The sequence below is a fragment of the Eulemur rufifrons genome, chromosome 3 (assembly GCF_041146395.1).
Source record: "Eulemur rufifrons isolate Redbay chromosome 3, OSU_ERuf_1, whole genome shotgun sequence".
Taxonomy (NCBI): Eukaryota; Metazoa; Chordata; class Mammalia; order Primates; family Lemuridae; genus Eulemur; species Eulemur rufifrons.
This window is the reverse complement of record NC_090985.1, coordinates 38,305,822-38,377,910: the sequence shown is the minus strand read 5'-3', so window position 1 is coordinate 38,377,910 and position 72,089 is coordinate 38,305,822. Positions and strand designations below refer to the sequence as shown.

The 72,089-nt window shown below is 43.1% G+C and overlaps 1 protein-coding gene across 3 annotated transcripts; it reads right to left on the bottom strand.

Moving 5' to 3' along the window:
• Window positions 1–40,928: 40,928 nt before the first annotated feature.
• LRATD2 (LRAT domain containing 2) lies at window positions 40,929–46,750 on the bottom strand. Of its 3 annotated transcripts, XR_011233151.1 has the most exons (3): window positions 46,329–46,750; window positions 44,550–45,790; window positions 40,929–42,001 (listed from the first exon to the last, which is right to left on the bottom strand). XR_011233151.1 is itself a non-coding variant. In XM_069465402.1 (2 exons), the coding sequence occupies exon 2, from the start codon at window positions 45,692–45,694 to the stop codon at window positions 44,762–44,764; it is 933 nt and encodes a 310-aa protein (XP_069321503.1). In that variant the 5' UTR covers window positions 45,695–45,790; window positions 46,315–46,696; the 3' UTR covers window positions 41,066–44,761. The 3 variants fall into 3 exon arrangements, 2 of the variants coding, with proteins under 2 accessions (XP_069321503.1, XP_069321504.1); XM_069465402.1 differs by having other exon boundaries at window positions 41,066–45,790; window positions 46,315–46,696; XM_069465403.1 differs by having other exon boundaries at window positions 41,066–45,790; window positions 46,329–46,696.
• Between the last annotated feature and the right edge of the window lie 25,339 nt (window positions 46,751–72,089).

The window sequence follows — 72,089 nt, the reverse complement described above, 5'->3', positions numbered from 1 at the left end:
ATGATCTGTTGTTAAAGGAGAAGAAAGCCATTAATCTCCCAACTCAGGGAGCAATTTTATATTTTGAATAAAAACAAAATAAACAGCATTAAGGAGGGAAATAAATCAGATATGCAGTAATTAGTTTGGAAGAGCCAGATTTCCTGCCTGACACTCTCTTTGGAACTTCTACCTCATCCGTCAAAGCAAAAGTGTATCAGATGACACAGAGATCTTCCGTTCCCTCTTCCGACAAAATGAGTCAGTTGATCTGAATAGTAATTTGACAGGGCCCAAAAGGGAGAGCATGAGTGATAGGATTATAATAAAGGCGGGAGAGGATGCTTAATGAAGTTTGGTGAAGCTCCGGCTCTTGCACACTGCCCCTCCTGGCCCTTGTGTAATTCCTTATTCATGAAATTGTTCCTTTTCTCCCTCTGAAATTTTAGATGGCTCAGAATTAAAAAAAAAAAAAAAACCTAAAAGGGACCTTAGTTATATTCTAACCCAGCACCCTTATTTTACAGATTTAGAAAGCTCGGCGCAGAGACAGTACTTGACTTGCTTAAGTTTGCACAACACAATCAGCTGAAGCTCCAGGACCAGAGTCCTGGCTGCCCAGCCCTTTGCTTAAAAGCTCAATAAAGGCAAAAGCAAAGACAACTGTGTAGTGGTTCCTTCCGGAAGGCGAGCTTGGCCTTTCCATGGTGCTTTCTAGGCAGGAGGCCCCTTTCTGCTCAGCCATGGAGGAGGGCTGGTCTCCTCTTTTTGGTCTTCACTGTCTATATTCTTCTTCAGGCATTTTCCCTCCAGTCAGGCACCCTCCATCTCCAGACTCCTCTATCACTCATTTGCACCTTCTCCTGAATTCTAATTATTATGTTTTTCTCTCCCCAGTATTTTGGCATGTCCTGCTAGAAGAATTTTTTCAGGAACAGTTTGGGAACTGAGGCATTTGAGGAATGGGCATAATAAGTCTTTCCAGATATATTTATGGCTCCTTGGGAAGCTCCCTTCACTATTGTGAATGGAGGTCTGTAAGTCACCTGTTTCATCATCTACCATCCCAGCTATCCCGTTTGGGTCTACACATCCAAAGCTTAATAACCCTCTCAGTGGAAAGAACAGACAGACGTAGAAAGATTAAGGATGCTCGTCAACCCATTGGTTTCTAATAGCAATATAGTCATTCAAAAGCTGACTATAACTTAAATGCTCACCAATAATGAATAGTTAAATAAATAATGATTCACTCAAACAATAAAAATCTACATATCTATTAAAATAATATAGAGAAGAATATATATTAATATAGAAAAATGGGGCACACTATTAACATGGAGAATATGAAGATGTTATCAAATAGCACTTATTATTTGATTCTACTTGTTAACAAAATAATAAAATAACAACAGGTCTTTACTGAAAAAAGTATGGAATGATATTCCAACATTTGTGATACATATATATGACTTCTGTATTGCATTTTATAATGTAACACATGTATTCTTTTTATAAGAAAAACAATACAATGTTGTTATTGTTATTTTTAACCTAAAGTAAAAGTATCCAAGCAGTCACTATGCATAATTAGAAAAACGATGTCAGAAATTATGCCCTGAATGTTCTCTGTGAATATGTAAATATCAGGGAGGAAGATGAGATGCCTAGGTGGGCCCAAACTTGCTTCAACCATTCTACTTTCTTTATTGTGCCTATTGGCTTTGTTTGTTTTCATTTTTGAGCTTTCCTTTGAACAAACGTTTCTAAGGGCAGATATATGTGTGTTTTTGTTCTGATTTCTTTTATAGTGATTGGAATAGGTCCTTATCTGTAAATATTCTCTTGTTATGGACAAAAGTAGGAATGTAAACAACTATGGAGAGCCTTTGATGTAGAGATGTTGCCCTAGGACTGTTTACAAATGCTGTCCTGTTCCTTGGTCAGCACAGCTCTGAGAAGCGGGTGTGACTTCTGCTCATTTTAAAGCCCAGGAGTAGAGGCTGGCAAAGATCACGACCTGCCCCAGCTCACGCGGGCAGGCGATGGGGGGCTGAGGGCACTGAGAACGGGTGCTGTCGTCTCTCCAGTCCAGCACACTCAGGCTGCCAGTTTGGCTGGGGTTCTGGGTCAGATTCATATACTGAAGCCTTAAACCACTCCCACCCAGTGTCTCAGAATGTAAATTTATTTGGAGAAAGGGTTTTTACAGAGGTGATCAAGTAAAAACGAGGTTGATGGGCAGGCCCTAATCTAATCTAACTGATGTCCTTCTAAGAAGAGGAAATTTGAACGCAGACACATCCAGAGAGAAGACAACAGGAAGACAGAGAGAAGGGACCACTGTTACAAGCCCGGGAAAGAGGCCTGGGGCAGATTCCTCTTTCTGTTGACTAAAGAAAAGATAATCAAGCTTTTAAAGAAGTAAAGTTATTTTTATCCAGAAGTCTTACTGAGGACCATAGACAAGGCCTATAGCTGGGAGCTGTCCTTAGAGAGGTTCTACGGACTTCGTTGGGACGGGGTGTCAGCCCACTGCTATGTGCAGGCGCTGAAGGTTCAGCATGTGCAAAGTCACATCAGACTTGCTCAGAAGTTACATTAAAGCAGAATCCCATGACAGTTTGTGTGCAAGAGTATGCCTGGTTATAGATTTCAGAGGCATAATCACTAACCCCATCAGACGTTATCTTATATGTAGGAAAAGACAAGGACTAGGGTTATTTATCTTTTAAGGAGAATAGTGACTCAGGCAAGAGATGTGGGGGCCATGTGTTCTATCCTAGTTTTTCTTCAAAGCATTTTTCCGGAGAGCTGCATGTGGTCAGAGTCAAGGACTTTGTGGGATTATAATGGCCGGCAGGAACGAGCCGTCGTGGATCCTCACTCTGTCTCCCGCCGGACAGCCTTCAGAAGGAACCAACGCTGCAGACATCTTGATTTCAGACCTCCAGCTTCCAGAACTGTGAGAAAATAAATTTCTGTTGTTAGAGCCGCTCAGGTTATAGTACTTAGTTATGGTAGCCCTAGCAAACCATAAACATATGAAATGTCAGATTTGATGAAAGAAAGGGTGCCCTTACGGACACAAAAATTTGGTGGTCCACTATGCGGAAGCAGAAGGCCGTGAGGAGTGTAATTGAGGGCAAGGAAGAAACGCCTAGTAGGTCTGAGGCCCCAGGAAGCCCTGCTGCCCTCTGCCCACGTTGCCCAGGCCAGCCCTGCTACTAGGAAGAAACCTACAGGGGCAAATTATTCAGTGTCATACATATCGAGGCCAGAAATGCATTATTTAATTTTTTGCAGCAGATGTACCTTTTTAATTCTGTTTTGTTTTGGGTTAAAATTACAATATTAAATTTTAATATTCAAACATTAGTATGAGTTTGCATTTCTTGACTGTCCACCCACCTCTTTCCTCCAACATATGTAGAATGGCAACAGGGCAGGCGTGGGAAGAGGACAGGGCGGTGGCTGCCAGTCCTGCCTTGGTATCTGAAAGGCCCTGTGACCTTGACCACATCACTCCACTCCTCTGGAACTGGGTTCCCTCCTCTATCAGATGATGGAGATAATCAGGGTGTTCTGAAGTCTCCTCCGGCTCAAAGTTTTCTCACACCTGGGTATCTCTGGAGGCTGGAAGGAGCCAAGCAGAGACGAACCCCAGATGGCTGAGCAGAATTGATCTATACCTGTATCTGTGCCATCATCAGAGCTGGGAGGGATCTTGGGGAGCCACGAAAGTGAGCATCTCCAAGTGTTGAACGGTGTGTGGCCTTGACAAGGTCCCTCCAGATTTTGAGGGACCCAAGCAAAGAAAAATTCATAGTGCCTGCTCTTTATTCACTCTTGTAAATGGTAAAATATAAAAAATTGCATGCACACTAAAAATAAAAGATTTTCTGACTGCAAAATCCTGGATTTATTTACCTCTCTCTCTCTCTCTCACACACACACACACAAACACACACATACACACATATGTGCCTCAGTTTACCTGGTGTCCCAAGCAGATTTTTAGTTTTTCTTTGACATAATGAAGACTTAAAAAGCAGGTGCTTCAGGACTCCTTCCCTTTCTCCACTCTGAGGGCTGCCTGTCAATTTCCACGATTGGTGAGAATACAAGTTGGATGCACTTTATGTAGCACTTGGGTCTTCTCTGCAGCCCGCCAGGTTGAGAGTCTCTCTGCTGTACCTGAAATCCTCACTCTCATCTACCCAAGAGTTCTTTGCCAGGACTTGAAATGAAATTAGGTGGAGTCGATTTACTCTCTCCTGGCTCTCTTCTTGATCAGCACTGCAGTGCTGAAATACTGTAAAATATTAGAAGTTCTTTGAAGAATCAGGTAATGCCAGAAGAGGATTGTGGCTTTTCTAATACTAAGGTGTCAGCAAGCCTGCATTGCTTCTGGAGGTTCTAGGGGAGAATCTGTTTTCTTGTCTTTTCTGGCTTTTATAGCTTGCCCACATTCCTTGGCATGTGGCCCCCTCCTCCATCTTCACAGCCAATAGCATTGGACCTAAGTCCTTCTCATGCCGCCCTCTCTATGGGTCTCCTTCTCTGCTTCTTTTTGTTCCCTTTAAAGACTTTTGTGATTACATTGGGTCCACCTGGATAACCCAGGATCATCTCCCTGTTTTAAGGCCAGCTGACTAGTAATGATATTTTTATTTGCAATTTTAATTCTCTTCTGCCATGTAACATAACATATTCACAGGTTCAGGGGATCAGGATGTGGACACTTTGGGGAGATATTATTCCGTCTACTATAACTGTGGAATTAATTTTTAGTGGCAGAGAATAATAATTATATTGTGATTATTATTTTTTAAAATCATTCTCTTTCAGAGATACATACTGCATAATTTACATATGAAAGGATATGACGTCTGAAATTCCCTTCAAAATATTACAGGGATGGAAACAAGGTGGGGACAAAGATGAAACAAAATTGTTCATGAGCTGATAACTTCTGAAGCTCTGTGTTTGGTATGTAGTGGTTCACTATGCTATTCTGCCCACTGTTGAATGCATTTAAAATTTTGCATGATAAAAAATAATAACAACTGAAAAGAAAGAGATCAAGCTAAAATAATCTCGAGTATATTTAAGCAATTCCATGTGCCAGGCACTGTGCTGAGTGTCTCATATACATCATCTCATTTGATTCTCATGACAGCCCTTGGAGGAAAACATGAATAGTCCAAGTCCATTCACAAGTAAGAAACCTGCTGCTCTGATGGGATACACGACTTTCCCAAATATACCAAGAACAGATGCTGCATTCAGGTTTCCTTTGATTGCAAAGCCTGCATCCTTAGTCACTATTTCGAGTTAAGTCAACAAGTATGGATTCACTGCCTATATAAAGCCCTGGTCAGGTGGCAATATTTAGAAGTTGTGATTGTTGCTCTCGAGGAGATCAAGGCCTATAAAATGTGTGTTCAGTTGCAATTCTGGTCCTGGATCAACCACTTAGCCATGAGGAGAGGCACATTATTGCCACTCTCTAGCCTTCAGGCCCTGATCTATGGGACAAGATCATAGAATCCATTCTACAAATCATCATGGACAGCAAGGAAGATCAAATAAAGTCATTTAAGTAAAAGCCACTATGAATAGTAAAGGGCTGAATAGACAAAAAGGACAAAATGCAACAATAATGATGATGATATTGTGGTTAAAGATACAAAGCTTTTCACCTACACAGAAAGATTTTTCGTGTAATTATGCCCAGTTTTCCTAAGCCCCATGGTTTGATCTTCATGAAATCTCCTCAACAAAATCACGTATAGTCAGGCCGACCCTAGGAACACCCAGGACAGCGACATTGCGGAGTGATCATGGAGAAGCCTGATCATCACATTGAAGTCTCCTCCCTCTCAGGGACTGTGCTTAGCACATAGGAGAGCCATGTGTCGCGAACAGGAATTATTTTTAATGTGGTAACTGTGAAATCGTGACATGATATATTAATAAGGAGGCAAGAACAGATGGTGTTAGATGCATGTTAACCTTCAACTTGGTGTCCCTCATGATCTTGTCCCACTTCCAGTTTCATGTCCTACCACACTCATACCCCATGCATATACTCTTCACTCTGGCCTGACCCAAAATGCAGTTCCTGGGACTGCAGGCCATCTCACTAGCACCTTACTCAAATTCTCATACAAGAACACCCTTCCTCTGCCCCTTGCCTGGTTCTTACTTGTTCTTCAAAATTAAAGTCAGGTCCCTCTTAGGAAGACTTCCCTGATTGAGATTCAAGTCGAATTAGATATTCCTCCTTTGGAAAATCCTATAACTTCCAAACTGTGTTTTGGTTGACTGTTTCAGCACTATGCCAAGAGCTATTGAGGGCAGCATTCGACTTTCATTGCTCTATCTCTAGTGCCTACAGAAGGGGAGAGCACATAACAGGTGTTCTGTGATTATCTATTGAATGAAAGAATGGTGTGTCACAGACAATAAATATTATTTAACTTCTGCTTTTAAGGTGGTGGTTCTTTGTTTTTGAAGTTTTCTTTGCTGAGCACTGCCTTGGTTGTGAGTGTGCAAACACGGAACAGCCTCCTGAGTTCTACGTATCTCCAGGTACAGATGAGGAAGCTGCAATCACCAGGGCCATGTAGTTGAGTTGGTAAGTGGTGGAAAAAGGAATAAGAACCCAAACTGCTAAGAGCGTCAATAGCAATAATACAAGATAACATTTATTTAGCACTTCCCATTTACCAACCAGAATACTAAGAATTTTACCTGCATTATTGATCTTCAATCTCCAAGACATAATTGAATAGTATTCTCATTTTGCAGATGGGGAAACTGAAATAAAAAATGCATAATTCATCCAGGTTTTCTTAGCTGTTATGCAGTAGGGATAGTATTTGCACTGTGAGTCTATAGGAATATCCTCCTCTCCCCACTGTCCTGCCCCAGTCCATCTCTACCAGTTACACCCCATTGCTTCCTGACAACACATTTGCCATACACAAACGCCCAGAGGAGAGAATATATTTTGGAGTCTTTATGTCTCAGAAGATTGCTTTAAAGTCCCTTTCATCTGGGTGATCAACTATCCTGGTTTAGCTGAACTATCCCAGTTTTAGCTCTTAAAGTCTCTCATCCTGTGAAACTCGTCAGCTCTGGGCAAACAAGGACTGTTGGTCATCCTGTTTCTAACCCTGAAATCTGTTAGTTTATAAACCTTATGCAAAACCCTCTGTTGTATCCTGGAAAGAGAAGGATCAATTATGCACATCCTCAGAATGTCACCTCTCCTCTCAATTAGTCAGACCTAAGTCACCACACTGTTTTCTCTTTTGAACCCACCTCCTGTAGCTGGCTAAGAAATGTGCAAAATTCAACACCGTTGGCAGAAATGAGGATCTATAATACACTCAATGGGTTGTGCGGTTTTATTGTCTGTGAAGGCTTTAACGGGGGGACATTCTTCATTTTTAGTAAGTCATCTAAGCAGTGCATTTGAGACTAGGCTATATTAGAAATTAGCAAGTCCCTCTCTGGCCTGTGCTGTTTCCAACCCAGAAGAACTGAGAGAAGCTGAGATAAAAGGCACCTGGGGGAGCTGGGACAGCTTTTTCAAGGGCTGCACATCTTTGAACTCTCTTTGGAGTATAACCCTAGATTGTTGACTCAAATGTGGCATAGAAGTAAGTGAGTTTTAGAGATGTCATAGTCTGAAATGAGAGCATATTAGCAGGGCATCCACAGAGGAAAAGTTTGCCTGGATGGAATCTAAAATTTGAGCAAAAGTTAGTCATTACCAATTGCCTCACTTTCCTGTGATTTCATTTTTGGGTTTTGTTTCTTTAGCTTGCCACCCATAATAAAGTATGTCATTCCTCCTGTCTTAATCAACTATAACAAAATACCGTACATAGGTATGCTGGGTGGCTTAAACAACACACATTTTTTCTTACAGTTCTGGATACTGGAATGTCCAAGATCAAGGTGCCAGTTGATTCAGTCCCTAGTGAGGGCTCCCCTGCTGGCTTGCAGATGGTCACCCTCTCACTGTATCCTCACACGATGGAGAGAGAGTGAGTTCAGGTATCTCTTCTTCTTCTTATAAGGACAGTAATCCCATCCTAGGGGCCCTACCCACATGACTCATCTAAACCTAATCACCTCCCAAAGGCCCCACCTCCAAATACCATCACATTGGGGTTAGGAATTCAACATAGGAATGGAGAGGGGGGAGGGTGGTACAAATATTCAGTCATGATTCCCTGTGGCAGGAGCTTCAGTGCTTTCCTTGCCTCAGTCAGGAGTGAGCCCCCACTGGCAGACTTGCCCTAGACTCTGTGATGGATGGTGTTTTAACTCAAGGGGGAAAAATAGTTTTATTTTAATAAACTTTATATTTTTGAATAATTTTAAATTAACAATTATAAAGACAATATATAGAGCACCCATATGCTCCTCATCAAATATCCCCTATCATTAATACCTTACATTGCCATGGTACATTTGTCAAGGCTAAGAAACCAACATGAGTAAAATATTTTTAACTGAACTCTAGATTTTCCTTGGATTTTTTTCAGGTTTTCCACTAATGCCCTTTTTCTGTCCCAAGAGCCAGTCCAGGCTACTACATTGTATCTAGTTGTTACATCACTTTAGTCTCCTCTGGTCTGTGACAGCATTTCAGTTTTTAATTGTTTCTGATGAACTTCACAGTTTTGAAGAGTATGCGTTAGGTATTTGATAGAATGCCCCTCAATTTGGGTTTGTCTGATGAAAGACATAGATTTACTGAACAATTCATCAGCCTAGATTTGGATTCTACTCTGACCAAGTGTCCCAAAACATAAATAGGGTCCTGCCTCATTTCTGTGAAGAAGCATCTACTTTATTTATATGCAGAATTTTCATAATCGGGAATTATCCCTCTGTCCTTGGTCCCTCCAGTACTGAAAGACTTCTGGCCCAGAGGATAGAGTGTAGGCATTAGAGCCACAAAAATATGGGCTCAAATCTTGACTTCATATATATTAATACTAATTTTGATCTGGAGCAAATCACCTAACTTCTATGAGCCTCAGTTTTTTCTTTAAAAAGAGAGAGAATAAAATGTTGAGTTCATGGTACTGCTGTGCAGATTAAGTGAGCTGTGTATGTAGCACTTAGGATATTTTGCAGCACATGTGGGAGTTTAATGAATATCAATTTCCTTTCCCTACATTTTTTTTTTAGTTACCCTAGATTCTCCCTTTGAATATTATTTGTTGCCATTTGTTCATAACAAGAATATATGAAAAGCACATACTGGCATTGCTACCCAGCTCACAGTCCCCCAGTAGCCTCGTCTATGTGATTTGTTCCTTTCTTATAATCACAAACGCTGTCTTCCTGGTTATAGAAGAAACATGTGACTTAATGGGCCAATAACAGGGTCCCCTTTGGGGGGACTATATGCATTTGTTCAAGCCCAGTCAATCAGAATCCTTTCCTGGGATTTTTTTCCCACTGGAGCTGACAAAAGAAAGTTTTCTTTCTGCTCTGCTCATGCAGTTACTAGGATGAGCTGCTTGCAGCAGTGCCTCATTCCATGGGGAGACTGCCAGCCTGAGGGCAGGAAACCAGCATGCCTGAGGCAGGAGAGCTGGGAGTTGAAGACAATATCCAGTGGAATTCTGGTACTTGGGTCCAGCAGTCCCTGGGGTCAGTCCACTTCTGGCCCTTCCACAGATTGGTGACTTGAGCAAACCAATTAGTCTTTTTCCTTAAGTTAATTTGGGTCATGTTTTTATAAAATGCAATCAAAAGGGTCTCCGTAGATTGCCTTTCTGGATCTTGCTGCCTGCTGCCACCTGTTCTAGGTGCCTTGCTCCACCACCTGTTATCTTTTCCTCCCTTCTCCTGTGGTGTGGTTGGCACCAAAGGAACAACTCTTTTTGGCCCTTTTCCCAACAGTGGCTCTAAAGTTACATGTGTAAATTACTGTGACAGAGGCTATTAAAGGAGTAAGAATCAAATGCTCTAGGAGTTATTCTATGATAAAATGCTGAAAAGAAATGAACCCATGCATAATATCACATAGTTGTGCAGGACACAGATTCTGTATTCCATCAGATCTGGATCCACATCCTGCCTCTGATGCCCATGAGTTGTATGACTTCAGCACCTACTGCTCTGAACTTCAGTGTTCTCATTTGATAAATAAGCATGAGAATACCTTTTTCATAGAGTTCCTGTGTGGATGCAACAAGATAACATATGTTTGATGCCAAGCATAGGCCCTGTTACTTTGTTGACGCTTAACTTCATAATACCAGTTATTAATAATGATGATTAAAATTTTCATAAGACACCTGAACCCATCAATCAATCTTAGCCTCACGACAGGTAGGATAGTCAGATTTTATGTGCATCCTGATGTGCTTTAGTGTGAAACACAGAGCACCACTCATGAAGTTCTCTTGCCACAAAATCAAATAAGCAAACAAACAAAATGGGAATCTGAATCAAATCCAGCTTCAAGAACTCACCTTAGGAAATACAACATGTGATAGAGAAACAAGTTAAATGAAATCACAAGGAAACAAAGGGACACATCCAGAATGTGAGGCATACTAATGGACAAATGACTTGATTTCTACAATGAATCAGTGGCAGAGGGAAAAGGAAAGAGGGAAACGGGGAGAGAAAGAAGTGGGAGAGAGGGTGAGAAGGAGGGAGAGAGGAAGAATGAATTGTGGCTATCCTACTATCCCACCATATGATGCTCAAATGAGGGGTACTTGAAGGAGCATTGGATTCAGAGCCAGATGATCTGGGCTCATATCCTGCTTCAGCTGCTGTCACTACACAAATAAACTTGAAGGACTCAACAGGGGATGATAATTAGAGTTGGTGCGAGGTTTAAATGAGAGAACGCATACAAAAATATATATATATGTATATATAAAATTTGTATGCATTGTCTCATTTAAATACCTAGGCAGGGAGTTACTGCAATGAACATCACTTTGCTAATACTGTCCTCATGTGTTTCAAGCTTATCTGTAGCCTATCCCTCTCCATCCGTTAATTCACTCAGTCAATGAAATTTTACTGAATGTCCGTGTGCTCAGAATGGAAGCATTTATAAAGACAGTAAGAAAAAGTCCCTGCCTGAGAGTGGTCACAATGCAAGTGTCACAGCCACATAATGAAATAAGGGCAGAGGCATCAAAATGTAGCACAGGGTTGGGGCAGGCAGGCACACCTTGAAAGCCCAGCTCTGCCATTACTAGCTGAGTGGGTCAAGTCCACTTCCTACGCTTCATTCTCTTGCTCTCTGTCCTGGGAAACTGACCTGTAGGGACAATTTCACAATCCGGTGCTATTCCCTGTAGCTTCCTAATGCTTCCCACACCTTTCTAAACAATCCTTTATCAAATTGCATCCATTTTCACTGGCACCTGAGCATCTGGATCAGACTGAACTGGGCAGAGGGAGAAGCTTTAAATTGGATGCAAGATTAAATTATGATGTATATTGAACTAGAACTTTAACATTTGAAAGTGACCAGGAAGCTGTAAAGTCTCCCCAGCCTGCCATCAGGATAGGGGAAGGCAAATGCAACCAAGGACGTGTGAAGGCAGTAGGGAGAAAAGGAAAGCTAGTTCCTGATGGTATCAGCCAGGTGCAACCCATTTGCAACAAATTTACTTTGCAGAATATTTGTGAAGAATAACTGAAATAGCATAAAGTAGTGCCTAGCTTAGTACATTTTAGATTAGTAATATGTCATCATCATCATCATCATCATCATTATCATCATCATCATCAAGGGTTTCACTCTATGTTGCACATGCAATTTAACAACACATGGAGTAGTCACATTCTGACAGGGTCCGTGTAGAAGAGTGGTTGCCCCCAGTGGGGTTCAAGGCCAGGAAGCTGTTTTCAGGGGACCTCAGGCCCCAGAGTGGTCGGAAGGCTAAGAGCAAAATACGAAAGGTCCACAGAGTCATTCACAATAATCATGGAACCAAAGTCTGGTCCAAACCCACACAGCTGATTTGTCCCTGGCATATCAGTGCCACACAATATTCTTCAAACTCTTAAAGCAGCCTGGAAAATATTTTGACTCTGGCTTCCAAACCCACATTCAACATGTCCCGCTTACCTGTTAGTTTCCCCTTCCTGAATCTACCCTGTGATTTCGGTCACAGTTGCCCTTTCAAATCAGATTCTTTCCACTGAGAGAAAAATTCCCCAGTTTCTATGTGCTTTCAGGCTTCATTTTTTCTTTAGTGGTTTTCGCTAACTCTATCACTTAACTACTATACCTCTGAAAGGTAGGTCGGGTGAGTAAAATTCACCCGAATTGAACAGATGGGCAAACACAGGCTGGGGCATTAAGGGACTTGCCAAAATTAATATGTAGGACACTCAGGTAGAACCTTGCTAATGCACGGTTCTTTAAGATGACTCACCCTCCTGTTTTACACACTGTGGATGAACACTTGTGGGTTTACTTGTGAGCATACATTTGTGGGAGGACATGGAAGCCATCAAACTGTTTGTGTGGTCAACATTTCTCTTCTTAGTTGTGTCAGTGTTAGGGGAGGCATGGTGACAGAGGGGTGTGTTCCTCTTTAACCACTCTACGGCTGGTATAACAGAGACTGCACAGATGTAGGAAGCAAACCAGTATCTGAGCTTCGGCCATAATCTTGTCACTGTGCCACCCCTTCTCTGAATGAAGTTCTTTCATTGGATTCTGGGTAAGGAGTGAGAATAACAAAAGCCAAGAAGAAAAGGAAGCTTTTAAATTGTCCCTTTGATTTTTGTTTAAAATACACTGTGTATAGTTTACAGAATATTTCAATGAAACCTCCTAGTTAGTGGTTCTTAACATTTTGGGGGGCATGTACAACTATAAGAACCTGCTGAAAGGCTTGAAAAAATTTCCCAGAGAAAGAAGCCCATAGACTTAGATGGAAATTGTATATAAATCTCAGAAGGTTCGTGAACATTACCCATAGAATTTTCCAGAGATAGTGAACTCCAGGCTAAGAGTCCTGTCCCCAGAGCACTGACACCCACTGCATATCAGTGAGGATCAGAGGATCAATGAATCCAACGTTATTCCTCTTTTAAGGGGTGCAGGAGGAAAGGGAGTGAGATCACTTGGGTGAATGTGTTTTTGAAAGGTGCTGTATGTAAAATTCCCCACAGAGTACTCCCATTTTCTTGCAGCATAAAGCAACGTTTACTAATGCTGAGCATTTCAGGTAGGTTTGATTTAATCCCATCTTAGACTCATGGTTGTGATTCACATTAATAAGGACCATCATAATACACATGGATCAAGTATCTTTTGTCACCTGACATGTTTTATATAAACCTTTTTTTAAATGTGTAGCCAGCTCCTTAAAGGAAAGCTGCTGTATGCCTTCTGTTCCGTGGCCCCTCATTCCGGCATCCTCCCTCCCCCTCCCCCATCCAGGCTGCACAGGAGGGGAATAGGCACATCGGGAGCACAGGACACCCAGGGTAAGGAGAGCCCCTGCCTGCAGCCTCCTGGTCAAACCACAGGTGGGTGTCAGGTAGGGAGCTAGAGACACCCGGACGGGGGAAATCAGGCCATCGTTCTTTCTGTTAAATGCCATCTTAAGTGATCTATATATTACTAACTATATAAATTTAGGGAAATGAGTGGTAGGAGGTAGAGAGACGAGAGTGAAGTTATGAGCCCGTAATGGCAAGAAGAATGAAAACAAATAAGATTCTAACTTTTACAGACCGAGAAAAGTTGACTGGCAAAAGGAAAAAAAAAAAAAATAAAGAAATAAAGAAGAAAAAAAATCACAAGTAACCTAGAATTGAACGATTTTAGCATGCACCTCCTGGATGGCCCAGCAAAGCCCTACAGTGAGAGCTTTCACCTCAGAGCGAACATGGTGGGGTAGCTTTTAAACTTTCCGTTATAACAGTTATAAGGAGGGGAGAGGGAGCCTGCCCTGTGGTGTTGATTTAATAACAGAGGTCACCTTGCTACCTGAAGAGATTTCTCATCAAGCCTTTTCTCAGGTGGGAACCCTAAGACCAGTATGTTGCTTAGAAGGACCTGTCTGGAAATAAACTCATTCAAATAATGGAGACAGAAAAAAAAAAAATAGGACTTCTCAAAGGAAGTTACTCCTTTATTATCATGATCATGGTTATCACATCGACATGGTTATCCTGCTAGATACAAAAGTCAGTTCACAGAGTGTGTGTGTATTTGTGGGTGTGAGTGTTAATTCCCAACAACCCTGCAAACACACCAATTTTTATCTTTTTACCCCCATTTCATATATGAGGAGACCAAGGCTCGGAAAGACTACATGACTTCCCCAAAGACTCACTCAATAAGCAACAGAACCTGAATTATGTTTCTGATGTTACTGGATCCCCAACCCCTTCATGGTTCTATTATTTACTCTATTTCCAACTCATGCATGTAACAGATACACATGGGCCCCAACTTACAATGGTTCCACTCACGATTTTTCAACTTACGATGAGTTCGTGGGGTTGTAACTCCACCGTAAGTCGAGGGGCATCTGTATAATGCTGATAGTGGCTGCTACGTGCCAGGCACCACACTAGGTGGTAGGGACACCAAAGTAAGAGGACACCGCTTTCAGGAAGCCCACAGTCTTGTAAAACATAGCACCTTCCCTGCATGACATAAACCTATTTTTGGTCATCAAAACTCTGGTTTCTCATGGTGAAGAATGTGTGTTAAGGAAGACTCATTGTTCTCTATTTTTTTATGAGAAACCAATGGGGAAATGTCTAGAAATTTGTTTTAAACACTGAAGTGCTATACAAATACTAGCTGCTTTAGTTGGACTAAAGCAATGTCGCCCTTATCCTTCACTTATGTCTTCAGGAGCTGTCCCAACCTGGGCTTATAATCTTCACGTCCCTTTTCCCCCTGGGTTGACCTCCAGGCTCCAGGTGATATGTCTGCACCTGGTCTCTGTGTTCTTTTCTACCAGGTCACTAGTCATGGTAACTATTCCCTACCTCTGTCTGTCCACCTCGTCGCCTGTTCACCTGCCACCATTCCAAGTCCTAGCTTGGCCTGTCTGGTCCTGCCTGTTAGTGCCTGTGTCCAATTTCTTAACTCTGTGACCAGTGACTCAGTGCACATAGGAGGAGAAAGAAAGGTAAGGAACAGGATAGAAAGGATACTAAGAGCACAGAAGAGGAGTCTGGCTGTGGGGACTACCAGAGGAGGAGGGAGAATAGATTTGAAGCATATAGTGGTTATGACCAAGGATTTTGGAGTCTTACAAACCACTCAATCCCAGTCTCACGACTTTCTAGCTTTGGGACTTTGAGCAAATAATTAATGCTGCTCTGTCTTGCTTTTGGAGAGAGGAATAATAGAAACCCCTTACAGAGTGATTCAAAGTAATGACTGAATTATCAGAGCAAAATAATAATCATGATACAGTATTTTGACATTTAATTCAAGTCTTTGGATAGTCATATGATTATCTAATGAGATATGGTCACCATCACCTTAGTATCAGATGTGTCCAGTTCCTCAGGCCATATCCACTCTCTACCTTTCCCCTCTGTGCCCTGGGAGGCCAACCTGTTTGCATACATCAATGGACTCCTTGCTAATAATATTTGGCTTTGGCCACTTATAAATACCAGCAGAAGAGAGAGGGAAGGAGGAGAAAGAGGTGGGCATTTATAATCAGACTCATACCTGGAGCAGGCCACCTCCCTCCTCCTGAGTCCCAAAGGGTCAGGCAGCTTCTCTGCACAGCCCTCTCTGTCTCTGGGTTCCACACACCACTCTGTCCCTGTTTCCCTCTGATATGGTGGCAATAAAGGAAACGTGTTCTTTCCAGCCCAGGTACTACTTTTTCCCTTGGGTTTCCTTACACCCTGCTCACCACACGGCAGTCTCGATTGAACTGTCCTTGAAGGATACAAATCTGAAGATGGTGTCTCCTCCCAGGACCCTGAGTAACACCACCTCCATCATTCAGCCTTAGATGCGGCTTCCCCTGAGAGAGGGCCAGAGGCCAATTCTGAAATGCTTTGTCTTCTGGCTCGAGTCTCTGTTGGTAGAATGATCGGGAATAAAGTTCTAGTTAAAATAAATTATCCTGGGGAACACAAGTCAGGCCCTGAAGAAATAAAGGGGAGTATGTTGCAGCACGAATTTAGCTCCAGAGATGAATAAACCCTAAAGAACGAGCTGAGAGTGGGAACCAAGACCCACCTCCATCAATCCTCTCACCTCCTGCAATCACCCTACCACATCATCCTCCTTGTCTCGCATTCCCACAGCCCCCACCCAGGACTCCTGAGAGTAGATCGGGGCCCACGCAGGCTCTGGGGGGCTACAGCTGACTGATGAAGAGCAGAACAGATGTTCAACTTCATTAGGAATCTGGAGAAAGTAAATTAAACAACAATAATGCTTTTAAACAAAGGAGGAATGTTTTCTAAACTATGGCACGTGATTAGATTCAAAATTTTAATGCAGAGACTTTGGTTTCAGCTCAGAAATATAGAGAGCTAGAAAGAACATTGCTCTCACCCTAACCACTAAAGAAAAGCTAGACAAGCTGCAAATTAACATCTGTTCTTGAACCCATCCTAGAACTGAGGCCACGAGGCTAACCTGAAATTGAGGGAAAAATAGGCATCAGCAGAGTAGAAAAAGGACCCGAACATTTACGTGTTTGCTAACCTGGGGCAGACGCCATGTAAACTGGTAAAAACGATTCAGTTAAAATCATGTGTGTGTGCAATGTGTGTATGTATGTGTATGTACATGTGAATGTGATTATATATATTATGTGAATCTAGACTGGGCATGATGGCTCACTCCTGTAATCCTAGCACTCTGGGAGGCCAAGGCGGGAGGATTGCTTGAGCTCAGGAGTTCAAGACCAGCCTGAGCAAGAGTGAGACCCCATATCTACTAAAAATAGAAAAATTAGCTGGGTGTGGTGGTGCACATCTGTAGTCTCAGCTACTCAGGAGGCTGAGGCAGGAGGATCGCTTGAGCCCAGGAGTTTGAGGTTCCTGTGAACTAGGCTGACACCAGGGTACTCTAGCCTGTGCCACAGAATGAGACTCTGTCTCAAAAAAAAAAGTAAAAATTATGTGAATCTATGTATAGATAGATATATACACGCACACGTGTATATAAATTCACACACACATGCACAGCATGTATATACATTAATTTGACTTAAGGATAATGGAAATTATGTCATGCTTAGTACATTTCACAATGTGGGCTTAATCATTCTCATTTAGTGTTCTGTGGTCTTCATTTTATTTTTAAATATTTCAAACTCATGTAAAATTACAGGCAGACAAACATCCACAGAACACCCACTCCCTAGATTGAGCAAGTGCTAACAAACGCCACCTCCCACATTTGCTGCCCCTTTGCTATTTGGATGGAGCAGATCCAGCAACTGGGGGCCTCAGCACACTTGCAGGGGCTCAGGACAATGCGCAGCCATCTCAGCTGTGTATGCCCACGTTGCCATGCCTGGGGCGTCGTCACCCATATTCTCCCCCGTTTAGCAATCCATGCCCTTCCTCTCCAAGTGGAACTCAGCAGGGTAGAAGATAACGAAGGCCTTAATAATAAAAGCTCTGGTTTTTGAAGCCCTGATACAGACTAACCTATTCATTGTATTATATATTTGCCTTCCCAGAAACACTGTGAGACTTGTGGGGTGAACCCACATTTACAGACAGGAAAATATTATGGTAGTAACTATTTAGCAGGAGAGGTTACAGCTGGAGAGGTAATAGGCTCACCCAGGTGCACTCACCCAGTACATGGTTGGGGGGAAATCTTTCACCTGTATATCCTGCCAGCCTCCAAAATCTGCACTTTTTTAAACAATGAAGTTACAGACTGCCTTTTATTTTACAATATCTATATTAGTTACCCAAAGGCATTTTCTGTATCCAGGGCCATATTCCTCAACTGAGGTTGAGAGGTAAATGACCTCCAAATTAGTGAGTAAAAGTGGAACTACCTTACTTAAATGAATGTTTCTTTCACAGCAAGGCCTTTAATTTCTGAATGTAATTTTTTTTTTTTAAATTTAGATAGAGGAAAGATAGAGCAGAACTTCTTGACTATCTCTCTTAGGTCAATGCCTTCAAAATTGCATCTGGGACCGTGATTTTGGGTGCATGTGATTCCCTGGGGAGGGCTCTCAGGAATGAGGCAAGGCATGAAGTAGGATAGGAAGGCAGCTAAGCAGGATGTGGTCTCAACTGGAGTCTAGTTAGCTTCAGTCTGATTGCACAGGGAGCTCTGGAGCATCAGATACACTCACCAAGTTGGTCCCAATTTGAGGGAAGGGGGCTGGCCTTCGTAGAAGGTGAGATCACCTTCTCACAGCAGCCAGGGAATTTGTGCAGGAGCCAGGCGAAGGGAATCTGGAGAAAGAACCAATATCCCAGCTGCACTGTCCTCAAATATTTGAGGGATTGATTAATGAGGAACACCAACATGCATTTATTTGCATTACTATAGAAAGATACAGAAGGATAATTAAAATGTTTAAATTGAAACTAAAGAAAACTCATTATCATTTAGAAGATGACTAGACACATTAAATCAGGAGATTAAGCACAGGGAGGAAGGAAGGTTGGTCTTAAATGGTTAATTTTTTCTATCACTTGCAAAGCCATTAAGTTAAAGTGAGAGTGAGTTTGGTGGATGGCTGACTACCTTCAGAACCTTCTGCTGTTGTTTCTGATGATGTCTTCACCGAGGCCCCATTGCCAGCCTTGAGATTGCTGACATCAAGGCACTTTCAAGACAAAAATAAAAATCCCATTTTCTTTCTGTAGGAGATGACTGTCTGCTCCCTTTGAGTTGGCCCAGAGGGAGCATTCGAAAGACATTGCTGGAAGTAAATGGAATTTTTCAGCTATTTAAATTGCAATTCACCCCTGAAAACTCCATTTTATCAAAACTCCTGGTTAATACTGTTTTCCATGCTTGGGTATTCTTCTCAAACATCCAGGCAGGAGATGCAGGAGCCCAGGGGGAGACTGTTCCAGAAACAGAGTCCCTTAAAGAGGCCTCAGGTACTATTATCCTCCATGCTTGCCATGTAACAAACAAAATTTTAAAAAGACTGACCTTTAACATGGCAGGCAGGTGGGAGGCAGGGCAGAGGCCACTCTATGTGGAGTCAGAAGAATTGCTCTGCTTCTTACTAACTGTGTGACCATGAGCAAGTCATGTAATCTCTCTGAGCCTTTGTCTCACGTCTTTAAAACGGGTTTAGGAATACCTTCCCTGGCTATCTCAGAGGGCTGTTGTGAGGATTAGGTTGGATTAGTTTATGTAAGAGGGCTATATAAAACAGTGCTACACAAATGAAATATAGCTAGAAATGATGTCTCTTGTAGCCAGAGTCTTCCTGCTGGCTTTAAAGAAGGAAGCTTCCAGGTTATGTTTAGGATCTAAGGGTAGCCTCTAGAAGCTGAGATTGACCGCCAGCCATTAGCCAGCAAAAAAACAAGGACCTCCTTCCTATAACTCAGGGAACTAAATTCTGCCAACAACCTGGTTGAATATTAAAGAAGACCTTAGGCTGAAGAAGAGAACACAATCCAATCAACATATTGAATCAGCTTCGTAAGAACCTGAGCAGAAAACCCAGTCACTCTGCATCCAAACTATTGACCTACAAAAACTATGGGAAAATAAATGGGTGTTGTTTTAGTGGCTAATTTAGTGATAATTTGTTTAGTAGCTATAAAAACTAATATACAATTGGCTGTTCTGATGTAGCATATTAAGGACCTCCTAAATATACTTCTCCATAAAATGCAATAAAAACACTGTCAAAATCAACTTTTTTAGTGGATTAAATCAGTTATCACAAATGTTCAAAGAACTAAAAGAAACCATATATAAAGAATTAAATAAAAGTATGAGAACAATGTGTCCTGAAATAGAGATTATCAATATAAAGATAGAAATTATCTTAAAAGAACCAAATAAAAATTCTGAAGTTACAAAGTGTAATAACTGAAATAAAAAACTAACTAGAGGGACCCACTTCAGACTTGAGTGGACAGAAGAAAGAATCAGTGAACTTGAGGACATCAATTGGGATTATTCAATATAAAGAACAAAAAGAATATTAAAAAAATAGATTTTTGTAAACAGCATTCTGTGAGGATCACATTATCCTAATACCAAAACCAGACAAAGATATTATGACAAAATAAAAAAAAATTTCTATCCATATTAATATAGATCAAAAGAATCATATACCATGAGCAAGTGAGATTTATCCCAGGAATGCAAGGTTGGTTCAATATACAAAAATCAATTAATACAACATGTTAATAGAATATAAACAAAGTTTAAAAACCACGTGATCATGTCAATAATAAAAAAAAATTCACCAAGTCCAACATCCTTTCATAATTAAAAAAATTCAAAAAACTGAAAATAGAAAGAGATTTCCTCAAATGACAAAGGGCATCTATGAAAAATCCACAACTAACATTTTATTTAATATGAAAGACTAAAAGTTTTCCCCTAAGATCAGGAACAAGACAAGATGTCCATTTTTGCCACTTCTGTTTAACATTATGCTGAAGGTTCTTGTCAGAGTAATTAAACAAAAAAATAGAGAGAGAGAAAAAGAGAAAGGAAGAAAGGAAGCAAGGAATAAAGGCAAGGCATTCAAATTGAAAATATGAAAAAGTAAAAAGTAAAACTATCTCCATTTAGAGAAAAAAAATCTCATTTATTAAAAATCCTAAGGAATCAACTTAAACAAACATTAGAACTAATAAATAAGTTCAGCAAGATGATTGCAAGATCTAAAATCAGTATACAAAAATCAAATGAATTTCTATACACTTACAATGAACTAACTGAAAATAAAATTAAGAAAACAATTCCATTTATAAGAGCATTAAAAAGAACAGAACACTTAGGAATAAATTTAACAAAATAAATACAATGCTCATACACTGTAAGCTAAAAAAAAGCCATTGAAAGAAATTAATGATGACATAAGTAAGTGGAAATACATCCATGTTTATGGATTAGAATTCTTAATATTGTTAAGATGGCAATATTCTCCAATTTGATCTGCAGATTCAATGCAATCCTTGTGAAAACTCCAGCTGGCTGTTTTTTTTTTTTTTTTTTTGGCATAAATTGACAAACAGATCCTAAAATTTGTATGGAAATGCAAGGGCCACAGAATAGTCAATCCAATCTTGAAACAATGTACTTCTTAATTTCAAAACTTACAACAAAACTATGTTAATCAAGACAGTGAGAAACTGGCATAAGGACAGATATACAGATCAATGGAATAGAATTCAGAGTCCAAGAAATAACCTATTTATCATCAATTAAACTTTGACAAAAGTTCCCCAAGACCTTTAAATGGGGAAAGAAGTATGTTTTCAACAAGTGATGCTGGGACAACTTGATATTCACATGTAAAAGAATAAAATTAGGCCCATGCTTAACACCAAGTTAACACAGAAGTTATTGAAAACCTAAATGTAAAGGCCAAAATTATTCAACTCTTAGAAGAAAACTTAGGAGTAAGTCTTCATGGTCTTGGACTAGGCAATGAATTGTTAGATACGACACTGACAGCATAAAGAGGCAATTGAGTACGAGTGCAAGAGGGAACAGAGCAAGGCCTGGAGAAAAAAATATCAGATTGCTAACTTCCACGTTTGCCCTGGGAAGTTAAAACCAGCTTCTGCTACTAGAGAACTACACTAACAAGAAAGACAGAACTACCCATCCTAAGAGGCCTAAAAAAAACACAGCAAACATTTATTGAAAGGCTACTATGTGACAGTCATATTGTTAATCATCTGACCTCAGAAGGATTCTTGAGTGTCCTACCTAAGGCCTACATGGCTCACTTAGGATATAAAATGCCACTCCTGGCTTTGTTGACTTTCCTTGACTTTACATGGCTTGTAACATGTCTCCTTTGTGCCAGACATGTGCCCTGCCATTCAATTCCTTCCCAAATCCAGAGACAGTAGGATGCCTGGACCTGCTTTACAGATGGGGAAATGGCTCAAGCTCCTACACAAGGTCATAGAAGCCTCAGCAGATTTAATATATGATGAAGGCCTGCTCCTCATAGAAGATTTTCTATGTATCCTCACAGTGGAAAAAAAGACAAACTTCCTCAAGGCTCTTTTATAAGGTACTAAGCCCATTCACGAAGGCTCCACCCTCCTGACCTAATCACCTCTTAAAGGCCTCACATCATGATAGTATTGCATTGGGGGTTAGGTTTCAACATATGAATTTTTTGGGAGATGACAATATTCAGATCATAGCAGTCTATTATGCCCCTAAATTCTTATAAGCCAAGAAGCAGTAGAGCATATACTTAGTCACTGTGTGACCTTGGGCAAGTTATGTGAACTCTCTAAGCCTCAGTGTCCTTGTCCCTAGAATAGGAATAATAATAATAATATTAATAATATCTGCTTCACTGGGATGCCATGGAGATGGAATGAGGTAATATTTGTTGTCCTGGGTTGAACTGTTTTCTCCAGGAAAAAAATATGCTGAAGTCCTCATCCCCACTATTTTAGCATATGACCTTAATTTGGAATTGGGGTCATTGAAGATGTAATTAGTTAAGATGAGATCACATTAGAGTAGGGTAGGCCTCATTCCAGTATGACTGGTGTCCTTACAGAAGGCACAGACACACGTGAAGAATGCTACCAGGAGATGGGGACAAAGACTGGAGTGATGCTGCACAAGCCAAGGAAAGCCTGGAGCTACCGGAAGCTAGAAGGGCAAAGACCCTCCCCTAGCGGCTTCAGAGAGAGTTTGGCCATAACAACACCTTGATTTTGGATTTATAGCCTCCAAAACTGTGAGACAATAAATTCTGTTGTTTTAAGCCACCCACTTTGTGGTATTTTGTTATGACAGCCCTGGAAAACTAATATACATTTGAAATGGTCAGAACAATACCTGGGATAACTCCATAATTAATGTTAGAAATTATTCTAAGCTCCGGTGCAGTGGCTCGCACCTGTAATCCTAGCACTTTGGGAGGCTGAGGCGGGAGGATCGCTCGAGGTCAGGAGTTCGAGACCAACCTGAGCAAGAGTGAGACCCCGTCTCTACTAAAAACAGAAAGAAATTATCTGGACAACTAAAAATATATAGAGAAAAAATTAGCCGGGCATAGTGGCGCATGCCTGTAGTCCCAGCTACTCGGCAGGCTGAGGCAGGAGGATTGCTTGAGCCCAGGAGTTTGAGGTTGCTGTGAGCTAGGCTGACACCACGGCACTCTAGCCTGGGCAACAGAGTGAGACTCTGTCTCAAAAAAAAAAAAAAAAAGAAAGAAAAGAAAAATTATTCTAGATGTTTCTACCTTGTTGTTTCTGTTATTCTTTATAACAATTTTATTAGGTAGTTATATTAGGCTGCTCAAGCTTCTCTTAACAAAATACCATAGACTGGGATGCTTAAACAATAGAGATTCATTTTTCACAGTTCTGGAGGCTGGAAGTCCAATACCGGGGTGCCGGCATAGTCAGGTACCAGTGAGGGCTGTCTTCCTGATTTCCAGATGGCCACCTGCTTGTCCTGTCTCCACGTGGTAGAGAGAGAAGGCAAGAGCTCTCTGGTGTCTCTTCTCATCATGGCACCAATCCCACCATGAGCGTTCCACCCTCATGAACTCATCTAACCCTAATTATCTCCCAGAGGTCCCACCGCCAAATACCATCACATTGGAGGTTAGGGCTTCAACATATGAATTTGAGGGGGACACAATTTATTCCATAATAGTAGATATTATTATCCTTGTTTTATGGATAAGAAAACTGAGTCTCAGTGAGATTAATACACAAGAAAAATAATATAGGGGTAATGGTATTAGCAAGAGAAGATTCCCATAGGTCAGAGAATTCCTTTCCGGAGTTTCCATGCATAGCCACATACATTGCATAGCAACAATGGTATTATGGGCTCTGGAATCAGGAAGACTAAGTTCAGTGCCACTCATTAGCTCTGGGACCTTGGGCAAGTTATTTAACTGCTTGGAGTCCCAGTATTCTTTCCTGCAAAATGGATAATTCCTAACCTCATGCAGTGGTTGTGAGCATTAAAATGACAAAATATATGTAAAGAGGGTCCAACAGTGTCTGGCGTAAAGGGAATATCAAACAAATAAAATTTAAAGTTTCAAAGATAAATATACAAAGATGTTCAACACAGCCGTCATTGTTACATCTGGACAGCTTCAATAGCCAAGTTAAATAGCTATGATTTATTCACGTTAAGAACTGCTATGCAAGCATAAAGCAGAGTAAGATAGAAAAGTATGTTAACTTCCCGGGTTCTTTCCCTACTGTGCTTTAATCTCTTTGGGTCTCAGTTTCCTCATGGGAAAAAAATGGAAATAAAAGCAAGCAATACCTATTTTACACGGTTGTCATAAGGATTAAATAATATATATTCCATGTAAGATGCTTAAAACATTCCCAGGCACATAACAAACACATGATAAACATTAGCCATTATTATATTATGATTCCATTTGTATGGAAGGAAGGAAGGCTAATTGGCTAATTTCTGGAAAATGATATAAGAATCTGTTACTAATGGTTATCTCAGGGGAGTGAGGGTGGGAGGTAGGAGGGACAAGAGCTTCTCCTTTTGCCTTACCCCTTCTGTGCCACTGGAAACAAACCAGCCCTCAGATTACTAGCTGTCTCTTTTCCTTCCCTCTTTTTCACATAAGACAGAGTGGCTGGGTACTTTCTTCTACCATCAGGCAGGCCTGCTTTTCAGTGGGACATGTGGGTACAGCTGCGAAAAGATTTGCATACTGGTTGGGAAATAACTGAACACTTGTCCCCTGTGATCCAGCAAGGTAAGGGTTAATTCCCTGCAGGCCGAGGGCCTCTGAAATGCTGATTCATAGTGAACCTGTTTGGTTTGCTCCCTCTGTCCAGTCAGTAAATATTTTCACTCTTGCTCCCGGTGCCAGGCACTGACCTCAGGGCTGTACACCCGCTGCATCTGACGCTAAACAATTCTTCTAGGTAGTTACTCTTATTTCCCAAATGATGAAGCAAAGGTTACTTATTACATGACTTGTAATAATAACACAGAGAGGAGTCTATCTGGCTCCCAAGGCCATGCTCCTCTCACCCTGTGTCTTTGCTTTCATTGGCTCACGTTCCCTCTCTAAAAACATTTGTATGCTCTGCTTCGTTATTTTCAAAAAGTTTGTTTTACCAGCTTTGTAGTTCTGGCTTGTCTCAACTAGTTTAATAGTTTCAAGAGAACAGCAGAGTTCTTTTAACTCTGTGAATAATTAACAAGTTGAGTTTGTTTGATCCTTGATTTAAAGTTGACCACTGAATTTGACTATTTGCCCTGAACAAAAAGATAAGGAAAATTTCTCTATATAGGCACTTTTCAATGACTGGGTAGGCAGAGAAGCCAAAAGGGTCATTCTAAACTTGCTCTGTTTCCCCTCTGACAGGTGAAGTTCCCTGCCCAAGGGTACAAGTGTCTGAAACCGGCTTGGAGACAAGGACTGCGACTCCAAGGAGACTTGAAGTGGTTTTGGAAATGGAACAATCTCAGGTGTGAGTCATTATTACCTGTGTGCCCTTGGGCAAAGTTACCCTTCCCTCAGCTTCCTTTGTCATTTGCAAATGGGTGTGGTAGTGATTATAGGCACTAAGCTAATAACTAACAGTGATACTAACATTTCTCAGCCATCATAAACCAAAGTGCTGTACACAGAGCTGCAGCAGGGTGCTGAGGCCCGGTTCTGCAGGCATGCGCTGGTTAGATGGATGGTGGGAATATCCATGGGAGTCCCAGGGGAGAGGCCCAGTGGCCAGCAGGATGGAGTGCTATGCTGATGAGAGGTGGGTTTCAGGGAAGCAGCTATTTGCCAAGTGCTATGGCAGAGTTCTAAGTTTACCAACTAGTACAGCTGTACAGATGAGTATAGGCTAACCATGGCTTCTTTCCAAGTGAATTTGCATTTCTAGGGGAATTTACTCTGGGCTTGATACTGTAGCTGTCTTAGTTACAGCTACTATAAAAAGTTACTATGGACAGGGTGGCTTATAAAAAATAGAAATTTGTTTCTCACTGTTCTAAAGGATAGAAGTCTGAGATCAGGATGCCAGCATGGTCAGGACCTGATGGGGGCCTCTTCTGAGCTACAGACTGCCAACTTCTAGTTGTTGTATCTTCACATGATAGAAAGAAGACAAAAGAGCTATCTCTGTGTTCTTTTTTTTTTTTTTTTTTCCAAGACAAGGTCTTGCTCTGTCACCCATGCTACACTACAGTGGCGTGATCATAGCTCACTGTAACCTGGACTTCTTGTGCTCAAGTGATCCTCCTGCCTCAGCCTCCCAAGGTGCTGGAATTACAGGCATGAGCCACCATGCCTGGTCTCTCTGGGGTCCTTTCATAAAGGCACTAATCCCATCCATGAGGGCTCCACCTCATGACCTAATTACCTCCCAAGGCACCACCTCTGAATATCATCACGTTGGGAGTTAGCATTTCAACATGAATTTTGGAGGTACAAAGTATTGCAGTGGCTAAAATCTTTCTCACGTGATTCCATGTCTTCATAAACAGTTAAGAGGGTACTACTTCAGAACCATTTTTCAGATAAGAAACTGCATCTCCAAAGTTAAAATGGCTGGTAAGTGAGGGAACAGTGACCTGAATCCAAGCCCAGCAATGAGATGGCCAGACTCTTACCTGCAACGTGAGAGAGAAGGAAATCCTGAGCAAGGACGGAAAACTGAAGCTGAGAACTTGGGCAGGAAAGGGTAAATAAGAATGCTGTCCTGTAGGAAAATTCAAAGAAGGAATAAAAAGACTCCTAGACATACAGAATCCTTGGGAAAAATGACATGGAAAACATTTATCCCACTTGCACTTTACAAATGGAATAAAGTGTTAACAAGAGATGAATTGGTATAAAGGGTAGACAAAGGTTCTTTGCACTATGTTTATTCAACCAAGTTTGAAATTATGCCCAAATAGAAAGTTTAAAAAAACCAAAGCCCTTTGCAAATGGGAGTCGGAGCTCTCTGTCATTCCTCCGTTGGGCTGTTCGTCTTGCCCTCATCAACTAATTTTTCAGAGTAAGAGGAGCCACTGAAGAAGATCTAAGTCTGAAAGTCTAACATTCCACCTCCCCAACTTTCAGCAGCACTGCGGAAATCTGAAGGGAAGCATTTGGGAATTCTACAATTTGGAAAATGTTTGCAAAGGAAATGGGTGTAACTGCTAGAAGTAACTTCAATGCAGCAGGAGGAGCTTTGGGCCAGGAGACAGGTAACTGTGGATTGAGTCCTGGTGGGTGCATTTCACAGCTCAGTGATCTTGTGCAAGTCATACCTCATCTGTAAGATGGGAATCATAGTGGCAACCTCCAAGGTTATGCTGATGATGAAATGAAATAGCATTTGTGAAGTTCCAAGCATGAGGCCTGGCTTATAGCATATGCTCAATAAACATCTTATTTCCCCTTCCCTGAGGCTCAATTTCTACATTTATTCAAGGAAGATAGTATTAATAATATTAACATCTTAAGGAGAGAGTGCAAACCTCAAATGCACTAACCTGTGAAACATGATTTGAAAACAAAACACATCATTTTACAAATGAGCGTTGACTTTACTGCTGGAGATGATCGGGGGTAGCCCAAATCAGGGGGGGCCTGACCCCATCCTGTAGTTGAATGTGTCATGCTCTCTTTATTACTCTCAAGTAACTTCTAGCTCTTTAATGTGATCTTTCCAATAAGCACACAACTATTGAAGCAGTATTTATACCTCTGAACAAAGTTAGTATTTGTCTAATATTCTTAACCCAGCGCTGTAGACACATCAAACATCTGGTGAACATTTGTGGTTGAGATCACCCATTCCCTTCACTCTTGGACCCCTGCAACTTCCTTTGTGTCTTCTGTCAAGTCAATTTCTTCTCTGTGACTTACTTTCTTAAGTCAAAAATCATTCCTGATTCTTTAATTTCCTTCACTCTCCCTCTCATGGTCCATCTGCGTGTCTACCTAGGGAACGTATCTCGTATCTGTCTACTTTATTTCCCTTTTATCCTAGTCCTAGCTATCACTGTCTATCCTTCAGCTGCTTGCAAAACCCCTCGTTGCCAGTTTTAACCCTCCTGTCCCCCGCCAATCCATTCCACATACAGCAGCTAGAGTGAGCTTTTAAAGTCACAGATCAAGTTGCACCCCTGCTTAGAACTTTATAATTGTATTTAAAATAAAATTTTAAATTTATTTTCATTTAAAATAAAACTCAAACTTGGCCATACAACCCAAAGACCTATATGATATGGCCCCCAGCTACATTCATTCAACAACAATTGTGTATTGAGTATATAAAAAGTATAGGAGATTTAAAAGAGAATTTAATTAAAAAAAAAAAAAGCAGGTGGAAATCCCTGTTCCCATGGAGATAACATTTCAGTGCAGTGTTTTCCTACCTTTTTAACCTCAACTCACAGAAATACATTTTACATTCTGTCCCTGCACACACAGAGGTATTTGTAAAAGAAACAACAACAAAAATCATCAAAAAGAAACTTTTTTTTTTTTTTTTTTTGAGACAGAGTCTCACTCTGTTGCCCAGGCTAGAGTGAGTGCCGTGGCGTCAGCCTAGCTCACAGCAACCTCAAACTCCTAAGCTCAAGCGATCCTCTGTCTCAGCCTCCCGAGTAGCTGGGACTACAGGCATGCGCCACCATGCCCGGCTAATTTTTTTTTTTTCTATATATATTTTTAGCTGTCCATATCATTTCTTTCTATTTTTAGTAAAAAGAAACTTACCCTTTCTACATATAATAAAGTAATAGCATAACAAAAGTTTAATCCGGTATGATCCTTGGTAAAGATACCTGTGATACACTCTGACATTTTCCTAACCACTTACATACCAAAAAAAGGAATCTGGTTACAACGATCTAAATTGATTTTTTGACTCCATACAGTGACCTGCAGTATGAAAAATTCTCTTTTACACAGGACTCCTACGACTGATTTTGTGACCACAAAAGAGTCACCATGAGAGGCTTTCACAGTTAGATGAGTTGATTCATTGGAATGCACAGTGACAAAGCGTGGCATGCGGAAGGATCTTACCACGTGCCCAGCTTTTCTCCTGCTGTTCTTTCCCATACCCTCTTCACTTCTCGTCCTGGAGCACATCACCCTCACCTTCCTGGTGCTCCATTCTCCCAGAACTTCTCCTGGCTGCTCCTTTGCACTGTGTAAATCTTAGCTTATATGTCATTACCATGAAGAAGCCCAGCCCTCCTCACTAACTATTTAGTGACTATCATCACTGCTTAACTCTCTGTGTAACATGTATCTGCTGTTTTCTTATTGACTCATTTCCTGCGTCCTCGCTAGGATAGATAGCTCTTATGAAAATGGGGTCTTTGCCTATCCTTCTCACAGCTCTGACCCCAGCACTTGAAAGAGTGGCTGACGGACAGTAGGTGCTCAAGAAATACTTGTTGAATAAATGAATGATCTGGAGATTAAGCACTTGCCAGACTCAACTAGTAGGCAGACATAATCAAGATGAAAGACCTTCCCCTAAAGAAAACAGGGGATTTGGAGGTAGAAGATCTGGATTCCAGGACAAGCTCCTACTTGACTAGCTCCCTAACTGTGATGGGCTCGGTTGAGGTCCCCGAGATTTATATGTTGAAGTTCTAACCCCCAGTGTCTCAGAATGTGACTATATTTGGAGATAGAATCTTTAAAGACATAATTAAGGTTAAATGAGGTCATTAGAGTGGGCGCTAATCCAATATGACTGGTGTCCTTATAAGAGGAAGAAATGTGGACACAGACACGTACAGAAGGCAGGCCATGTGACGACACAGTGACAAGATGACCATCTACAAGCCAAGGGGAGACTCCTCAGAAGAACCCGACCCTGCTGACCCCTTGATCTTGGACTTACCAGCTTCCAGAACTGTGAGAAGATAAATTTATGTTGTTTAAACTCCCCAGTCTGTGGTACTTTGTTATGAAAATCCATCAGACTAAAATACTAGCCTTAGGTGAATCATGAAACATCTTTCTCTCTCTCTCAGTTTTTCACTTGTTACAAGAGGATAGCAATTCACTCAGGAATTCATTTGTGTAAAAGCACCAGCACAGATCCAGGCATCCAACAGGATCTTAACATATGTTTATTTTCCCCACAAAATTTTTCCTTACCACTAATTTATAAACAGGTGCATATTTTCATGAGTCCATTAAAACCTGCAAAATCAGGTTGAGCAATACCTGAGGTTGACCAGTCTTCTCCTTCTTCATAGTCCCAGGACCTATGATGGTAGCAGGCTCAGTGGGGGCAAAACAGGTATGAACCACAGTTCCTAGACTCACAAGGGCAAGAATTATCACTGATGTTATTTCCCTGAAGCAACTGAACTCACAGTTGAAACCCCCGGGCTTCCAAGATGGAAGAAAATTCAGACTTAGTATGTCTTGACTTTCTCTCCTACCCTGCACTAAGGTTTTGGAAGTCTCTGTGTCTTGGATCACCTTCAGGTCTTGCAGCCCTGCAATTTCCCATCTCATTGTTTTTTATGTTTATTTTTTTGAGACAGAGTCTCACTCTGTTGCCCTGGATAGAGTGCCATGGTGTCAGCCTAGCTCACAGAAACCTCAAACTCCTGGGCTTAAGCGATCCTCCTGCCTCAGCCTCCCAAGTAGCTGGAACCACAATGCCCAGCTAATTTTTCTATTTTTAGTAGAGACAGGGTCTCACTCTTGCTCAGGCTGGTCACAAACTCCTGAGCTCAAGTGATCCTTCTGCCTTGACCTTCCAGAGTGTTAGGATTACAGGTCTGAGCTACTACACCTGGTCTCCCATATCATTCTTAGGGGACTTAGGAATCTTTGGCAAGGCAGAGCACCCATACCTAGGATCTGGTGTCCTGGGTGAAGCTACTCCCTCTGTGGCCTTGCTACCTACCTCGGGTGCACAGTTAAGATCTGAAGTTTGGTTGCATTTGGTGCTTGTCTGTACATCCCTCTCATGTGTACCACCAACGTGCAGTAGTGTGTAGACTTATTGCAGTTAATGCCTCTGTGCCTCAAATTTCTCATTAGTAAATAAAGTTTAATCATATCCCTATTTTAAGAAGTATATATCTGTAAGCATATTGTAGGTGCCTAATACTTGTGAGCCATTATGTGCATGATAGATGCTCAGCAGGTGTTTGTGGACCAAATATTCACTTCCCTAGCTTTAGGAGCAAACATATTACAGAGCAGCTGTATTAGTTTCCTAGGGCTGCTGTAACAAATTGCCACAAACCAGTGGATGTAAACAACATAAACGTTTTATCTGACATTTACAGAGGTCAGAAGTCTACCACGGGTCTCAGTGGGCCAAAATCAAGGTGTTGGCAGAGCTGCGTTCCTTTTGAAGGCTCTAGAGAAGAATCTGTTTCCTTGCTCTTTCCAGCTTCTAGAAACCACTTGCACTCCTTGGCTCACAGCTCCTTCTTCCACCTTCCAAGCCAGCACCACAGCATCTTCCAATCTCACTACAGTATTATTCACAATAGCCAAAAGGTGAAACAACCCAAATGCCCATCAGTGCATGAATGGATACACAAAATATGGCACATATACCATGGAATATTATTCAGCCATAGATAGGAATGAAATACTGACACATGCTATCATTTGGATAAACCTTGAAAACATGTTAAGTGAAAGCAGCCAGGGCTCTCATCCTCCTGCCTCCCCCTGGAAAAACACTTGGGATTACGTTGGGCCCACCTGGATAGCCTAGGATAATCTCCCCATCTCCAGATCCTTAGTTTATTCATTCAAGAAAATTCCCTTTTGCCACATAAGGTAACATATTCACAGGTTCTGAGGATTAGAATGTGGACATCTTTGGGGGGACATTATTCTGCCTTCCACATGATCCCACTATGGGATTGGAAGGCAGAAAGCTGGCCTTGGAATCTCAATCTCACGTCTTACTGTCAGCGCCACCCTGCTTACTTAACCTCCTCAGCAGCACCCTTGAAATGGGCATAATAGCTGCCTTTCACGGCTATTGTGAGAAAAATGAGAATGAATCAGTAGGACTTGGCACCAGGAAAGTCCTCAGTGTGTAGTCAGCACTATTATTAATATGATCTTAAGCCCACTATGTTTTCCAACAGGATTACCCTAATAATAATTTAGACATATGTAAAATTGTTGGGTGAAATGATAAGTTTCTTATCAGACATTGGTTTTGATTTTTTTTTTTTTTTTTGGACACAAACCATTTGCACATTTCATTTATTTTTTACTTCATTCCAGGTCATTCCTAGGTGAACAGGTGGGTAAAGTGCCCTGCAGCCCCTGCCCATCACACCACACATACTGCATCTGGGGATAGAATGTGCATTGTCACCTTTTGATATCTTATTTAAGTTCCTGATCGAAAACTATGTATTAAGAAAATTTTCTATAATCAAAATCACTAGGTTATAGGAATGTGCTGAGCTATGGGATGGAAGGGAAACAACATCTCAGGGTATACAAAACAAGCCTCTCTTTACTCATTCATAAGTATTTATTGAGCACTTACTATTTTCCAGGCACTGTCTTATAGCACTGAGTATAAGGTGGTGATCAAAGCAAACAAGTCCCTTTACATTATTGTAATGAGAAGAGACAATAAAGGGATAAAAAAGCATGTGACCAAGCAATTATAATTTTGGAAAATTATCATAAAGGAAATAAACAGAGTGTTGTGATGGAAGAACAAGGTGGGACAGAACAGCAAAAGAGGGTGACATTAATATTTATGCTGAGACACAAAAGACGGGAACGAGAGCCAGTACCTCTGCCACCCAGGGAGGGAACATGGACCTGCCTCAGGACGCTTATTTTATAAACCTTGGGTCTGGCGATAGTAAGTTGTAAAATCAATTTAGTGGGTACCAGCACGTGGTTTTATTTTTTTCCACTCCTCTAAATGAAACCTAATGGAGTACATCATAGTACAGGTGGGAATTGTTAGGTGAAATTTTAGTTTCAGATACATACATAAACACACACACATAGATTTGGGCATTGAGTTGTGATGCTCAGGGTATTTCTTATGCAGGTCAGTAGTCACAAAATCTGAATGACACTGCTCAAAGGCAAAAACGATCTTGGTGTGTTTAGGAAAATAAATACAGACTGTGAGGCTGGAATACACCGGCAAGGAGGAGTGGTAAGAAGTGAGGTCGGCCACATTGTGCACAAGCCACGGTAAGGAGCTCAGATTTCATTCTAAGCACTATTGAAAGCCACCGAAAGATGTAAAACAGTACATTCTGATTCACATTTTTAAAAGAAATAATTTTGGATACCTTCCACCATTACCTTTCTATTGTTTAAGTTCACAGACTGGACTCTAAAATTCACTGGGCTGATCCAATAATCAAGTGCTTTGAACAGAACTTGAATGTTTGCAATAGAAGAAAACTGGTGAATCATTGATCTGAATTCTTTGCAAAATAAATGAGACTAGCTCAGGTGGTAGAAAATTAAATACTCACAAAAACTTAAACAACAATATACTATTTTATACCTATAAGTAGACAAATATTTTTAAACACTTGAAAATGTTATTAGCATTACTGGAAATTGGCACCATCTTTTATAGAGGGCCATATGGTTGTTCGTATCAGAATCTAAACTGTGCATTACCCTTATTCAGAAATTTCACTTTAATGATTATATCCTTCAGAAATACTCATACATATATAGATAGATAGATAGATACCAAGAACAGGTGTAGCAAGATGTTTGTAGTTGCATTTGTAATTAGGAAAAATTGGAGATAGTTTAAGTGGCCATTAATGAGAGAATGGGTAAATAAGAAGCAGAAGCTTTCTTACTACAATATACAAGCCAGCTGTTAAAAAGAATGTTCCAGACACTTTATGTACTAATATAAAAGTCCTGGTTTATGGATTAGTAAGAAAAAAAACATGCAGAGAAATATGAGTAGCATGGTGTAATTTCAGTAAAAACAAACAAACAAAAAATAGAAAAATATATATAGATAAGCATATCTAAATGTTCACAAAAGAAAAGTCTAGAAGGGATATGCAACAAACTTAATAGGATGAGAGAAGGCAGCTCAGGAAACTCTATACTTTTACTTTACACACTTTGGCATTTGAGCTCCTTTTTCATTAAGCACATATTATGCTTGAAATGTAAACAAAGTAATAAAATTATATTAACAAAAATTTGGATAGGTAGGACAAGCAGAGGCAGCATTAACTGGGAGGAAAGAGAATAATTACACCTTTATGGTGCTATCAATACCCAGAGCTTCACCTCTTAGGTTGTCAGGATGGGGAGAAACCAAAAAGATTCAGATGAAACGATGCACTTGGTTTGTTGGCATGTATGTGTATATATCATTATTTATGATATTTCCTCAAACATCCAGGGCCAGAGAGTTTTAGTCATTACAAAATTAAATGTTGCACCATCCCTGACCGTTTTAAATCTGGTTAAATTTGTTTGGCTGAACCTGCCCCAATCTGAAATTCACTTATGAAATTTTGGCAGAGTCATGCACAAACCCTGGGCAAAACTAAGAAAGGGGAAATGGATAATGACAGGAACCAATGCCTGGGCATATAATCTCGTCCCAGGACTGGCTCTGGGTGATTTGTGTATATGAATACTGACTCCATAACCCTGCATGGTAGGTGACATATTATTCCCACTTTACAAATGAATACATTGCAGCCTTCAGAACCAGGTGAGGTTATCTGCCCCAGTGACATGGCAAGGGTAGCTGCTGGGGTGACAGCCCGGGCCAGTGGCTCCCATAGTGCCTCTCAGCTCCTTCACAACACAGAGGGAGCCGGCCTTCGTCCTCACCACCAGAATGGCTTGGCTATTCCAAAGTTCAGCTAGATGGAGGTGCTAAAGATAAGAGAACAATTTACTGTGGTAACATTGAGCTCACTTTAGAGTTTGTAACAGTGTAACCCAGTTGGCTGAAGTCTATAGCAGCACTAAGAAAAAACAGGAGTTACTAAGCTATCCCTAGTGTTTGCTCTCATGCCCCATCCCCCACCCTACTGCACCAGCCACATGCAGAGGCAGATGTGTGTTTTACCATTAAAAGCAAGGGCTGATGAGATAGGAGCAGGATTATGCTAGAATCTTCTCTGATAAGATCTCGCCCTACCTGCTCAACCCTCTCTGAGAAATCTATCCTGGACTCCTCCCCTCCATGCCCCTCGGGCTCAGCTTTCCTTGCTCCGGCCTTCCTGGGCCTGGTGTCTGCCCCAACTCCATCATCGCACTTCTTCACAAGGTATGGCATCTGCTGTTTGCCTGTCTGTCTTCCTCAGCGGACCATGGGCAGGTACCCAGACCACGTGGTGTTGCTCTTTCTAGCCCCAGAGCCTGGTGGGCCTCAATAGATACTTAAGTAATGAATGAATATGGTTCTAGCCAGGAACGTAATTTGACCTGGAGAGGACAACAGAAGGGGCTGCAGAGAAGTGTCACTTAAGGCTGGATAAAAGCAGCTGAAAATAGTCCAACTCTCACCTGAGGGGAAAAGAAATGAAGGAGAAAAAGTCGTGTGTAAAATTATTCTGTAGGGGGCCGGGCGCGGTGGCTCACGCCTGTAATCCTAGCATTCTGGGAGGCTGAGGCAGGCGGATTGTTTGAGCTCAGGAGTTTGAGACCAGCCTGAGCAAGAGCGAGACCCCGTCTCTACTAAAAATAGAAAGAAATTATATGGACAACTAAAAATATATATAGAAAAAAATTAGCCGGGCATGGTGGCGCCTGCCTGTCCTCCCAGCTACTCGGGAGGCTGAGGCAGGAGGATCGCTTGAGCCCAGGAGTTTGAGGTTGCTGTGAGCTAGGCTGACACCACAGCACTCTAGCCTGGGCAACAGAGTGAGACTCTGTCTAAAAAAAAAAAAAAAAAAAAATATTCTGTAGGGTACTACGATGGTGGGCACAACCTACAGCATGTCCAACACAGTGAATGCTAGTCAACAGTGGACTTTGGTTGATAATCATGTGCCAGTGTTAACTCACTGATTGCAATGACCGCACCATGCTGATGCCTCATGTTGATGGTCGGGGACGTTGTGGGGAGAGAGAGAAGAGGGGAGCTCTGTGAACCTAAAACTGCTCTAAGAAATGGTCTATTAATTTTTTAAAAAGGACGCAAGTAAACGTTTTATGGCTTTATGGACAACCTTGCTCTTTCTTAAATATGAGAAGAAACAGACTGGGTTAGAATAAAGCAGAATAAAACATGCATAGCCACTGAGATACAGGAGAATTCTCTCCAAGGGCTGTGACGTCCTGGCCAAAGAGTAGAGCCAGATAGCAAGGAGAAATATACTCTGGTATGAGAAACAAAACAAATCGGTACAGAATGAAGCAAAACTTAAAACAAACAAACAAAAAATCTCTAAACACTTTTTCCAAAATAAAGATGTGAATTAATTTACTCCCATCCTCGCCTTTTTTTCCCATCCACTGCTCAGGTTTTGTTTATAATATTAAACATAATGACAAAATTTGCCAACTTTTCACAACAAGAGCACTTTCTAAAATTTAGTCAATTATCATCAAATTTTTTTTTTTTACATGATTGAGGTTTAAAGTGATGGGCCAAGGAACCAGTAATAATTAAAACAAAGGAAGAGCAAATAGCAACATTTATAACTATCTCAAATGATAATGTTATACCTGGAACTTTGTCATAGACTGCTGCTGGTATTGGGTGCTCCATACACTCAGATCCAAAACCAAGTTCCTAGCATGGCAAAGGGACTTGCTCTGGGTCACAGATCATATTCAGAGTGGAGCCATTTGTGTGGCAGAGCCTACTGCTATGGTCACCACACCGCACCTAATGATGCTCTTGATTTACATCATCTCAGGTAACTGAGGAACAGCTTTATGGAGCAGGCACTCCTAATAGCCCTGACTTTTGTTTTCTGTTTTTGAGAGATGAGATCTCACTTTGTTGCCCAGGCTATAGTACAGTGGTATGATCATAGCTCACAGCAACCTCAAACTCCTAGGCTCAAGTGATCCTCCTGCCTCAGCCTCCCGAGCAGCTGGGACAACAGGCACATGCCACCACATCCAGCTAATTTTTCTTACTTCTTGTAGAGACGGAGTCTCACTGTGTTGCCCAGGCTTGTCTCTTGGGCTCAAACGATCCTCATGCCTTGGCCTCCCAAAGTGCTGGGATTACAGGTATGAGCCACCACAGCCTCTGATTTTTCGATAAATCAAGATGGCTGAAAGAAGTTACTAATTTGCCCAAGGTCACACTGTAGGTCAGGGGTTGGAGCCATGCTGTGAAGTAGGCCTGTATGGGCTGACCTCTACCTCTGAGTGGAAAAAAGTCACAAAAGGGCAGATAAGGAGGGACAGTTGAAGGAGGAACTGTCCCGGTGCTCCACCAAAGGGAGGATGGGATGATTAAACACTGTTATTGTTGCTCACGATAAGAATGCAAAACCTCTCTTGGCCAAGTTGCTTCTCCTCTTGTCCCTGCCTCTTCTTGCCTCCAGGTAGGCTGCAGTAACAGTGAAAATATAGTGCTATTCAGATAATACTCCATGCCACTTGTTGGAGCAGAAGAGGTTCTAACTATTCCCCATGGGGTGTGGGGAAAAGGGGGAGGAGTGGTCACATGATCTTTCAGTGGAGGAACAGAGGCCTGGGGCTTTGGAGACAAGCTTTCGTGTTCCAGGCCAGAAGCTGTGATTAGCTGTGTGATCTTGGACAAATCACTCAATTTCTCTAAACCTGTTTTCTCAGCTATAAAATGAAGATAATATTAGTATCTGTCCAGAAAGTCTGTGGTGATTAAAATAGGACAGAGTGGGCAAGGTACATCATCATAGTTAACATTATTACTGCAAAATCCCTTCTTGGCTATCCAGCACCTAGTGCGTTCAAAGTGCTCCATGAATGTGTGTTGAAATAATGAGCAAACATACTAAAATGTGTAAACAAAGAGAATGGTCCATCTACTAAAGATCAAAGCTCAAGAAACGTTTCAAATATTACAGCACCTGCTGAACAACTGAAGTGAAGAGTCATCTCTTTCTTATCACACCAATTTCTAATATCTAGCTAACAAATTTTCCAAGACTAAAGGGAAGACCTCTCTCTCCCAGACAGTAACTTTATTTTGACTAAGGCTTTTAAACACATACAATAACCCTTTTTTCCTAGCTAATCATAATAGTTATTGATCTGGGCTCCACATGCATTATTTCATTTGTCCTCATGACCACCATTTATAGTCCAATTGCATTAGTACATACATATTAATTGTATTATTTTACAAAGACAAAAAAAAATGAATTGCAAAGAGTTAAGTGAATTGACAATGTCACTAGCATTGTACAGAAGAGGAAATAAAGTCTCCAAGAAAGTATGTAATTTCTGCTTAGGTCAGACCCTCTACCTGCAGTTTAGCATTTTAACTCAGAATCCTCAAATTATGAAGTTAAAAAGAATGCACTAAACATCAAGACAACCAGACTCTGGGAGTTGACTACACTGTACAAGTTTCCCAGAGAAAGTAGTAGAACACTCATCTTTTGAGTCAGTTATGGCTACATTTGATAAGGCACTAGAGACTAAATTATAGCAGTGGCTTGTCAAGTGAACAAAATAACCTCTTCCCCAATCGCAATTCCAAGGCTGTAAAAGGCCATAAAACCTCCTGTTCTGCTTTACCACTACATTTCCTTCCACCCTGGCCAATGCCTCTTGTCCACTCACCAGCATGGGGCAAACGCCTACCTTCCCACTCCACTTCATAACCTGGCTGGCAATTTAAGGCATCCATAGCTTTAACAGGACAATCTCCAGTGCTGGAGGAGGGGAGGACAGAGCCACTCAATTGCTTGCCTGGTTCAGTGCACCCTAAAAACCACTGCCAACGTTCACTCTCTTCAAACCGTAGTCACAACATCGCCTTGAAATAATTTGGGGCTTTCTGGCCTAGCAAAGCCCAAACCCAGAATTTATTCACTCACTAAAACTTTTAGTGGGGGTCTCTTTGCCTGGTCATGTGTTATTCATTTGAGATACATGAACAAGTTGGACAACATGTTGTGGAAGAGCCCCAAGGAGAAATGGATGAATACCAGGAGCATGAAGCAAAGGCATTCTGAGAGCACTTGAGGTTCATTCATTCGCTCTCCAGCCTTCCTTCCTTCATGTAGTCAGTTCCCATTCCTGGCTCCCTCTTTCACCTGAGGCTCAGCAAACTTCCTCAGGGAAGCCTTCTCTGACTCACTGATGAAGAGAGATTCTCTCCCACACACATCATACATTTCCTTTTTCACCTGGTAAATTGAGTAAGCAGTCATCTGTCTTGCCTCTTAAAATGCAACGTACATGAAGACAGTAACTATGGATCTGGCTTACCTTTGTATGTTAGGCCGTGGGAATTAAGGAGCCTCTAAGTTAAGTATTTAGTGAATATGTTACTAAATATTACATCCTTTAGTTGTAATATTACATGTTAGTTACATCCTTTCCCCCGTCATCATGTGTACCTTCATGTTTTTGGTCTGATTTTTCCCATGGGAGTACGTACTCCACATACCTACCTAACAGCAGTTTTCAAATTCTAATCAAACTTAGACACGTCCGCTTTATTTGAATACCTACCAACCGTCAGTACTTCACAGGGTCACCTTTTATTATCTGATCTATATGCACGAGTGAAATTTTCTCCTTAGAAATAAGCTCAGGGGCAGGACTATTTCTCATTTTTCTTTTATCTGTTTATTTCTATTTCCTAGGCTGGAGCTCAGCATCCTTTGGCCCTTCATTGACACTTAATGCCTTCCTGCAATTGTAAATGCAGACACTAGCCATTCTTGCATTTACTCTGCTGATAAAATTGCTATATTTGTTTAATGAGCAGTTTCCCCAGTAAACTCAATAAAAGGAACTAAAAGCCCTTCTACGTATATTCTGGGCCTGCTCATTTTGGAAGTCCTTTTAAATGCTTCCAAACATGTCATTTTCCTACATTAAGCATAGTCTACTTGGTTTGAGAAATAGGAACCACAGCCTTCACCTTAATCACCTAAGAATAAATGCACATTCTGTATTAGGCTCCCCTTTCCGTACTTTCTCTTACAATGAAAACCATGATAAATTAGACTCCCACTCTAAGCATGAAGGGTCTTCCTTCAGCGTTCAACTTTTCCTATTTAAAATTCTCACAGAAGCCTATCTGCAAAGCCCAGGCATTTGAACCGCACAGGATTGTGGCAGAGGGTTCAGGCACTGGCCTAGGGAATGCTAATGGCCTCCCACACGCCAGTCTGATGCCACATCTGTTGCTTCACCAACTGCTGGCACCTGCATCCCTTATGCCAACAGTGCCATGTGACCATGTTTACCCATTTTCTGTAATTATATTAGTGGCAAGCACATTCCCTTTGTCTGGGGCTCTGAAACCACCTGAGATGAAACATGGGTTACTAAACACCAAAACGCCCCAGTGTAGATTTCATAATGTGAGTGGCTTCCAGCAATTTTTGCATTGATTCTTAAAATCAATGTGTATTGAAAATTTATGAGATATTTTTCATGAACACTGATATCTTAGGAGCAATGGATGATTAATTCTCAGAGTAAATGCAGGATTTTTACTCACTAAATGAGTTCAACAAAATGTTTACTGAGCAATGCAAAGATGATGATATATACTAATATTCCCAGAGAAATTACAGAAAGCTAAGTAGCTTGAATTTGGACCAAAAATGTCAGAAAATAGATATACAAGTGGAAAAAAAATATTCGGTTAACTCTAAAAGACAGTTTATTGGAAACCCTCATAGCATTTTTCATAAGGACCTGACAGGTTTTATTTTAATAAAACAGAGTGAAGAGGAAATGGCTTAAAAGATATCATCAATCTTTTATTTAACTAAGCACTGCCCTTCATTTTGAAGGAAATGATACAATTTCAAATTGGAACTTCCTTCTCAAGAAGTGGTATAAGAACATAACATTGATTTAACATACAACCTTCAACAAAATAAAGTTTACACAATTCATTGGGAAATAAAATGCATGTGAAATTTATACTGTTAGTCAATGTAATTCTCCATGGATCACAAGTATTATAGCCAAGAACAAAATGACCTAATGAAAAGTTGAATTATTCAGTCAAGTTTATAGTTACCCTGATTAAAAAAAAAAAAATTCAAAAGATTTAACTTTCCAAACAAATCCATTTGATGACCATGATCACACTAGATTTTATTCTAAGTTATAAAAAATGGTTAGACAAGCACATTATCAAGAGTCTTCAACACAGTGGATTCCATTTTGGTAAGAAGAAAAAAAAATAGAAAACAAGTAGTCCTAAAATTTTCTTAGTTCTCCATAGTATATGTCATATAAAATTAAAGTTTTGCTTCCAAAAATAATGTTTCCATGTGGCTGTGGTGTTGTCCAGTGGTGCTATTAGGGCCAGAAGCACCAAATATACAAGACGATTAACCACTGTAGTGTCTTTTTTTCATAAAAACTAAACATTTCCTTAAAGGTCTGGAGTCATCTTCTGCTAGGCATTTTAGAGCTACAAAGCCATTTTAAATTAAATGTGGAATAAAAGCTACAAAAAGTATGAGTTCTTTCAATACAAAAAGGTGTATAGCTGAAGTTGTGGGCTCCTTTGACATACATAAGCAGTTTCAATAAAATATTTGCTCAGGTAAGAAAATAGAATTTGTCTGGTTTCATTTAGCATATGTTCCAGTCGATGTCCTGCTTATCCCTGCCAGAGCTTCTGAAGAACATTAGAATGGATATTTCTTTCCTTCAAAGAGCATCTGTAATTCACAGTACAAAATAGTTCTAAAGTCTTATTCCTAAGGAGAAACAAAAATTATTAAATATATTTATTTTTTTTCTAAAGTGTCAAACGTAGCCATTGCCAGGGCATTAAAAACTCACTATCCATAACACTGCCATCTCGAGGAAAGAACCCAGAGTTGATTTGATTCCCTATCGTGGAGCCTTTACTGGTTGGTGGTTGTTTTACTTTAAGCATTATCACCGTAAGAAAATTTTAAATAAAATCACTGTTCCTAAGTATCACATATTTCACATCTCTGGTACCCTGTAGAAACACTTGCATTACAAGGGAAAACAGCATCTGGAATAGATTTCCTATTCTAGTTTATTTTCAAGCCCTGCTACCAAAAACCTCTTTAGAGGTAAAATGCTACTACTGGTGTGGATTTAACTGGAGTTCTTCCTTCAAGTTGAAACCTCTCAGAAAGAGCAGTTCATTTGTAACACCACACAATCACTGCTATAGCTCTGTGTGACCACATACTCACTTTCAGTTACATTTTGGGACAGAGGAAGGAGACAGGCGTGGGGGAGTAGAAAAGTGATCTGGCTAGTCCAGAGCTGCAGGACAGTACCACTCTGTTCCTCCTCCCTCCTGTCTGCACAGTGATATTACTTTCAACTTTCACTACTGTGTTATACATGAAAGAAAACCCAAATCAGTTACACATAGCAGCCTCTTCTAAATTTCTTCACCCATGTTTATCTTGCTCCACTTTTCCCTGAGCAAGAGAATATAAACACAGAGCTGTGAGAATATTAAACATGGAAACTAGATCTACATTTCCAACAAGAAACTGATTTCCCTCCGAAGTCCTACACCAGGGCTAGAGTATGGTTCATCTTTAACCATCAAAATGACAGGAACTATTTGGTGATCACTGTGAAAACAGGGAATGTAGCTAATGCCCTTGTAATTATAATGAAAGACTTCATGTTGAGGTGCTTTGAAGGCCCAGGCTTTTAAAAGTTATGGCCTCAACTTCCATGTCTAAAAAAAGTACAAAAGAAAATCCTTCAAGACTTCTTGCCTTGATTTAGAGATCTCCAGGCAAGAGGCCCAGGGACAGCCATGGTCTTGGACACTCAAGTACGATTCTATTCCAACTGCTAAGAATTAGGTCACAAAATGACTTGTACAGTGTAGTTTATAATTCCCAAGGTGGTAAAAAAAAAAAAAAAGTCCAACTTTATACAACTTTTGAGACAGTATTGGCGACAGGCAGCAGAGAAGCTATTCTGTAATTGAGGGCACACATCCTTAAAGGGCTCACAGAAATAGAAGAAACAGGTTGGAAAAAGTCTCATATTAAGCAAACGGCTCAGTACCAGAACCAAGTATCTTGCTCAGCCTGCTGCTAACAGATCTCACAATCACCAACCTGCGCTTTGGAACTGTTAACAAATTCAGATTCGGTGCTGACTACACCAGGTGGCATCTGTGGTTGATGTTAATTAAGAAAGGGGTCTGAAGGAGTGTTCTCCAAGCAATAAGGAGACTGCTACAGTACAAGACTTTGCACCTTAAATTCCATTCAGTGTGGCCAGCAAAATAAGTCTTACTACTGAAATGTCTCAAGCCTAAGATTTTACCACCAGCACAACAAAGGTGAGGGTGAGGGGGATGGGCCAGTGAGAGGGGGGAAAAAAAAATAAGCCAGGATTACCATCAAAGCCTTGTTTTTAAAAGGGTTACCTTCACTATTCAGGAAGGGGAGCAGAAGAAGAGATTAATTCCTGCCAGGGCAGCCCTGTTCGGCTGCTTCCATAGTGGTTACTTTACGGGGTGGCACAAGCCAATCCAATCCCATCTGTGACCTGCGGATGAACACAGCTGAGCAGGTTTAATTAGATCAGAGACACAAAGGGCCATTCCCTCCATTGATAACAACGCAGCTATAAGTGCCTACAACAGCAGGGGAGAAACAAAGACAGCAGAACAAACCTTAATTGAATCCTTCCCCTGGCTGGCCCTTGACAATGATTTACTTGTAACCTGGGAAGGGGCAGGTGGAGCAGACTTAGCCAAGAGTCAGCTCCTAAAGACTAATTACTTGGGGTTGGGGAGGAGGGAGGTAGCAAAGTCTGTGTTTGTAGCCCGACTGTGCTCAGCTATTTGTTACACTCAATAGGGGGCTGCTTGGTTTTGGTCTGCCGCTACCAGACCTCGTCATGGTTTTGCCAGCAGCCCTGCCCCCGCCCCGCGCCTCAGGAATCCCATAAAACAAATCACCCCTGCCGCCCGGATCCCAAACACAGCCCAGCTCCGCCGGGGAAGCAGATAAGCAGCTCTCCGTGCTGGCCCGCGGTAGAGACTCCACAAACCCGTTCAGGGAGTTTGTACCAGGAATCCTCCAAGCCCAGAGTAGAGAGGAAAGCGGAGAGGACGCAATGGTACACACTGGTTCTCGGAACTTTTCTCCAACTCTACGTGCACAAAGGCCGATTTTAAACCCAGATCCAGCAAGCATTAAGTGCCAGGCAGTTCCACAATTTGCCCCACCGCGGAAACGACAGATCGAGGGGGTCGGAAGGAAACTACTCTCCTTCTAATGCTCCTACCTGATCCCTCTGCCCGCTTCCTCCACCCCTGTCCACAGCCAGCTGCGCATTTCACCAACTCTCCTTTTTCCAAAGGGCCCAAGAAACCCAGATGGGGCCCAGAAGGTGGCGGAGGAGCGAAGGAGGAAAGGCGGGTGGGAGGGAGGAAAGGGGCAGCGGCGGCTGCTACAAACAGCCCCCTTTCGCAGCCCTGCCATCAGCTTGCCCGCCCATTAGTGTGCCACCGCCTCTCCGTCCTCCTCCTCGGAGCTGGGCGCAGGGGGGCGCCCGGGAGGCGGCGTAGTCCGAGCCAGGTTGCTGTCGCCCTCGTCCGGCTCGGCCGGGTGCAGGTGCATAGCGAGCTCCTGCAGTACGGCCGCGCGGCCGATCTGATCGTTGCGCCGCTTCTCCATGATCAGGTCCTCCAGGCTCTGGAACTCCAACGTGTGGCTGCGCTGCGCCGAGAGTTGAATCTGTAGCCGGTAGGGCTGCTTGCCAATGCGCAGCTCGCCGCCGATCTTGAACTCGCGCTTACCATAGCGGCACCAGGCGGCGAAGCTCTCGGAGTTGCGCCAGCTCAGCTCGCGCTCCTTGGCGCCCACATGCGCCAGCGCGTTGCGCACCACCGCGCTGGGGCTCAGCGGCTTGTAACGGTACAGATCGTTGACCACGCGTCCGCGACGGCCCTGGCTTGCGTCTGTCAGGAAGCTGTTGCTCACCTCCAGCCGGTGCAGGTGCACCACCTGGAAGTTGCCCACGTACACCGCCCAATGCGGGTACTGCGCCTGCGACACGAACTCCACTAGGTCGCCTGGTTTGCACTTGTTGAGTAGGTTCTCAGGCGTGTAGGTGCTCAGCGCCGCCGAGCCTGGCGCGAAGCTCTTCTGGTATATGCACTCGTCGCGGTAGAACACGGAGCATTCCACCTCGTGCAGCCGCGGATCGTACGGCTGAGGCTGGGGGAGCGGAGGCCCGTCCCCACCGTCGGGCAGGCTGCCGCCATTGGGCCTTTGGGGAGGAGGCTGCGGCTCCACGTCCTCATCGTCATTGGAGAAGATGTAGGAGACCCCAATGCGGGGCCCGTCGTCCCGGTCCACGCCAGTCGGGTCGGCCGTGGGAACTTCCTTGTAACTTAGGTGGGTCAGTTTCTCCACCTGGTTGCCCATCACGTTGCGGACACACGTTCACACCGCCGCGGGAGAAGAAAGCGAAACCACCACTAGGGTCATTGGCACAGGTCCCCGTACAGGGGCTGAGGCCACCTGTTGGGAGAGGAAGGCAAAGAAGCCCTGTAGGAGCCCCTCCGCGAAAAGGGCGTTTTGTTCTTAAAAGAAAGAACGGGTGGGGGCTGAGGACCTGGAGCCATTTTAGCGGCGGTCTTGGGTATATCAAGCCTTCTCTCATTCCTCCACCTCTAGGGTCAGGGCCACAAGAGACTGGGCAACTCCAGCTCTCCCCCGCCCCCAACCCTTCGCCTGGCCCTGGCAAAAGCCCATTGCATCAGCACCTCCTACCGCTTCCGCCCGCGCCCTACCTGCCAAGCCCGGGCAAGGGGGTGGGGAAGAAAAGAGAAACTTTACTTCAATCCCCTTTCCGAACTTCCCCTCCCGCCCTTGAACCCTAACTAGCCCTTAAGGCAACTCCTCCCCGCTCCCAACATCTCCATCCCCAGGCGAATCAGCGAAGAGCCCGCAGCGACCCCGGCAGGTGAGCCACCCCACCTGGCTCACCTGCAGCGCTTCCTCCTCCCCCCTCCCCCGCGCGCCCGCCCTCCGGCTCGGCTTACCTGAGCAAACTCACCCACAGAGAGGTGAAGGCCGGGGGGATTGAGGGGCCCCCGCCGCACCCCGAGACTTCTAGGGCGAGTTTGCAGGTGTGGGCTCCGCAGTCCCTCCTCTCCTGGCGCCGGCGGCAGCAAGGCTGGGCAGAGGGGAGCGACGCATGTCTTCCCCACGCGCCTGCGGTGCGCCCCAAGACTTGAAGATGGGGGCAGTTCCCGTTCACACCGCGTCCCCTCCCTCCTATTGGGGCTACTGCCCCCCTCGGCCAGCTCTAGGGGAGGTGGGGCGCGAGGAGAAGAGCGTGGCAGCCTCGCTACCAGGCGGCGGCAGCTCCCGCTCGGGCCCGGCGAGCAACAAGCGCCGGAGCGGGAGGGAGGGGATTGTAGATCCGGCTCCGGGCTCCCGGGCGGGAGCGCAGCCCGTGGCATTTAAAGAGACAGGAGCTTGCTCCCCCGGCTCAGGTCTTTTTCACACTGCACTGAGCCGCCGGGATCCCCGCCTCCGCCCCGCCCACCCGTGCCCGCGGGGCCCCGCCCGGCCACGCCCCCGCGCTGGAGCGGGTTTAAATCCCTCTTGTAAATACTCTACCCGCCGGCTGGGGCTGGCGCTGTGCGGCGCAATCGGAACCCGAGTATCTGAGTGTTTTTCCTAGCTGTGGCTCTGAGAAGTTGGAAGGCAAACACCACCCGCCAGTGCAGAGATGAGAGAGGAAAGGAGAGTTTGATGTTTGTTCCTTTTCCCTTTCGCCTCCTTTCCAGAGTACCTGGAGAGGAGCAGACGTTAGGGACTCTCGCTTCTTTCCTGGAAAGTTTCTTGTCCGCAAGGTCGGAAGAAAGAATAGGCAACCAGGACAGCTCGAAAATTGGTTCATCTTAGAAGTGTTTTCAATTGGTAGTGGGAAACTTTGGGGCAAAAAAAAAAAAAAAAAATCGCAGAAAGGAAGCAGTATAAAACAGAACGAAGACTTAGTTGGTGGCTGGGTCCCTAGACCAGTGTTCTGTTTATTGGATGTCCCTCAAAGTTAGGACAAAGTGCATTTCATTACCTCGATTGTTTTCCAGAGTTACCAGTTCTTTGGGTGGTGAGAGAATCATGCAGCTTTGACTGCTTTTCTTTGAGGTGGGGGATGTAGGAATTGCCTAATTGTCCTTAAATTAAAAACAAATTAGCAGAGGCCCCTGGTGGATATATTTCCTTCCTGTTGACTTAGGGAAGTGACAGGAGACCGGTATTGCCTATTAACCTCCGTCACAAAAGGAGGTTATCCCCCACCCGTTACTGGTTTCATTTCTTGTACCTAAGATGTAGGCTACCAAAATGAATTTTTTCATTTATTTTTTAAAATACTGGGTTGAGGTGGGAGTGGAAGATTGGCCGGCAGTTCCATTTGCAATAGCCAAACTTATGCACTCACTCCAAGCACACAGACTAATTTGTGGTGGATTTAAGGATGCAACTCCAGCCCTGTTTTCCATCACTTTGTTTTGACTAAATTTTTCCAGGTAACACTATTATTCATTCAGTGTGTATACCAACCAGTGGAAACAAGAATACGCTAACACTACTGTGATCCTTTCTAGTTTGAGAAAAAAAAAAAAAAATCAATCTACTTATGTGCTTTTGAGTTCAATACTGCCAGGGCTGTGATGGAAGTTAGTCCTTCAGCAAGTCTTAAGATCACAGTATGCGAGACTAAAATGAAACTTCTCTGTGCCCTGCAGATTCTATTAAAATAATTTCACACTGGCCCCTGGCACATGTGATCAGATGAGTGCCCCTCTCTTCCCGAGCTTTTGATAACACTTGGTCTGGGGGCTGCTGCTACCTGAATGATGTGTGTCACCACCATATGAGCTCCATTTTATAGAGAAATGTTAGTCTTAGGCAATAGGCCAGTCGTCTCTTGTCTATCATGACTGGGAAACCTCTGCTACTATCAGATGTGGTGGGCTACCTTGTCCCTAGGTAGGGTGGGGTGGGATGGCTGGGAGTGGGAGAATCTGGAAGACACAGTAGTATCACAATTTACTGCCAGCACTCTGGGCCAAAGATCTGATGGGTGAGGAAATGATGCCTAGTTGTCTAGGTGTCTCTCCTGTCTAGGTGTCTTGATGAGCTCTATTCAGGTGCACAATAGTGGCTCAACAACATTTCTTGAACTGCCCAACTATAGAGTTTCAGAGGGATAGGCCTAGAGTCATCTTTATCGCTGAATGCCTGGTAGTTAGCAGGTGCTCAATAAATGCTTCACGGATGCTTTAGGGGAAACCCTAGCCATAGATCAAGAATTCCTTCCTGGTTTTATAAGGCAGTGAGTGAGCGAGTGAGGGAATGAGTAAGCAAAGAGATGAAGCCTTTTGAAACTTGGCCTCTGCTGTAGATTCTTCCATGAGTGCCTGTCTAGCATTCAGCCTCCATCTGGTCACCTAGAACACTTGGTCAGAGGTTGCAAAATGGCTCCCAAACGTGCTTTGCTCATCTCAAAGAATTATTTAAACAATTTAAGTCAGTTGTCAACAATTTGAAAACTTGAGAGAGCTCATATAAAAAATTCGTATGTCCAGCTTCTCTTGAAAAAATGTAAAGATACGAGACCATCAGACCCTGTCCCAGGATGTCAGCGAGAAGCTGGAGTGGAACATGGGTGCCTTGCAGGTGAGATGTATTGTCTGATTGGCCCCAGTCCTGGTCCTGCCCACTTCACCTACCTAGGCCCCTTACCTGGCCCTGAGCTCTCTGTTGGCCACCTTTGCCATCCAATATCTATACTACACATTTTATTATTGTATTATGTGTAATTAAGCACTTGATACTATCTGGTATTATTCTCTAATTCACATGTTTAAAATATCTTTTCTAGAGAGTTTAATTAAAAATACATTTCTTGAAGACATCCTAGGTGACTACTAGTCTTACTAACCAAGCATTCATTCTACAAGTACAACAGGCACTGTGCTAGCTTTTTTATATGTCCCCGTGGAGCTCAGCATAGTGGGGGAGACAGAGAAATAAATAGATGCTTTAGGACACTGTGGCATGTCCTACAAGAAGAAGAAATAGGATGCTGAGGGAGAGAGGGGAAGTTTCAAGGAATGTGGATGTAAAGATGAATGACAAAGTGCCTGCCATCAGGGGTGTTGGACTCATGGGGGAAACACAAGTCTAAAATTAATGATGATAACTCCCATTGAGTGAGTTCTTGATTCTTTTGTAAAGGAGAATAAAAGGAGAGAGGCCGTGGCTTCTCCCAGCTGGTGAGTAGGAAGATCACACAACTCTGCTTTACTTCCAGGCCCATGCTCTAAAGCTCTTTGTTTTAAATAGAGACAAACAAATTCTACAATATTTAACTAATATTTGAGTGTCTGGGTTTCCTGGGCTCCAAGGATACAGCCATGGATGTCACAAAGTCCCTTTTCTTATGGCATTTATATGTTGCTGGGAGAAGGCAAGTGATAAACAAGTGAATAAATGAGAATATGAGACAGAGAGAGAGAGAGAACTCGAATGGAGGGCTATGAAAAAAATAAAATAGGGTAATGAGATTGAATAACTGTCAGTAAGGAGAGGGTGTTGGGGGTGATCGACTTTAGATAAGATGGTCAGGAAAGGACTCCTGAGGAAGTGGAACTTGAGCTGAGCCTTGAAGGATGAGAAAGAGCCACCCTTGGCATTCCCTCCAGAGGGAAGCCCAAGAGCAAAGGCCAGGGATGGAAGGAATTGGGATTGTTTGGAAAAAAGAAGAAACAAATACAACTGTGACCAGAGCACAAAGAGAGGCTGTGATGGGAGGTGCAGGTAGAGAGGTGGGCAAACCTTTGGAGTTTAAAGGTGTCCCTGTGACTGCCCTATAGGAAAAGGACTGTAGGAGTAAGAAAGGAAGCAGGCCCCACAGAGGCCAGGCTGGGCGGAGGAAAGACATTCCAGGCAGATGAAGCCTATAAAGCAAAGGACAAAGCCTGTGAAACGCCTTCACCAAGAGCAGCCGTTCAATAAAGAAATGTTAGTTGGATTTGAATTCTCAGCCGTACTGCAGCTTCATCCCCCCAGCAGTGACCCAAGTGTCACATCCCACACACCTCCTCAGAGGAGGCACTCAATAAAAACAAGTTGTGTTGAATGCCAGTTAGTCACTCTCACAGTATTGCCGTCTAGAGCAGTGGGGAATAATTGAGAATTGACGTTTCTACCTGACAAGGCATCGGCCCAACTCTGCAGGTGTGGTAGAGATCTCGGTTGAAATGGCTTGCTCCAAGAATGTACAAAACAGGAGCACAAGGGCAGAATTATCTGATTAGGCAATCTGGAACTCTGCCTGTTCCCCAGGCTGGGCCCCAGGCTCATGGCAGCAGCAAAGAGCTGAGTGAGTTTGCTGGAAAACAGGTTCCTCCCCACCTTCCTTACATTGGGAAACTCCAAGACTTACCTGCACCTGTTTATTTCCTGCTGGGGTTTTCTTGGGCCTTTGCAGGTGAGCAGTAGCAAATGGGGCCAGATGACCTGGGGTGGAATCCCATTTGTCAACTGCTTGACCTTCGAGATGTCTTTTCTCCACTCTGGGCTTCGTTCCCAGTCTCTAAAGTGAGGCTGTTGATACTGTTTGCGTCACTTGTGAATCCCCAGAGGAAGCCCCTTGCAAATCCTAAAGGCCCTGTAGATGCTAGGCCTTATTTGTACCCTGTGTAAGAGCCAGGTAAGGATTTCAATGTAAGTAATAAAAAGATAACCATTTACTGTGGGCATCCTCTTGCTAAATCTCCATACCAGGCTTACTGTTTACATTTTCTAGATAAGATGACAAAAGCCCAAGGAGGTCAACATGAATCTTACCCATTGTAAGGGGGGAGAGGCTGGATTCAAAGCCGAATTTGCCTGGCTCCTAGTCTGCTTTTCCTACTGTGTCAAGCAGCCTCATTAGAGCACCAGCATCTATGTTTGCTCAGACAGAAACTGGCAGGTCTAAGTGACCAGTTCATCCTGGTTTGCCCAGCACTTTCCTAGTTTTAGCATGGAAAGCCTTGCAAACTGGGACAGTCGGCCACCCTACCTGGGTACATCCCTAGCCTCGTCATTGCCGTCCCTGAGCCAAGGACTGTCATGAGAGTAGAGCTGAGGACGTTGCCAAGATGGAGCAGGAAGCAGGGAGGGGAGAAAGGAGAATCAAGTGTTTTAGTCCAGACCTCACTGTCATGAGGTTATACACACAGCAGCAGCTGCATAAACAGGGCCATCTAATAAAAGAGACGATAAATGTTATAGCCTACTTTTGGCATTCTTCTTTTTTTATTTAAATCAGACTCTTCACAATAGCTGAGGGCTGGGCCTGTCTCACCTTTGAGAGGTGCAGGTCTGTGACTGTTCTCCTTAACCCTCCCAGCCTGCCTGTCTTTGGCTTTAAAACCTACATAAAGAGTTGAGCACTTTGGCCCAATTACTACTTGACCTTCAGTTAAGGAAGGAAGCCCAGAGGCTGCTGAATGACGTCCTTTTCCTTCTGTATTTTATTTGCTCAGATCACCAGAGCAGGCTGTCTGAAGCAGGCTGTGCCAGAGCTAGTCTACCCTGCGGGTGAGGGTGACGAACAGGTGCCCTGAGAAGGGGTTGGGGGCTGTAGCCCGCCCCAAACCATCAGCTCTCTGTGCATTAATCCTGCAACTAAATTATCTGTGAGGAAGCTTTTAATCCTTTCCTGGAAGAGTGTGCACGGGTGGGAAGACACCAAGGCCCATCCCTCCCGGAGCTGTGCTGCTTGAAGAGGCCTCTGACATCATATTGTTAATGTTGAACCAGAGTTTGATTTGTGCTCGGGAGTCTGAGCTGTAGCTGGGCTCCTGCAGAAACCTCATGAAAGATGCATTTCACCAGGCGGTTCCAGGGGAGAGACCAGCTTAAATTACAGCTCTACAAATCCAAATACTGGCATATCTGCAAATCCAAATGTGGGGCCTTCAAAAAAAAAAATCTAAATTCTAAGAATCTTCTTTTGCACTTCTTGTGTGAGAAAGGGAGGATGAGATACTTGATACTTGGAGAGCAAACAGGGCTGTCAATGAGAGAAGCGTCGGCAGAGCAAACTCGACTTCCTTTTCTTTCCTTGGACGTTCTTCATGTTTCCAGGGAAGAAGAGCTCTGACAGGAGAGAGGAAGGCAGCATTTGTTCAGCATGGCTTTCTGCAGGACAGCTTGGGGGGAACCACCCACCCAGTATTTAAGGCATAGGGCTCAACAAATCTAGTTGGTTAATTCCTATCTGCTTTTTCCAAACCACTTCTAGGCCTGGGGCTAAGGGATCCCCATGGTTCACTCACCCCACTACAGTCTGTTCACAACACAGCAGCCCCAGGGATACTGTGACACTGAGCCAACCCAGGTCACTCCTCTGCTCAAGGCCCTGCCTCGGCTTCTTATCTCCCTCAGAGAAGGGCCAAGTTCCTGCAATAGCTCCTGAGACCCTGCCTGATCTGCCTCCCTCATTATCTCTCTGAATCCTCCCACACCTCTAGACACACCGGCTCCTTGCTATTTCTCCCTCCTGGCTGTTGCTTCTGCCTGGAATGCTTTCCCCCAGATGTCTTCATGGAGCACTCCTTTAAGTCTTGACTCAGATGTTAGCCTCTTGGTGAGCCTTCCCTGACAACCTTATTTACGATTCCAAATGTCCTCCCATACATACTCCTTATCCCCTTTCCTGCTCTATTCATGTATTCTACTCACTTGTAGCCTTTGAGTATTCTATATCATTTGCTAAATTATTTTTGTTTATTGTCACTCCCAATTAGACCTCTGTGAAGTCAGGGATCCTTGTTTTGTTCACTGAGGTATCCCTACCTCTTAGAGCAGTGCTCGACACATACTAGGCTCAATTAATTATAGTTAAATGAATAAATGAAAGGGCTTTTTATGGGCCATCTCTACATCCTCATAACAGTCTTAAAGGTATAGGATTATTCTCAATTTACAGATGAGAAAATTATTTCTAAAATTTACTAAATGTCTATGATGTGCCACCACTGTACATTAGGCAGTTGAGTTACAGAGGGGTTCAGAAATTGGGCCCGGGTAACACAGCCAAGTTCACCATGAAATTGTAGCTCTGTGCAGTCCAACATGGTAGCCACTAGTCACATGTGGCTATTGAGCAAGCATTTGAAATGTAGTTAGTCTGAACTGAAATGTGTCATAATGCAAGATGCACACCGATTTCCAAGACTTAATACAAAGAAAGTAAAATGTCTTACTAATTTTTTATATTGATTACATGTTGAAATGACAATATTTTAGATTCTACTGGGTTAAATGGAATATATTATTAAAATAAATATCACCTGTTTCTTTTGACTTTTTGAAAATGTGGTCACTATAAAAATTTAAGTTACATATGTGTCTGCATTTGGGCTTACATTATATTTCCACGGGACAGAACTCTTCTAGAAATTTCCATTCTGCCTTCCATCTCTTTTTGTTAGTAAGCTGGTGGTCTGGTTGTATGTGAACCTCTACTTTCAAAATGTTGACAGAGTTGGGTATCTGATTCTGAAAGCTTGAGGAGCACACTTCAAATGATAGAGAATTCACAAAAGTGTTAATAAATAGCAGCTGCTAACATTTGTTGAGTGCTTACTGTATCCAGCACCACTCTAAGAGTTTTATGCGTATTCATTTATCTAATCCTCACCTGTGAGGTAGGCATCATTATCATTATCCTCATTTTATAAATGAGAAAACAGAGACATAAGAAATGTATGCACCCTGCCCATGGCCACACAGATAGTGATTTTCAGAGCCAACAGTCAGACATGAGGCAGTGCCGTGGAGTGGGGATAACCTCCGGCCACCCACCCAGCCCAGACACAAACCTATGTGGCTGAGTTCCTTTATCTTCATACCCATGTGTCTCTTTGACCCATCTGTGGGTGATGAAGATCATCTTTGCACCTATGCATTCATTCATGAGCCTGTATCTTCTCCATCCTTTCAGCCTCCTCTCCTGCCATTTTTCCAGCCACATACCAGTTGTGGGGGGCCTGTCCATACGAAGCTCACATACCCTTCAGCCCTTGCCAGTGACCGACTTCTGCACCTGGAATGCTCTTCATCCCTCTCTCCCAAAGCTAAATACTTTGCATTCCTTATGCTTCAAAGTAAGTCCTTGGAGGGGCCTTTGCTACCAAGTTGGTCACTCTCTCATTCTTCCTCAGCCCTCACTCATCCCCTGCATAACACTGATCACGGAAGTGATTTCACTTGCTTATTTACTGCCATTACCAGTCTCTCTAGGAGCCCAGGCTTTGATGCCCTAGTGTTGCTCCCCCTTGTTCAGTGCAGCGGCCTCTGCGCAGTAGATGCTTAACAATTACGTGCTGAGTAACTGCATCCTTCTTCTGATGAGCCTGCTATTCTTATTCTGGGGGTGTTCAGAGAACCTCTCCTTCAAAAAGCGATTTTGAGTTTCAAGTATGTGGTCAGGTTCACAAAACTAAGGTGTTAAGTGGAACCAGGAGGAAGCTGCCAGAGCCAAGTAAAGTGTGGATTAAGAAGCAGAAACCCTGAGAAGAGGTAAACAGTAAGGGCCTATTAAGAAGAAAAAATGTCAGGAAAAGATTTTGCTAAAGCTGATTGCACTTGGGGAGTCGACTGCCAGTTTGCTGAATGAATGCTCTGACTGGACTGCATGAGTGAAGAAGGGTGGAGTTGTCACTTTACATGACGGGGACTTAGCTCTGGTCTAAGGCAAGGGCCTGGCGTTGGGCCCTGTTGCCAAGGGCAAATATGTTCCATGGCACAATGCAGCTCAGCCGAGCCTGGCCACCCAGTTCCTGGAATCCTTGGTGGACATATACTTTATGCCCTGCCTCCTGCTCAGTGGCTGCATGCAGAGGACTAAAACACAATCCCTGCCCTGTACACCCACGAGCACTTAACAGGTGTTCAGGAAACATTTTTGAAGTAATGGATTAATGAATGCATAGAATGAGACTTTTGTCTTAAGGGCACAGAAAACAGGTGGGGAGGCCAGACAACAGATATTTAGAACCTGAGCCAAAAGTATAAGTATAAAAGCTACATTTTGGTTTTGCAAATGAGAGTGGCTGTAACTGCTATGTGCATAGCTGTGAACCAGTGAAAAGATGAAGCTTTGTCTTTGAGACAGTAGCAGTATTTACTCTGCAACAGATACTGTGTTGCCTAGTTCATCCTCCCTAAATCTCACAGGGCAGGTTCTGTGATTCTTTTCATACCCATTTTATAGCTGGGAAAAGTGAAACACCAAAGGGATATGTCCCCCTCCAGAGCTGGCAAGTCAGCCAACCACCAGAGTATGGACCCAGGCAGGTCTGACTCCAAGCCCGGTGCATATGGCACCTTCACATTCTGGCCATGATTTTTCCCATTTATATCACAAAGGACAATAGGAAGGGGCTTCTTGCTGAGGCAGAATGCAGCCATTAACAACGTGTTTCCTTTTCCTCTTCCTCCTCCTCTGACTGGGGCATTCTTCACCCAGAGCAGCTAGCCCAGGGGTTTCAGATGGGCTGCTTAGAATTCAGCACATCCATACAGATTCCAGAAACAAGGCCGTAAGCAGATGGCCCCACTGGGAACAGGAACCTGAACTTTCTTTGTAGGGATAGCTCAGAGCAGGGAGGGGGGGAGTAAACTGGGATCCTGATTAATTTGACAAATGAATTTATTACCTGGTAGGGTCTGAGTCATTAGAGAGTTGGGGGCACGCCAACAAAGATAAATAACTCGGGTTTCAGTGTGCGGTTCCGTATCACTACAACCCTGCAGGCATCTAGGCACAACACCAGCCTGGGCATGGAGAGGTCTGCCAGTCTGACAAGGTCAAAGATATTCCAGCTCCTACTAGCAAATTTCCCTCCCCTAGTGATTTACAAATTCCTGCCCAAATTGTCAGGGCTAGATCAATGTTTACCAAAGCCTCCTTAGCCCTTTTCCTTCCATTGTCCACAAGCCCCAGGGGCTCTAGCCTTTTGAGTCATTATGTAAATGACTTGGGGGTCTGACCCTAATAGGGATTCGCTAGGAATACTCCTCCCTGAAAGATCTCTAGTTAGCTGGATTTCTGTTTAACTGAAGGTTAAATATAACCTGCCTCATTGTATCCCTTGCTATTGAAAATCTTTCTAAACTATCCTAGTTCACTCACCTGCCTAAGTTCCTGGAGCAGAATGAAAATAATTAAGTTTTTCTTGATGATTAGGCATCTCGCAGAGCTATGAGGCTTTATTCTGCCTGTTGGTTGGGATTAAAATTTAACTACGGTTGTAGACTTTTGTGAGAAATTGGGCTCTAATTGTTCTGAGTTGAAGAGGAAATTTATTTCATTTTGTTGAGAGAAGTGCAGCCTCTTACCTTCCTAGTGCCGTGCAGAGTCAGGTGCCTCCCACCTGGAGGTAATGCACCTGGAGGATTGAAGCCAGCTGAGAGCACTCTATGTGCCTGGCAAACGGTAAGGGCTTATTGCTATTGTTGTTGTTAATGATTTTTTTCAAACAAACTTTGTTATCCCTAGGCCATCCTTGTTGTCTTTGAGGCCTAGGAACCCAGGCCAAGGATACTTGCTTTGATGGTTAAATTATCTGTTAGCCTTATGGAGGGTTTCTCCTTCCCCTTTCTGAACCTCATCATTTGGCATTGGGGCTACTGATGCCATTTAAAACCCACTTGGACAGGTTTCCTACTCCACTTGGGATCATCTCTTTGTGATAATCATTCTGAATGAGTTCTACATGAAGCCCTGATAGGTGGTAAATTCTGGTTTCCCAGGCTGTCCAGGACAGACCTCCCCTGACCCCTTGGGTCTTGCTGGCAGGTGGAACCATTGCAGTTAGCTGGGAGACAGACATACACCTGGATGTCAGCGTTTCTGTGGCAGCAGTGACTCTGGCTGCTTTCTTATTTCTTTCACTGTTTCTACAGATGTAAGCCAGTGTGTCCTCTAGTGAGACTGACGATTCTGTGAGCCTGGGGCCAGGAAAAAGCAGCAAACAAAAGTGGACAGTCAGCCAAGTAGAGTTTGCTGGAGATTTACAGGGACACCTACCCACAGACACAGAGCTACTGGATTTATAACAAGGGCTGGATAATTTGTCCTTGTGTGCTAAGATAAGGGTAAACAAATTTCATGCTGTGATGTTAAGCCCCTATCTGCAGAAGTCAGGGAAGATTCCCTGCGCTGTTGCTGAATTGCTGGCTTGGCAAATTATCCTAGAAGCTTATTTTTTGGAGACTTCATTTGGAGGTCACACTGGATCCCAAGTGTTAAAAGTGGAAGGATGTGCCTGGGTGCAGAGGAGGGGGCTCTTGTGTTCTGCGCATGTGGAAGCTCAGAAATGGAAGTGGCCATGGCTCTAGCGATAGTATTTGGAAAATCCTGGAGAGAAGCTGGGGTGGTATCAAGTAGCTCTGTGTGATTGAGGACATATGCTAGGAAATGTAGGTTCACACTTCAACCCACACTTGGCCTTGGTCCCACAGTCACACCCACCCTGGACCTGGCTCTGCAGTCTATATTGTTAACAGCAGTTAGTTAGGTGCTCTGTGTTTCCATAGTTTCTAATCACACCTGCATAGAAGGAAATACTCACTGTGACACTAGAACTGTCTTGCTCTGTCTGCTCTGTCATACTTCCACCTCCAGGGACAAAGGCAATATCTTACTGATCTTTGTATTCCTTATACATAAGCATACTCTATATGTACTAATAATGCTTATGGAAATAAGGAAGAAAGTCAGAGCTCCAAGGGCGAGTCTATTTGAGAAATATAGGAATGCAACTTCAAATTTAGAAAATTATTATTATCCAGTAAAATACTCTATTTGGTGTTTTGCATGTATTTTTTATAATCCTAAGTATTCTACAACGTAAGAATTATTGTTCACACTTTACAGATGTAGAACTGAGGCTTCAGAAATAAAAAACTCAACCAAAAAAAAACACAATTCATAGGTAGTGGAACCAGGACTCAAACCTATGACTGTTAGACCCCTAACTGCACATCACCCAGGCTGATCTAGAGTCCTGATTCCAGGATATATTGCTGTCTATGTTTTTGGTACTTGGCACTTCCCCAAGTCCATGCCTGGGTGCCATTTTGTCCATCTGTAAAATAGAGGAGGAGGGTGCTCTCTGATCCCATAGGCTGCTTGTTAATGGGTGTTAGAAGTGCAGGCAGAGAGGCATGCAGCCAGGGAAACCGGGCTTTAAGGCTGGAGCCAAGCTCAATGTGAGTCCTCAATAAATTAAACGTTGCTACATACAGTTGAGCACAAAGGAAGAAAATAGGGAGCCAGGCACAAGTACAAGGGCCTTCCAGAGGCAAATCAGCCCAAGAAAGATAAGCCCCAGCCAAGACTGATGAGTGACCAGGCTGGTAGTACAGAGACCACCTGAAAGATGGGTATGGCCACATTCTGTTCAGAGTAGGGCAGACATATGTGTATATGACATGTGTGAGCAGGGTAAGGCAGACATACATGTGTATGACATGTGTGTGTACACATAGACACAGAGATTGTCATCAAGGGAGCATCTGTGTGTAGCCAGAGACACAGGGTAAGATCCTTTTATGTTGCAGATAATGTCATCAGATATTCCCTGACATAGGACTTTGCAGCTTATTAAGGTCTCTTATGAGTCTTCCGCTGTCCCTCTGCTTTCCATATTCTTGGTGCAGGTAGTGTGGATAGTACACTAATTACATTGTGTTGTTAACAAAGAGTGAGAGTAATATATTATATATTTATTTTATATATATATATATTCATGCTTTTTTCCCATGATTTTTCTCATTGTATAGATTATTTCTGGAAGTTTATCCAAAATGCTGAGAAGCATATTTGCCTCTGAGTAGGAATCCAAGTGCCAGAGGTACGAAAGAGAATAACTTTGCAAAACATCCTCTTTTATGAGTCTTTTAATCATGAGTATAGAGTCCTTATTCAAAACAAGAACTTAAAAAAAAAAAAAAGCAGACCACGTTGGGTGTCTGTCTTGTACTTGGATGTTTCTAAATTGGCTCCTCTGATGAATGATTGTTTCTGAATGTGATTAACTTAGCCATGATATGGTTAAAGGCTGTTTTATGGCTCAATGGAAGGAAGTGGACTGATGGAAGACCTTTGGGGGAAAGGAGGTTAGAAGTGCTCCAGAGGTGGGCAGTTCTGCAACCAAAGGTGTAAAAGGCTAGATCAGCCATTGGGAAGAGGTGAGTGTCAATAATATCAATAAGTCAGCTAAGAGGTAAGCTGCACTGTTCATCCTGAGACTTGGCTGAAGTCACAGTATCCAGTCACAGTATCTGGACTTAGGGAACTTATTTTCTGTTTTTGAAAATGAGATGGCTGCATATATACTAGACATTTGTTGTTGGGATGCCCTGTGGCCACAGACCTTTGAAGCAACTGTCTGAAGAGAACCAGCTGACTTTATTTAGTACCTGTGCTGGGTCAGACGTGGATTGGCCACTTTGCAGGCTCATCTCATTTAATCCTTAAACGATCCTATGGAGTACTATCCCATTTTATCCATGAACATTAAGACCCCAAGGTGTTAGGGGTTGATCAACTGGCCCAAGATCTCACAGCTAATAAGGTAGAGTCACAGTATGATATGAGGTTCTCTTTGTCTTCAAACACCGGACTCTACCCATTATCCAACCAACACTGCCTAGAAGAGAAGGAACTAGGGCTTAACTGTCCACCAGAAATTGGCAAATAATTATCTTACTGTAGTGGCTCTCAAACACCGGCTGCATCAGAATTGCCTGCAGGTCTTATTAAAACACATATTGCTGGCCCTTTCCCCCATGTTTCTGATTCAATAGGTTTTGGGGGGGCAATAATTTGCATTTCTAACAAGTTCTCAGGTGATGTTGTTGCTTCTGGTCAGGGGACTACCCTTTGATAACCAACGTCTTAAAGTAAAGAGATTAAAGTGGTGGCTTATATAGCTTAATTGGTAATTTTAGGGGCAAATGTAATATAAACAGGACAATTTCGAGGTGGCTCACACCTGTAATCCTGAACTCTGGAAGGCCGAGGAGGGAGGATTGCTTGAGCTCAAGAGTTTGAGACAGCCTGAGAAAGAGTGAGAGCCTGCCTCTACTTAAAAAAAAAAAAAAATAGAAAAATTAGCCATGCGTTGTGGCATGCACCTGTAGTCCTAGCTACTTGGGAGGCTGAGGCAAGAGGATCACTTGAGCCCAGGAGTTTGAGGTTGCAGTGAGCTATGATGCCACTGCACTCTACCCAGTGAGACTCTGTCTCAAAAAAAAAAAAAAAAAAAAGCCGATTTTATACCATTTATGATTCTTGCAATTATTTCCCTTGTATTATTATTTGCATTTTAATAAAATAATTTTTGAAAATATCTACCTATTTCATCTATTTTAAAGTAAAAGAGGGAAAGGGAGATCAATGCACCTTAAAATATGGAGTACAGGAGTAACCACAAGGCCCCCGAAGGGAAAGACCAAATCATTAGTCATGACTCTTCTGGTCACAAGTGAATGAAATCTAACTTAAGTCATTTTTCTTAAGATTATATTTGGCTCTATATAACAGAAACCCACTTAAAAAATGTCTTGAAACCAAGTTTCTGCTGTTATACAATATTTCTGGAGGTAGTTGGTCACTGTCATTGCTTTAGCAGTTCAACAATATCAGGTCTGGCATCTCTGTGATTCTATTTTAATTTTCTTTTTTATTTCTGGTCTCAAAATAGCTGCTATGGCTCCAGCCATCACATCTGTGTTCTACTAACGAAGAAGGTAGAAAGTGGAAGGAGTGTGATCTACATTATGTCTTCAGGTCTCTCTCTATCATGTCTTCACTTTTCTCTGCATGTCCCCTTCATTCCTTTACACATACCCATTTTTCCAAGGCAGGACCATGGCTGCCCTTGGCTTTAGGAATTACTTTCTCAACTTCCTATCCAGATGATGGGAAGAACCCTGACTGCTGTGTCATGGCCAGATACTTTCCTGGGGCTAAGTAATTGGGACATTATTATCAGCAGTTCCCACTGGAGCTGCATGTTTAGACAAGGGTTGCAGAAGAAGCAGTTTTGGAGCCACTACCCTAAAAATAAGGTGGTATCCCTTTGGAATAACAGAAACATTCTGGCCAGAAAAGACAAATATATGTGCACAGTCAAATGGTGTTAAGGACCATTTGAACAGAAAGCCTTACAGACTCTCTTTCAGGATGTTTTTTATTTTGTTGTTTGGGAGAGTCTGATTTTAATAAGAATTTAAGCTAGTTTAAATTCAGTCTCTATCGGTTTTCCAAAACATTACCATATTAAACCAATCTACACATTTCTCTTATTTTCTTTGAAAAAAAATGCAGACTAGCTTTGCTGCTGGCCCCGATGGGAAGCCTCTACCTGGGTATTCTTTGTGGCAAATATACAATGGTGATTACATTATCTTGTTCCTCCCCCTGAGATTGTGCTGGGAAAACAGAACACAAAAGCAAAAGAAGACATAAGCCCTTAATTGGCACATCAGTCACGTCAGGGAGGGGCTATTTCTTCCTCCAATCCTGTCAGGAATTTAAGAGCACAGGAACGACGTGGCACGTTGTGTTCTGTGGACATACATGATTTGTGGCAAACAGAAGCAGCTGGAATCGTCTCTGCCCCAGGGCTGCCGATAGAAGCCATCCAGCTGAGTGTCACTGAGGGTCCTCAGCCAGGAGTGTCAGGGCCCATCCTTGCCTTTTTAATTAGGGTGGGGGAAGGCGAAGAGAGAGTGAAGGGATGCAGGCCTTTGGGGAAATGCTCTCCGGTTTCCACAAATAGCAGAGATTCCTGAAAGGCTTTGAGGCAGGCTCTTGGAGGTAGCCATGGCGATGCGGTGCCTCTTGCCTCCGTGCTGCCAGAGAGAGGCAGTTTTTGCTCCCCTCTGGGGGGGTGGGAGGGTGGCAGGGGATGGGGGGTGCTTGAGCTGGCACCCCAGGGCGTATTTCAGAAACTCTCCTAGACTCAGCGCCTGCTCAGCATCACCCCGGTAATTGGTGGAGCCGGCTCCTCACTGTCTTGGTGCCCTGGGGCATTTTACTGGCGTCCTTCTGCCCAGCAAGCATTTGCCAGTAATTGTGGGGCGACCATTTTTAGTTAGCAGGTTCTGATTCACCTTCAAGGGGCTGTGGAGTTCTCCTCAGATTCTTTGATAGCAATTAGGGTGTGCTTCTCAGCAGGATGGCTGAGGGGTCTTGGCTGTGACTTTGGAAGTTGAGGGCAGTCTGACTTTACCTGTTCCCCGATTCACAGTTCTCACTCCCTCCTCCCTGCTCAGCTGGGGCTCTGTTGCCACTGGTCCTCAGTGATGTCTGGAGGACCAGAGAAGGAAAGTGGGATCTGAGATGTGTTGGTGGGTGCAAAGTGGGGGGCATTTAGGACAACACCCCCTACTTCAACTGGTACTCCTCTGTTCTTATATTTTGTATATTGAGTGACCAGCTAGGGTAGAATTTTTGTTATTAATAGACAGATTTTTAGATTTACAGAAAATTTGAGAAGAAAGTACGGAGTTTCCGTATTTCCCCCATTTTCTTTATTATTAATATCTTGCATTAGTGTGGTATATCAGTTACAAATGAAAAATATTGATTATTATTAATAATGAAAGTCTATAGTTCACATTAGGGTTCACTCTTGCTGTTGTACATTTTATGGGATTTGACAAACAACTAAAGGCGTGTATTTACCACTGTCATATCATAGAGAATAGTTTCATTGCCCTAAAAGTGCCCTGTGCTCTGCCTATTCATCTCTTCCTCCTCCCCATGAACTCCTGGCAACCACTGATTTTTTTGACTGTCTCCACAGTTTTACCTTTTCCAGAATACTATATAATCATAATTATGTAGCATGTAGACTTTTCAGACCGCTTCTTTCACTGAGCAATATGCATTTAATATTCTTCCATGTCTTTTCCTGGCTTGCTAGCTCATTTCTTTTTATCCTTAAATAATATACCATTGTATGGATACACCGCAATTTATTGCATGTATATTTTTAAAAGAGATTTTCTACAAAAAGCATGTTTTATGACTGCTGGTTTAGAGTTTGTGGCTTTCTTTCACGAGGTGGCCAGGACGTTGGATGGGTCACCCTGCAGGTATGTGCCCACAGGAGCAGATGTGGGGGTGGAGTCAGAGTGATTAATTCACAGAAAAACTTTATTCCTACACATACGCAGACGCACACACAAACCCATCCACTTAAAATAGGTGGTATTAGGGAAAGAACAATGGACAATGAGAAGATGTGATCCAATATAATTTGGGATTTCTTTATTCATTCACTGCTTCATTCGTTCCGCACTGATTTATTGCACACTCAACTATAGGATGCCACGCTTGGCCCTGGGAATAGAGTAATGAGCAAAGCAGATTTAATCCTGAAGGATGGAACTTTCAGGAGAGTCAGGCATTCCCAGAGAGTCACACTAATGCATATATATATATATATATATATATAAAATTACAAACAGAGTCAAGTGCTCCAAAGGAAGGAAACTTGACCTTTCTTGGAGGGTCAGGGAAAGTTTCCTAAGGGAAGGGGCACTTGAGCTGAGAGCTTTAGGTTAACTAAGAGTTAACTTGGAGGAGGGAAGAAGTTGCTGCTCCTGTGACTGTTCAACCAGCATCCCGCTTACCAGGCCTTTCTTCCCGCTGTCATCTCTGTGGGCCAACTCCATAGCGGAAACGTGGCTCTTTTTGGAATGATTGCAGCATATGGTGGGTATGATCCTATGACACCAACCCAAACTGCTGGCAAAGTAACTCCAGGCAATATAGGAGGCAATAGTTAATGAAGCTTTATTCCTTTCTTGTTGCATCGTCCATCCCCATTTTTCCTTCAAAACATATTTTGAGCAGTCATGATGTTCCAAATATGATGGGTTTAAAAATTAAATAAAATATGAAATCTGCCTTTGTGGATGAGGCTAACAAGTCAACATAGAATTGCATGATACCCTCTCGGATGGCAGCTCTCACAGTGTTTTCTGGAGACATTCATGTGTCTGTTCATCATTCATCCTGCAATGTGTATTGAGCGCCTGCTGTGTGCTGGGTATTGTGTTGGGTCAAGGATGCAGAGATAAAAGAGACACATGATCCATCTATAAGGACCCCGCTTTCTAGTGCAGGGGACAACCTATAAATGCAATTCAATGCAGCCAGTGCTAAGAAAGAGACAAGACGTAAGGGAACTACTTGGAAGAAGGAATGGTTGAGAGTCCTTGCTTAAAATTTGTTTTGCTTTAGGCAGAGGAAGTAGGCCTCTTCCTATTTTATAGTAAAACCATTTACGCAAATGTATATAACTATTTTAGCTTAAATATTCTTCTTTGTTTAATCTAAGGCCTGAGATGATTAAATTTCTCACTCTGCAGAGGAAGCCTCAGTGTCCCAGCTTTAAATACAGCTTGTTCAGCTTCCTGAGGTGGAAGACAGAAGCCAGCATGCAGAGGTCAGTCTGGCTCAGATGCAAGCAGCATTGGTAGTTATTTCCTGCTATGAATCCCTTGGTGTCTTGTGAACAAATCAGACATTTGGGGGCAAAAGTAGTCCTGATTTTTCTTTTGAAATAAAGAATGAACCATTGCCTATCCTGGTGTGTTTGGCTGTTTTAAACAAGGCTCTGTCTCAATGGGAACCCATCTGGGCTCAGCCAGGCCGATTAGAAAAAGGCCAATGGGGCCCTGGAATGAATTTCCAACCAGGATTTGAATGTGGGTGGGATCTGGCAGCCCCTCACAGCCTCTTCCCAGCAGCAATGTTCTGCCCTAACAACATGGGCTGACTCCAGGATGAGGGGACAGCGGCCTCAATGAGGATGTCCTACTCCCTGCCCCACTTCTGTCTGCCTTATAAAAAGGTTGACAGGCGGGCACAGCAACGGCAGCAAACCACCTACACGACACAGTTCTGCCCACTGCACGTTTCTGGGGAGTTCCACAAGTTTGCATCTCCCAGCCTCTCGGGTTGCCTGCATGGACCAGAACTGTTTATTGCTGCTGCCGTACAGCAGCTAAGAACCTGGGCTCTGGATTTAGATGGATCTGGCTTTGAAATTCAGCTCTGCTGCTGACTACGTGAGACCTTAGATGAGTTGCTTTATTTCCCTAAAACACGTCTGTGATACAGGTATAATAATAATACCTATATATCAGGATCCCAATAGGAAATAGGAACAAATTATACACGTGTAGAGTGGTTTAGGAAACCACAAAAGATGGTGAGGTGCCCAGGGTCAGTAGCAGCAGCGCTGTGACCATCCCTAAGCCAGTTGGTAAAAGGAAAGATAGAAGTTACAGAACCCAGAGAGGGAAGAGGTGCTCAGAAAAGGCCTCTTTGAGAAAAGCCATGGCCTTTCAGTCTATCAGAAATGACCTTACAGGGAGGGAATTTGACCTTATCTTACTTCCTTTCTCCAAAATCCTGCTCTCCTGAGGCTCCCTGCTGGCCACACCCAAGAGAAGACAGAAGGCACAGGGCAGGTGATATCTTCTGTACGGGGCAGCCTCCCAGGGAAGAGCAAGCAGCTTAGAAAAGGGTGAAAATGTCTGTGGAGGGCAACTGGGAGATATCCCACAGAAACCAGTTCATAGTGTTGCTGAGCTGATTCAATAACGTAATGACATTAAGGGCTTAGCACAGTTTATTTTATTTTATTTATTTATTTATTTATTTTGAGACAGAGTCTTGCTCTGTTGCCCAGGCTAGTCAGTCTAGCTCACAGCAACCTCAAACTCCTGGGCTCAAGCGATCCTCCTGCCTCAGCCTCCCGAGTAGCTGGAACTACAGGCATGTGCCACCACGCCCAGCTAATTTTTTCTATATATATTTTTAGATGTCCATATAATTTCTTTCTATTTTTAGTAGAGACAGGGTCTCGCTCTTGCTCAGGCTGGTCTCGAACTCCTGAGCTCAAACGATCCACCCGCCTCAGCCTCCCAGAGTGCTAGGATTACAAGCGTGAGCCACCACGCTTGACCTTAGCACAGTTCTCGTCACCAAGTGTTTAGTGAAAGTTAGCGATGACTATTAGTATGGCTGTTTGCTAGGTCAAAGTGAAAGAGCTGCCAGTGTTTTAGGGCCTAAGGGCATGAAGCAGGACCTAACTGGAATAACAGAGAGGGTTGTACATGTGGCCACCACACAAGCCCAGGTAATGACAAATCTGTGCTCCTTTGCATATAAAAAGAAAATTCAGAGCCAGGCATGGCGGCACATACCTGTAATCCCAGCTACTCAGAAGGCTGAGGCAGGAGGATTGCTTTGAGCCCAGGAGTGCAAATCCAGCCTTGGCAACATAGCAAGATTCTATCTCTAAAAAATAAATCAATATTGTTCCTCCTATTCTGAGGAATGCTCAGATATTTCTTCTAATGCTTTCCACTTCTTGCCCTCATACCATTTTTCTTGCCTTTTCTGTTAGCATGGGAACATGCTGTTATGAAGAAAATGTGATTTAAGCTACTACTCACCAACATAAGGGTTCTCAAAAGAATAAGGGTTCTTTGGGTTATTGGAGAGGCAGGAAATGGGGTCTCAATGTGCCAAGATGCAGGCCTGTGTGGGCTGTAGAGAAACACGAGCTGTCTACATCATTTTAGACTATTTTAGAAACAGGTTAACTCCTGACCTCTTTCTATGTGAGCATAAACAAGTCATGTCACCTGGATTTCTGAAAATTCTGAGTTTCAACTCACCAGGGAACAGGGGAGTCTTTCTGCATGAAGAAGGTCACCTGCCCTGCTACTGCCTTTCTCTGGTTTCTAGGTTGGAAGGCTGTCTATCCTGCAATGGGAAAAAATGGTCAGGAGAGCAGGATGGGAGGAAGAGAGACTCTTCTGATAGATAACCCCATTGTTCTTAAGGTGGAGGGTGTGGAAGAAACTGGCTGCAGGGGAGAAGGCAAGGGACATGCAGAGTTGAAGGGCTTTGGTAGGAGGCAGAATGACAAAGGGGGCAGGCACAGCCCTGGGGCCATTAGTCAAGGTGGGGTTTGCCACCCACTTCCACCTCTTATTGGGTGTGAACTTGGATGAGTTTGGTCATTACTCTGGACCCCAGTTTTCTGGTTTTTTTTTTTTTTTTTTGGAGACAGAGTCTTGCTCTGTTGCCCGGGCTAGAGTGCCATGGCGTCAGCCTAGCTCAAAGCAACCTCACACTCCTGGGTTCAAGCAATCCTCCTGCCTCAGCCTCCCGAGTAGCTGGGACTACAGGCATGCGCCACCATGCCCTGCTAATTTTTTCTCTATATATTTTTAGTTGTCCATATAATTTCTTTCTATTTTTAGTAGAGACGGGGTCTTGCTCTTGCTCAGGCTGGTCTCGAACTCCTGAGCTCAAACGATCTGCCCGCCTCAGCCTCCCAGAATGCTAGGATTACAGGCGTGAGCCACCGCGCCCGGCCAGTTTTCTGGTTTGTTAAGGTGGGATTTAAAAAAAAGAAATTGCATATACAAAAGGCCCGTTCAATAAATGGTGCTTTCTCTCTCTCTCTTGAAATCCTCTTTATTTCATTTTAGTTTTCTTTATTTTAAAAGCATCCATAAATGCACCAATAATACAGAGCCAGGGATAGTTCACAGAGATTTTCTAATTTACTAAACCAACACCAACAGAAAAACTTCCCAATTCTTCTTCATTCAATGGCCACAGATTAGCACATCTCTGAAAATGTCCTGTAGGTTCCCCTCTCCTTGCCTTTGCTCCTACTGATCCTCTGCATAGAAAGCTGCCTTCCCATCCATCTGTCACTATCAACTCTTCCCTCTCATTTCCCCTTTGTCTATCCTGTGAAGACCTGTTTTCATGCCTTTTTTAAAGAGCTCATTACACTTCAAGGCTGAAGTCTGCCCACGGGCTCCCCGTTAGGCTGAGCCCTCTCTGCAGGTAACATCTGAGATTTACTGCCATCAGATATGTGCATAGTGCTTCTGGGTGCCAGACACCGTCACTGCTATCTCACTGAATCTTCACATATGCACTGTTACCCCCACTGTATGGATGGAGAGACTGAGGCAAGTTTTAGCTTTTACCTAAGGTCTCAAAGGTGCAGATAGCAGGGCCAGGATTCAAACCCAGTCTGCCTTTAGAGTCTACATTCTTCCCTTCGACACTAGCTGGGTTGGTGTTATTAGCCCTAAGTGCAATACCTGCCTCATAGTATATGTTCAGGAAGTGCTTACTGAATTAACTGTAATAAACACCCAAAGCTGTACTTAGAAACTTTTAACTTTATGGACTATATACTTTTATTTGAAGGAAAAGGTGATGTAATGAATTTGCTGAGGCATAAGAGAAAGCCACGTTTAACACTTTAAAGTCATTCTGCTGTTATATATAAGACAATTTACATAGGATCCATGGTAGGTAATGCAGAAAATTACCTACCATGGTATCAGCACACAATCACACACACACACAGCACATACTTGCTGTCCACTCCCTTTCCTGGGTAGGGATACACTGGGATCGCCTGGGGAGTAAGATTCCAGCACCTCTCCCTGTGCTGATGTGGGGAAACTCCAATAACTCACAGAATGTTGCCTTGGGTGGGAAGCAGCTAAAGGCTGCACCAAGGAGGGACATAAATGTTGCCGTTGCCACCGTTGGACTTGACTGCAGTTTAAACCCAAGGTCACTAGGAGGCCAGAGCAGATCCAGGGAAGGAATGCCGGCCCTTGAGCCAACTGAGCCGTAGGCAAGTTCATGTCTCCACCGGCCTCCCTCTCGGAGTTGTGAGCTGTGGCAGCCTTAGCAACCTGGCCCTGTTCCTCCCCACAGGAAGGGACGGGTACTCCTGCCAGGCAGGCAAGCAACCCCTGCGTGACCCTCGCTCCTCCTTGCCCACACAGCCCACCTCCCACTCACACAAAAGAGGCTTTCAGAACCTGGTTACCTAGAGTTGAACTTTTCAACAAGGCTTTTTGTTGTTGTGTGGTGTTTTTTGTTTTTTTTTTTTTTTTTTTTTTTCTGCCTTTAAGCTCTGCAGCTAAAATGCCAGATCCTGCTGTTGCTAAGATTAAGGATTTTCTCTTCTCTTTTCTCCCTCAGCTCAGTTTCCGTTGACTAGGAAAGACCAAGAGATGGATTACTGTTCCCTTGCCAAACGGAGAAAGGGTGCTTGAGCGTCCGGGGCTTTCAGTGGGATTAGACATTATTCAGGCTTGTGCTAATAGTCCTTAGTTACTCCTCAGGCTCTCACAAAAGTCACCATGTCTGTATCGGTAACTAAGGCCTACCGAAACCACTCAGCCCTAAGTGCACACAGGAGAACCATGGAGTTGGAGGAAGAGGTAATTTAACATGAATATTTATATACTGTACAAACCGCATCCATGATTCACTCAGCTTATTTTCATTTTATGCATTTTCTTCCCATTTGCAGTCTTTATTTATTGCCAAGTTAAGGCTGTTAGTGAAATAACACATTAGGGTAGGTTTTCTTTTTCCTTTTTTTTTTTTTTTTAAATAGTTTTCCTGCTTTCTAATCTATCTCAAGGAAAGTGTGCCAATACAGCAGCAAAATAATTGGTCACCACAGCTCAACCCCAAGAGACTGGCCAAGCGTTCTTACCAATCTCAGTGACCATGTGAGCCTGTGGTTACTGACCACAGATCAACCCCAGTGACCGTGTAAGCCTGTGGTTACCGGGCTGCTGCAGCTCACATCCGTCACCCTTTAAGGACAGGAATCGCCCAGTTCTTTGCCTTTCAATGGGGCAATGTTTCTAGCATGTTCACTGGGTGCCCATGGTCTGGGCCTAGAGACTTGGGTTTGTGGCCCAACCCTGCTGCCTACTAGCTCTGTAACACCGGGCAAGTGACCTCAACATTGTGAGCCTCCATTTTCTCTTATATAAAATGAGCATATTAATACAGCCTTCATCATAGAGGTAGGTACATGTTAAAATGCACAAAATGTGTGTAAGCACCCAGTGTGACAACTGACAAGCTCCCGACAAATGTTAGTGCTGATTGGACACAGGTGATCCCAACAGTAGCTCCAGAGGCTGGTGAGGACCTGCCTGCCCTAGGGAGGTTAACTCCCTGGCTTTACCTGCACACCTAGTGCATTTTGGAACCGACTGTCCGATTCACTCCAAAGCTTATGATCTATTCGTGATGAAAATACCTCAGTATCTCTTGCTACTTTTCACTATAGCTATCTGAAATCTGGCAATTTTGAGCTTTTTGGAGCCTTGACCTACATAGAAATGGTAAGAACAGGTATTAATAAAAAAGACGCAGTGGGGGTTTTCCGCATACCAGTACTGGTATAGAGTTTAAATTTGTTTAGAGAAGTTATATTAATGTTTAGATTCATGGCTGAGCCCCATTTTAGTGGGAGTTACAATTCCCAGCACTAAGCTTTGCTGCTGCCATCACAGTCCTGACCTCTAGTTTACTGAGACACTTGTCTCTCTAGCCTGAGGGAACACCTTGCCCAGCTTCCAATGTTATTTCCAAGAGAAAACAAGGCACACTGGGCATGGCCAGAAAAAGTCCAGCAGGGTGCTGAGGGCCATGAGAATCCATGCTAAGAGGGACAGGTGCTGTGTCTGGGGTGAGAAGGCCTGAGGTATGGGGAAAGAGATTGCACTCTACCTTTGAGGCTCTAGATGGCAGGTCTTGGGCAAAAGGTGTAAGTTACTGGGAAGAAGATTTGGGATCAATGGAGAGAGTTTTAAGCCTGAAAACATTTCAGCAATAGAATGAGCTCTATAAGGGGATGATTTCTTTTCCATATCTACAGCTGTGACCAATGGGCTGAGAAGAAATTTTTAAATATGTTATTCCAAGGATTTATGCAAAGACAAGAAGATAACTATGTTCCTTTCTATTCTAAGATTTCATTACTGTGATATATCTGGTGCTTATCAATTTGCAAAGGGATTTCCTACCCCTATTTCATTTTACTCATGGATATGCAGTTCATCTGTTGACCAACATGCTATTGCGCTCCTGCCTCCTACCATATGGCACTAGGTACCAAATATGTAACAGGAAATAAGTCTTGCTCTCAAGTACTGTATAGTCTCATAAAGTAAATGGACAAGAAAACAGACATTTGTAACAAAGCATGGTACAGGCTGTAAGGGGAGCACAGAGAGCACAGAGGAGGAACACTTAGCCCTGTCTGGAGGTGAGAGAAGGAGGGCTTCCTGGAGGAAGGGATTTCTAGGATGGGACCTCCTTGGAGCCAAATAGTGAGAGGAGCCTAGCATCAAGGCATTAGCATGAGCAAAAGCCTGGAGGACTGAAAGAACAAGGCAGGATGGGGGAGATGTAAGCAGTTCTGTTTGGCTGGAGTAGAATGTGTGGAGGTGAAGGTAGAGATGGAAAGAGGTGAGACTGGAGAAAGAAATCATGATAAGATGGCAAAATGGGCACAATTTTTTTCTTTCTCATCAGTAGGGGAAGTCTGTTTTCCTATCTCACTCCTTGAGTCTGCATTGGCTACAAGACTTTCTCTGGACCATGAGAAATTAGCAAATATGATTCAAAAGATACCTGAAAAAATGCTTGCACATGGGGTCTTCTTGTATTGTTGAAACCTGACACTGATATTTTTGTAAGTCCAACGTAGCCTGCTGGATGATAAGAGACACTTGCCCCAGTTTCATGGTTACCCCACCCTGTGATCAGCTATCCCCAGAAGCTGAGTTGCCTGGCTGACGTACAGTTGACCATAGAAGCCAGAATGAGCCCAGCTGATCTCGGCAG

Excerpts from the sequence above, each read along its gene's own strand:
- LRATD2 (XM_069465402.1), bottom strand. The coding sequence starts at position 45,694 with ATGGGCAACCAGGTGGAGAAACTGACCCACCTAAGTTACAAGGAAGTT.